Source organism: Callionymus lyra, chromosome 3 (assembly GCF_982586985.1).
Source record: "Callionymus lyra chromosome 3, fCalLyr1.hap1.1, whole genome shotgun sequence".
NCBI lineage: Eukaryota > Metazoa > Chordata > Actinopteri > Syngnathiformes > Callionymidae > Callionymus > Callionymus lyra.
Window position 1 is genome coordinate 22,502,600 of NC_141820.1, and position 68,182 is coordinate 22,570,781.

Below are 68,182 nucleotides of genomic sequence, written 5' to 3' on the forward strand. Positions count from 1 at the left end.
GATATTTTTTAAACTGATGATACAAATGTAACACCCGGAATATATGTAATATGTACAGTAGTGACGGTAAATTAGTTAATGAGTCCTCTTTACTCCTGCACAGCGTGCTGAGGGATGCAGCGACCCTCGATGACCCAGACAGGTCCACTGAACTTTAAAGGTGAATTGGATCGGGCCTCTGCCCAGTCACTTGGAGTAAAACCTCTTGATGAGGACTTAGCGGGGCTAGTGAAAGCGACCTAATGAGGGAGGAGTAATCGGCACCGCTCGGAGACCTCAGAACATCCGTAACGGCTGACACTTAAACTTCGGTTAAAGGTTGGGAGAACAAACTGCAATTAGAATCAGAAAGTTTTAATTCGAGATTCGTAAACACACTTCTTGATATCGATCCAATTTTCACGGAAATGTAAAGAAAATTCAACACGAGCAGAAAAAAAGTATAAAGAAATTCACACAGAATTAATCAGGATAACAAAGGATTTCTTATTTTTAACTACACCGCTAACATCTTTTACTAAGCTATGTAAGTAAGTAAGTAAGTAATTTTTATTTGTATAGCACTTTTCCAGACCAGGGTCACAAAGCGCTTAAATAATCAAAACAATACTCAATAAAGTATATACATTAAAGGTCAAGATAAAACTGAAATCACAACAGGAGTTCCAGAAAATCAAGGAAAAGCCTGAACAAATAAAAACTAAAATAAAAATATGTGTATTTTCAAACAATAAATCAGCACAACACAAGCTTTCCCAGATCAATTTTCCCTGTTTCTGGAGTTCATGAAATTGTTCAACCAGCACTGATGTCTCCAGCAGAGTTCAAAAGTTTAGAGTCAGGCAGGTTCTGTTATCGGGACACTTTAAGCAACTTATGGACTTATGAAGCCATAATCCTCTCTGTGTAACTGATTTAATGAACAAAGTAAAAACAGAAGGTTGATCTCATAATCTGTGTGATAGCTACTTGAAACTCCACGTCTCTCCCCCCTTGATGTTCATCAGGAATGTAAATCCTTGGAATTTTCGCATTTGGGCTTTGGAGTGGAATAAAACAAAAGCAGGGAGGATGTGTCATATATCATAGTTCGAGATCGGGATCTTTAATGTTTGGTGTGTGTGCACACGTTGGAGGGAGGCCTGCCAGAGAGATCCAGTTTCACGAGGAGATCTGCTCGTTAATTTCACCGCTTATCTTGCTGCAGAGATCTGGAGTTTATTTTAGAAAAATGTATGGTCCTCTCAGGTGTGTTTTATCTTCGCCGACATGTTCCGTTCACCTACACGGATCGCACTCACGTAATGTTAAATAATGTCACAGTTATTATCCGTTACATAAGTCCAATATATATGCGACATTTCAATTTAACTCTAAACTTCCGATACAGATTATTGCTTTGACTGTAAAACTGTTAGAGTACATAACATTTCTACACGCCTTACCAAGCATTATGATTTGATTTTTTAAGCAATTTTAGTTTAACATGCAAGTAAAACTATAAAAATGAATTTAGAAAAAGTTATTCTTATTATTGCAATTATTTCAGTTTCAATCATTTTTCCACAACGCTTAAGTTTAGTCCGAGAAAGTGTCATGAAAACTAAGAAACAAAAATGTTATATTAGTACACTTACCATGTGCTGAAGGCCGGATGTGACTCTGAATGTTCTTTGGAGATGGAGTTCCGTTAGAAGCTTGGAGTATCTTGAGCCATGGAGAATAAAACATGACTAGATCAGCCTTGTATTCATCAAACAATGGTTATGCATCAGGTACTACCTCAAGTGTTTATCATGGTACTATGAGACACAAGAGAGAAAACGTGGAATGCAAGAAGCAATGTTTTGTTTTTCAGTACAATGCCACAGATATTAATGTAAGAACTTTTGTTATTTTGGTTATTATCAAGAAGACACCCCCCAAAAAAAATATATTCCATCTTTGTTTTCACAAATTTTACCAAGAAAATGCACCTATAGTTTTTTCAGGCATTGAAAAAACTATGGTTCACTAATCGTTTCTGTATTTCAAAAGTTTAATGTTATGTAAACTGTTATATATGTAGTAGTAATTACATAAGTTGTGCTTAAAAAAGGTATAAAAGCGGAGTTTTAAGCTATGTTATGTAAACTAGCGCCAGTAGAATATTATCAGCTAGCTTATGTACGTTATTACATGACAGATTTTAAAATCGAGCCGCCATTTTAATGACAATGAAATATGGTTATATTTACCTGCATAAAGTCACGGGAAAAAAGTACATATTAGCAAATAAATAATATTTTAAAAAATTGAAAATTAATCATATAGAACTTGCCTTCAAATGTAGCTTTAGCACAGAGTTGCTATTGTCCACACAAATGAACCTGAAATTCCTGCGAGCAACTGAGTTCAATAACAAAGCACACACATAAGACATAAACCACAAGGCTGGACGAACAAAAGCAGATTTATTTAAAGTCTATCTATCTAGAAAGAAAAAAGCAGCATGTCTTTTTAAAGATAATGTGTTAGCCAGTTATGCTAGCTAATAAAGGTGAATCAAACTTAAATTAAATTGCTGTTAAACCAAATGGTGTTAAGTTAGTATTATTATTAAATACATCCACTTTTTTGTTCAAAGATTTTCAAATCAACAAAACAATATATGTACTTACTAGCTTGGTTTGTCAGCCTTATAAATCCAAATGTCCTGTTCCTGTTTAATGCTACAATGGAACTAAAAAATAGATTAACTAATTTAAAAAAAAATAGGCAACAAAGTACAAACCAGAGGTATTTATTTACATTGTGTACAACAGGTTTAAAAAATGAATTATTTATTATTTAAAAGTAAAGTTTGGCCATGGCCTGCAGGAATCTCTTCTTCCTCTTGTGAGCAGCCAGTTGTAAAACTTCCTCTGGATTACTGGTGTTGAGCTCCGACTGTCCAATCGCTTTGATCTGTAGTAAATAAGAACATTTATCTTATTAAAACCTTATGCTCAAGTATGTGGCTTGTAGGTAAATCGCCCAAGTTTATCTCATAAGTGTAAAACTAGACCTAAGAAACACATTTTAAAATACCGATTCTGGGGGTAAACCAGATCCTGTGACTTTTTTTTTAAGCCAAGATCATTTTTAACAGTATTTGTCTCTGGTAAAGCTTTCCATTACATAGTTTGTATTAGGGTTATATTATTTACTTTTACTCTAAATTGCAGCTCTGTGTGCAAAGCGTGATATTACACCCACGTTTAAGTTTTTTAAACGTTGTTAAAGTGGAGCACTCCACCTAGTGACAGGTGAGCGATACTACATCTGCACAGATTTCTGATTTTGTTCAAACCAGATAAATTAAGGTGAATCTTCAGCATGTAGACAAGCTTATCGTCAAATCTTTTTATGTTTATATATTTATACATCCTATATCCAAAATAAATATCAGATGTGTTTTTTTTCTGGCATTTACTCACCGCTATTTGTCTTTTTTCTGTCTCACCACGTTTATGATGGATATCTGAAGAACAGGTCAAGGATGAAAACAAATACATCTTAATTGAAAAACTTTGAAACAGAAAAAATGTATCCGAATCCAAAGCTTCATTTCCACTTTGAAGCAGTTGAAATATTTATTATAACTTGAGATTAGAGAAGGAGGCCAAACAATTGTTAATGTAAAAACACAAAAAAATATCAACCTTACAAAATAAAGTCTATTACATATCAGTAGTTTATGAAAATGACATTTTAGACAAAAATTAAATAAATATGGCTTCCTTGCTCCGTCTAAACCAAGAAGGGACAAATAAATTTCCTCAGGGGCCACATTATATACTGTCACTGTTATACATGGACGTCAAGCCAAAAGAACGAAGGGACTAAAACTTTATCAAATAAATTCCCATTCCTAAATAAAATGTAGTCTTAATCTGATTTGTTTTTCTTATGAATTAATCTAATTAAAATGATTATGAAGAACAAAACATTACATATTTCAAACTATATTTAATCAAATGCAAATAAAGTGTTATTATGCCATAAAATAATGTGTTATATTTCATTTTATATGAATTCCATTTGAAATGTGATATAAAAAAGGTCAAAAAAAAAAAAAAAAAAAAGTATAAAAAGATAAGAAAAAGGTCTTTAAACAAAGATATTTAACAAGTTACATGTAGAGTTGAACTAGTAATTAAATAGACGGTTAAAGTTTTACTCCACACTTTGCCCTAGTGTCATTTGAGTTGGGTCGAGAGCTTCATCAAAAAAGATTTGTGGAAAGTAAAAAAGAACCAGGTTAAACAGATGCTAAATAATTGTTTACAACTCATAAAAAAACTGCATTAACAAGGATACGGGTGAGATATTCCAGGATGGTGACGTCCCAGATGTAATCGTAGAAGGAATCCATGGCATCGTGACTGAAACAGAAAAGCATGTCAAAGATTCTGCCTCCTTGTGGCCACCACGTGCTGCTGCTCTACCTGTTCTGCTCCTGGAGAGCCTTGAACGCCGTCATGTAGTCCACCTCTCGGAGAAACTGGCACAGAACTGCTACCTGTCATGTTACAAAATCAACACGTGATGATGTTTCCTGCAGGTGCTTAAGGGCTTATAATGTGAGTGTAGTGACCTGTGTGTGGCAGTTCATCATGGAGCAGCACTTGATCATCCTCTTCACCACCTGGCAGACACACACACACGTGATGTCACATGTGTAGCAAACGCATACAAAAGCTTTGAAATAATTGAATGTGACGAACCTGGTCAGAGTAGACATCAGGAGGCACGACTTTGGTGAAGAAGTCGGAGCTCACAGCTCCTGCCTGGAGGTAGAAGTTCAGGGCCACAGAGTACTGGTTCGTCACTGCAGACCAAGACAGACAGAAAGGTTAGAAAAGGGCATATTTCATTTATAATGTAGCATTTATAATGCTCCTACCCAGGTGCAAAACAAATAGACTCAGGGACTCATTCATCCCTCGGGCTATTAAATTGTACAATTCTGAGTTCGGGGGCAGGAGTGGAGTGAGAGTATCTGGATGTTCTGTTCTATGTTAGTCTTTGTATGCTTTGTCTTTGTTGTTTTTCTTTGACCTATGTTCTTTATCTTTAGACTTAGATTGTGTCATCTTGTTCTTCCTCTTTATGTTCTTCTTCTTATTTTATTTTTTATGTATTATTTTTTATTGTTTATGAAAAATTGCTGGCTATTGGTAAAAAACAATAAAGTTTTACCTTACCTTATCTTACCTTATTTATTAATTCAATCACTCGTCATCAGATCTCTTGATAAGAACTCACCGAAGTAGATGTCGGCCTGAGTGATGAGCCACGACTGGTTATTAGGGTTCAGGGTCAGAGCGTAGGAGACCAGCTCTTTCACCGTCACAGCCACGACCTCCACGTCCACCGCCTGGATGCTGGACACAACGACACCATGACTTTGTCCCGCAAGCTCAAAAAAGACAAACTTTTTGTGGTGACATAGGACTTCAGACTCTTACTTTGCGAGCGCTGACGGCCAGATGGAGAGATGCTCCGCTGTCACCTCGTTTACAATATCATCCTGAAGAAGAAAGAAATTGATGATTGGCATTTGTTAGGAGGAGACGGAAGAAAGATGCAGTCACTTGAATTCAACTCATTCGTCGTACCAACAATTATCCCCACAAATCAAGAAAGGACAACTCCTTAAAAATTAATAAATTAATGGACAGTTTCAAGTTTTAACAGGAATTTACTGCATATTAACGGCAAAAAACAGTTTTTATGGTCATTCCATTCACAAGGATTATTTTAACTGAGGCCCAAACAGGTAAAGGGGCCAATGTTTGGACCCTCAGGAAAAATTAAAATACAGCAGGTGAGGGTGTGTCTGACTAATTTTTTAGTTACCATTTTAGAATAAAGAAGAAAAATAAGAATGAAACGAACCCGCACGATGCTGTGGAGCCTCACAAACAGTGAGATGAGAGTCGTCATCACGAGTGGCTCCTGTCAGAGAAGCAGCACCACACGTCAAAGCTCAAGAACCACGTTGGTTTTTAAACTTCCAGATAATAAACTCACCCTCAGCTTTTTGATAAAAGACACCAGTTTACTCCTAAATGAACGAACATGAACCATGGATCAGACTCTTGAGTTATTTGCTTTACTAGATAAAAAGAAAGCATTTACCTGGGCATGATTCCTAAAGAAGACTCCCTCTGTTTTATAAGCCCCACCCGACCATCGTTGTTCCTCTTGTGTTGGACGGAGATGCTGCAGATTTGAACCACCACCTCCCAAAGCTCTTTGGCGGTGCGGCGGCTCTCTTTGGGGCCCGGGAGCTCTTTGCAGGTTGAAGCCAGCAGCTGCCCGAGCTGTCAGGGGTTGTTTAAAAACGATAATGATTGGTTTGATATCGACAGTGAAGTAGAAATCAAGGCATTATTTTAACAATGTTCTTCACTATGTGGACGACTGGAGAGTCTGTGAGTGTCATGTGACCTTCAGACTGTTTAACAGTAGTCAGTCAAAGACAGTGTTTTCACATGAAGTACTGAGAGACTTTTTCAAGTTACTATACAGATGAAACTGACCCAATAAGAGTCGTTGTTTGAAAAAACGAATTATATGTGGCAACGGTGGTTCCGCGACATCCTACAGTGTGTGACTTACCCGGACATATGGGTTGTTCATGACCAGAGATGAGGGAACCTGTAAAGTCAGATAGTCGTTCTCCCTCCAGTTCAACAAGAAGGCAACACATTCTTCTCCCACCACCTGGCGCAGAGGAAGATCTAAACAGAAGCAATGAATTAAAAGGGATTATTTTCTTCACTCCCCGATTCATCCAAGAGGTGTTTCTATCTTTAACAAAAACTGGCGTTTGTCGGTACCAACCGTGAATCCTCATCTCCAGGTAGCCTCTGACTCTGCTGACCAGGTCCGGCGGGGGTCGCTCTTTGCCTCCTTCGGCTGCGATGCTCTCGTGGGCACGGACCTCCAGCAGCAGCATCTCGTTGAGCATCACCTGCCGCAGCCTGGGAGAGAACTCCGTCACCAGCTCCAGGCAGGCGGAGAAGAGCAGCCGAGCGTGAACAAAGTCCTGCAACAAACACGACCAGTCTTTCATAATCTATTTTAGTAATACTCAAAATGAAACAATTATTTCAATTAGGTTATATACAAGCTTTTTTTCCCATACAGTTTAATGAGACAATTACATCAAAGTCAGAAATGATGGAATCTTACCTTAATGGCGATACAGTGCAGACCTTTGGCCATTAGGATGTAGACCAGGTCTTTTGTCAAGTTATCTTTAATACTGAGGATCAGGTTGATGTAGTCCGACGGAACTTCCCACTAGATAACGGATGAGAATTATATTCAAATTTGTAGTAATCATACCAGCGATCATTGCTACTGATTCAACTCTTTTCACCTTACTGTTGACCCTCCAGTACGGTCGCTCCGACAAACCATGGAGCTCGATGATTATCTGACGGATCCGTCGCGGCTCCTGGGAAAGAATCAGCTGCTGTTCCAGCTGACCGATGTTCACACTGGCTGAAGCTGTGGAGGCAGAAGGTCTGAACATCACGGACCACTCATAGCAAAGGACAATAAATTCTGGATGAACAAACACACCTGGGATGTCGTAGAAGGACGGTAAAGGTTTAGCGCTGAGGTTGATGATGGTCGACTTTCTCCTCACTTGTTCCAGCAGAACCTTCTTCTCCTCTTCCATCAGCAGCTCCGCGAAGAGTTTATGGGATGTGATGAGAAATACTAGAGAGGAGTCCTCCAGGGTGTCACACAGTGACCTGTACGTCAAGACAACATCGCACTTTAAATTTCAGAATAAGAAATATTTATTGCCAGTATTGTAAAGACGACACTGGGATTTGTTGTGGTGGCATTACAGAATATAAAAATGAAACTAATAAATTAAAAATAGATCAATACAATAAGACACAATACATTTAAATAAAATAAGAGACATTACATATTTATATGTATTATATTAATGACATTTATATTGTTTTTTTTATTTTAACTCTAGATCTACCGTTTCATGCTTCGCAGATCTAATCATTATTAATTTTTTTTTTGGGGGGGGTGGGGGGGGTTGAAATTAATCTTTTATCCCATTGTTAATCATTTTTATTTCTTTTAACATCATCAATAAATTTGTTTTGTCTTGAATATAGTAAGAACAGGAAAATGTTGAAATGTAAAGAAACAAAGATGAGTATTTTCAATATATTATAGAAGATATGTGATAAAATGTTACATGCAGTTTTCATATACATTTTATAATTCTACTTAAAATCATTGGACAACTGACCGTATGAAATTAGCCATGTTCCTTCTGGATGCATCAGCCTGCCGGTCTTTGTCCAGCGACTGCTTGCAAACCTGTGAGGCGGAGAGATGTTCTCAACATTAAAGATTCATGATGAAAAAAGTGAGATAAATGAATGACTATTTATCTAAATTTGAGAAAAGTGTAAACACGGAACAATTATTTAACATCTCTACCCACAAACCTTTAATTAAAAACATAAAAACACATTGCTTCCCTTTTTTTTTTATTAGCTTTTAAGCATTTTATTGTATTATGTATTATTTATGTATTTTTTTTTTAAAATACATTACATTTAATCCTTTGATCCTGAAGTTCATGTAAATTGAAATTTGGAAATTTTCATAATATTTTATCCATACATAACATTTTATAATATATGATTATATACGATTTTAAATTGTACCTTCGAATGATATTATCCTTTATCAATTTATTTTTTCTTGATAAAGAATTAAGCTGTGAATTATTACTCTAAATTCAAATCGTTTTCTTAATCTTAAACGCCTTTATAAGGTAAATATTTTCCCATCGTTGTGGAATTAGATTTTTATATTTAAATATTTTATCATTTCCTTCAAAAAAAATGTCTCTCTTTTTGGGGACATCCACCAGCTTTAAATCAAATTAAGTATGAGATAAAAAGTGAAAGGACTTCGGAACAAGCTTACCTCTAAAATGAAGTCCAACAGTTGCCTGCTTGGTTTAGTGATGAGCTGCTGGAACCGTACGCTCACAACTTCACCTTCCAGAATATCCCGGATCGCATTGCAAACACACAACTTATGACAAACTTCATCCAGACCCGACTCCCTGCACAGATGGTTTAAATAGTTAAGATAATCATCATTTGACAACTTTAAAATCACATGTGCTGGAAATAAACATTCTTGTGAAGTTCATGAGCTGATGACTTTGTTACTTTTGTTGTAAATATCGTTCCTACCCCTGCTGGATGTTATACATGAACTCCCGAAGAACAGACCGTCTGAACTGGTTTGGTAAACTGTGGGTGATGTTGTCCTTGATGAAGACATCGATAACAGCCTGGACAAAGAATAAAACGGTCTAAGATTTTGATCCTGACGTTTACATTAGGTTTGCTTTTGTTCCCACCTGATATTTGCGAGTCCTGATAAGACTGTTGATCTGGTCATAGTGGGAGTTCTGGGAGTCGCAGGAGTCACAGTCTCCAGTCAGAGCTTTGCAGGCATTCCAGTAACCAGCCAGCCGCTTCTCATCCAGGTGTACATGGACCGTCGAGGCCAACTAAGAGAAGACCAGAGCGAGCATGAAGCCTTGAATCACACCAGGACTTGTTTCTAGTTCATATCAACTACAAAAAAATGTATTCACAAGCAAATAACACAACACTCATTGCGAGTGTAAATATCTGAGGATGACCTATATGTTATGTAGCCTTTTAGATTAAACACACACACAGTTCACATTAGAAAAAACCATCTCTAGAGAGAAAACCATTCATGGTCAAGATGCCGACTGTGGAAAACATGTTTCAGCATCAAAATAGTGTCGCACCTTCTTTAGGAGTTCTTTTGTGTGTCTGAAATGATCTCTGGCCTTTTCAAATGCCGGCTGGTCAGTGCAGCCATGCTGAAAGAAAATGGCTCCCAGATCATAGTGAACCTAAACAAACAAACAGTTAATTAACTCTACTCAGATTCATGGAGCACACAAATGAATAAATACTATCCACTCATTTCACTAGGATCACCTGACAGTGGAGCTCATCAGCACTGAAGCAGAGTCCCGCCGTGGACGACTCAGTTTCCCCGTTAGCTGCAGCTTCAGCTGCCAACAGATCCAGAGTTCTCATGGTGTGAACGTAGAAATCTTTCTTCAGCCTCAGAGCTCCTTCCAGCACACTGATGGAGTCTATTGCCTGCTCCTTCAGCTGATCACACACATTATTAACAATTACATGCTTTTGAATCGTTTAAATCAGATTTCCACCACATTTACTTCCTCAATAAAATGAACTCAGGATTCCTATGTATAATACATCAGAAATAAATGCAGTTAGGAGCATGTGATAGACCAGAAAAGTTAACCAAGCCTCTAAGTTTAAGTTGATCAAAAAATAACTTAATATGTAGCCACGATAGATCATATGAATGATTTACTGACTTTTCCAAAGATCTTTTGAAATCTAATCAAATCATTCAACTGAACTCACCACAGTAAGAATGTTTTCAGTCATCTCCTTCTCCTGCTGCACAACATTTAACCTACAAAACACATTACAGTGTAAGATATACTCAACAGAACAAATACTCCACGTAATCATGACACAAGTTGAATAGAAATATATATACATGTTCATCTGATGAGGGCCTGGTTTGGTCTGCTTCTCCGGAAAACTGCTCAGCACAATAGTTCTGATCGCCCTTTAGAAAAGATATAGCCATGCGTAAATGAGAAGTATTTATTATCATCACACTTTATTCAAACAGTTTTTTATTGCTACTGGAAAATATGAATAAGATAATTACTTGGCTACATTCTGTTTATGTTGGTGGGAAATTACATTTCAAAATGGGGCCACATTGTATATAGGGACTGCTGTGAGGAAGAAAAGTGAGCTTTATATGATGGGACTTAAAAAAAAGTGTATACAATAAGATGTAATAAAACCACGCAAAAGTTGCAATTTATTTAAGGTATATTATTTAATTCTATATTAATTTATTCATAATATCGTGCAATATAATTCACATGTTACGTGTTATAATACTGCTTTATTTTGAATAGAAATTGCTTGTTTTATACAGTAAATACTCAAATAAAAGAGGAAAGGAGCCTCAACACAACAACAAACAGAGGTTAACTAGTAATGAATAATAAAAAAAAGTATGAAACTAAGTAGTTTGGCATTTCTCAGTAACATTTAAACATAAGTTTTATAGTTTTATCCGACTTTTCATGTTTGCGACCTAGCAGCTTCCTACTTACACTTTAAAAAACCTTTAAAAAGGCGACTAATATGTTTATTTGTCTCTTCAATTGATCTTGGACCTCTATTGTATGTGTCTCTTTCCACAAAACTCTCTTTTCATTTAAATATTTAGATTGGAAAATGATCTGAAGCCCCGCCCACTGAAAACACTTTGTTTTTCTGGAGATTAAATCTTGTTCACCATAACCAAATACACTCTCTTTTGTGATTGGTCAAACATGAATGTTTGTCACAGCCCGTCATCAATTGTGGAAGTCTCCACCTCCAAGAGACTCGTTGTATAAACAAAGCGGGTTGTGATTACAGCTGGCTGGAGGAGTGAAGCCATTATTACATCATAATGGAATTCACTTTCGTAACCTTTCGTTCGACGAGATTTCAGACGGGTAAAACTTTAAGTAATAAGTTCAAAGCATGGTCATGATGAGGAACTTACTGCATCTCGAAGAGGAAGACTTCAACATTTGAAACATGCGAGTAAGTCAGGAGAGTTAGAGTTTAAAATGAGTTGCGCTCTAAGCAAGTCGTTACACATTTCCAAACATCCTAGTGTGTTTACTGTGGTTCTACTCACCATCGGTTGTAGATGATCACAGCCATGGCAGTGGTTGGAGGCAGAGTAGACAGATCCAGGTCTACATGTTTGACTCCGGCTGGTACTTTGCTCACACACAGCAGCTCGTTCAGTAACATATTCACGACTGGAATTGTTAATCTGAAGAAATGAGGATAAAATGAGCCCAGCTCCACAAAAATAAAAGCTTGAAGGAAACTCACCCTTTCTCAAGAACATCTAGATCCCACTTCAGATAAGCTGCCACTTTGAGCGCTAGCAGCTTCAGCGTGCGGTTCCGCCGGTTGTCCACTGGTGGCTGGACTTGGTTCTGCTCATTGACTGAGGGTTTGGATGCCTGTTCCAGGAACTGGATGATCAACTGCACTCCTGCTGGGTCTGAATAGGAATAACAGTAACTCAAAACACATACTTTAACTTGGAAAACCACATTTAAAATATTTAATCTACCACTTACATGAAATAAAATCACAAAGAAAATATTGGCAAACCTGGGTGTGATTTCGAGAGGTGGGTCTCCAACAGGTTGGCATCGAGGAGGAACTCAAACCAAGAGGTTTGCAATGGTGTGCTGGGTCGACTGCTGGACACAGCAGCCACACGGTCTACTGCTTCAGCACTCATTTTCCAAGGCTGGAAGACAAGTTCAGGATCTTACAACAAAGAAGCTAAAAAAGAAAAAAGTCTACTGATGCAATTGTACAGCGGAATTAACAAGAACTTACTAATAAATGCTAAAAAAAAATAGCTTTTCCTGGTATTAAGGTGCATGAATCCAATTTCGCGATTATTGCCACTTCAATCGATATTATATATTTGATCAAATGTGATTATCTTAAAATTCGAGCTCAGATAACTGGCAACACTAACAGTGCATTTCATTTATTGTGACAATATGATGTTGATGACATGTTTTGAGGATCAATGTGCTTCGTTTTGTACACTGAAGGTCCACAGTGGGCGGATACTTCAATCTAACCACTGTTGAAAGTGGACATCTACAAACGGGACGACATGAATCATAAAACAAACGCATCTTGCCGCTTCTCTAGTGTTTTGTTTTTAGCACTTATTCAAGCTAGCTTGCTAACTCTACACAGCGGCTCTGCTAAAAACAGGGTATGGCATCTTACCTGTATGTGTTTTATATGAACAGTTTGAGAATGTAGGGAACATGGAATAGGAAAATGGGTCAAAACATTGAGGCAGCTAAATGCTCAGTGTTTCTCATGTAGTTCATTCTTAAGCTCCGCCTCTAAAGCAAAGGGTTTCCGGTTCCGCTTCGTCACGCCTGTGACATGCTGAACTATAGAACATTATTTAAGGTTTTATTTAATATACCATTTTTGTAACCTATATCAGACACATTACAAACAGATTCCCAATTCGCTTAATTGTTCTTCTCAGGGAAGAATATATAAATGGAAGCGACTGAGCAGTTAAAAAGATTTCCGGTGTCTACATGAAGACAATTGCATTGCAACACAATTTCAAAATAATATAATTCATAAGATATGTAAAGAATAAATAATTGATACTGAATGCAAGTTAATAGTATCTGTTTTTTTCTTTCATCCCTCATGTGCTCATTGGATGAATAACCCGGGGATATCATAAATGTAGTGGCATTTGTCAATAGCTTAAATCAACAGATAAAGAAACTATTTGAAAGAATGCTTTATTTTTAGAAAGCTTTGTCTCTTCATTCTTCAACAAACTGTTCATAGATGTAGATGGATCATAAGTTATGAGTAAATAAGGCAACAATATAATGCAGGAGAAACATATCAACTGTTTCCGCTCAGCCACACAAACATCTCTGTCGTCAGTACTGAAAGGAAATAACTGAGTTGACTTTGTAGACGTGATACAAGCTGTTCCAGAACACTCGGGTGAAGTAGTTGGTGTAAGGTGAGTAGTTCATCTTGATCTCGTGACAGAAACGTCCCTGTTTGGAGAAGGAGTACATCTCTCCGTGCTCGTACACCACCTGACGGAGAGACAACACGTCTGTTATGTTTAGTGATGAACTGTTTCAGTCTATATGGCCAAATAAATAGCATTTCAGGGTGACACAGATTCATAGCCGTTTTAGTAACACAACTCACATGTCCATTAGATATGTCGAGCAGATCTTTCATTCGACACGTTTTATCGTAACTGAGCTCAGTGCATATCGACTCCTCGATAATCACATAGTTGGTCTTGTGAGAAGTCAAAATCTTGTAGACATCCTCCGCAGTTCTCATTGCATACACCTGGTACGTCTACGAGGAGAAAATATGCATTTTAAATATGTCATATGTCATATAACATAGACAAGATTTCACAAGACTCACATCTTCAGTTCTCTTCAGGAGACTGACATCCGAGTAAAGTGGTAAACTGGTGACCGCTGAGCCTGAACTCATCTTCACGGTTCCCAGCAGCTGAGGGCTTCCAGCAAACACTGCTGAAGCAGAAGTCTTAAGCCTGGAGAGAGAGATTATAAATGTTTTAAAATAAATTAAAGACGAGTTAAAGGAACCTACTTAATCCAGCTGATCAGCTCCACCGTCTCTGGATCATAAAACTCTAACTCGTCATGGACCAGTTCAGTGAGGACATGAGGTCCATACTGCAGAGAACAAGCAAACATTTTTTAGTGTTCACAGAAGTTCTTCAACTTTGACCCATCATCCTCACCTCTCGCCACAAACTGAAGCCAATGATTGTAGGAACCACAGTACTCAGCATCAGAGCCTGTGGCGGTAAAAGAACGAAAATAAGAATCTATTTCTATGTCATAAGTGTGATTAAACATGGAAGGAGAATGAGTGGGCGTTACCATGACAACAGGGTGCGTGGACTTGAGTTTGAGCCACTTGAGCGCCGTCATCCAAAGGCCGGGAGAACACACGCCAAACGCAGTGAACATGCAGACATACGGCGTCCACAAGTACTTCACCCTTGACCAGAGTTGATGTCAAGATTTATCATAAATGTTAACATAACAATGCATATTTGATTATTTAAATGACTACCTATCAAAGAGCATCGTCAATCCTCCTAAGAGAAGTGTGTGGAAAACATGGAAGATGATTTCTGGATGTTCCCCAACTTGGCCTTCTTCAAAGCTGACAGTGGATTTTGCAGGTTGACCACTGATGTGTCACAAAGTCAAACAAAAGACAGACAAATTTAAATTGGAGGTCAGGTCTATGAGTAAGTGGCAGATTAAAATAAACATTTCTTTTAGAAAGAGACATTTTGGGAATGCATTTTAACAATGAAACTTAAAGCATTAAAATAAAAACACTTTACAATGCAAAATAACTGGTTGACTATCACTTTATACATTTATATATTGACAGACAGTAATATATTGATTTGTTGTATTTTATTTGTCAATTGTTTATTTGTCATTTACCTTAGCCTTTTGTAAATAGTCTCCAAAGTCGAGAGAAGGCAGACAAGGAGCACCAGGAAGTAGAATGGAAGAACAGACGTCTGGGTAAGTCGCAGAAATAAGTCTTGGGTTGGAGCCTGAAGACTCTCAGCGCACAGGAGAAAGTTGGGGATAAAGTCCCTGATATGAAGGAAATAAAATATACAATTTCAAAGGTCATTTAATGCAACAATTGTAAACACTGAATGAATGGTTTGAAAGTAAATCTTTAATTAAATGCATTCACATTATCAAAATAATTTATATTGTAAGATAAATTAAATACTTTGTAAACATACATGCATTTATCCATCTAGTTCCATTTCGATTTCAATATTCATAACGGTTTCCATATTTATGATGCAATTTAATAACCATTTGATAAAGGAAGATATAAAGTATGAAGACAGGATGTAGCAACCACACTTTAAACTCTATGAATTTGGTGATAAAGTGTAAAAACCTGGAACTCACGTTGTGGTGTTGAGTCCAAATTTCACTTCTAGAAACTTCAATATGAAGTCACTTTCACTTGCAGGTGTGAGTTTCTGTGAAAATAATACAACGTTTTTGGAATAATCTAATATTCAAGATGATTTAATTAATCGAAAGGCTTTTGTTATACCTTGACCAAGTAACTGAAGGTGATCGACGTGGTGAACACCAGGTAGAAATGCAGGAAAAGCTTCATCACTCTGGCCACTAGAGGGCCCACCTTCATCGTTTGCTGCGGGAACAGTACAGGAGGTGATTGTTTCTGCCAGGCGTCTTAAGATGTGAGATAAAAGTCATGTACCTGGAAGTGCCTGGCTAGCACAGAGCCAATGATGAGGCTAAGCAATGGGGAGCTGAGCAGGGTTGAGTTCTGAAACTGGACCAGGTAGGCTAGAAACAAGGAGCTAATATAGACCTTGTGGACGTCTGCTATCTGTGTATACAAAGACAAGATGACATGGTAAATCATTTTCTTCACAGATATTGCTTGAACAATCATTTTAAAAAGATGCTCTTGGTCTCGCCTTCTGAGGTGGCAGCAGATCGAAAGAGTCGAGGAAGAAGAGACAAAGGGCTTGGATGAAGAGGATGTAGTGACTGTGTTCCCACATGAGCAGGAAGCTAAAGGTGGTGGCACTCATGGTCAGATAGCACAGCATCTGCAAAGGAGCATTAAAAAAAACATTATTATTATTTTACCCTTAAAAATGTTGGCTGAAAGAATGAAAAGAAACTTCACCTCCATAACGGAGCTACTTTTGTTACTAAGAAAGCCAGTTAAAGCTGCCACTTGACAGGAGTAGTAGGGCAGCGCCCAGTGGTCTCTTTGAGGAACTGCCTGGTCCACTTTGGTCGTGTCCAGTCTGAGGAAGATGTGTGTTGTATTTATAATAGAAGTGAAGTGTGGAGTCTGAAGAAAATCCAAATGCATCACATGAATCTTTTCTCACCTATTGATCACATACCAGACCACTGCCAACATGCCTGACACCCAGGTGCCACTCAACATCCAGCTGCACATAAAAAGAGCAGTGACATGAACCGCTTGAAGGCTGAATACTGTCCCGATGTAGAAGTAAATGGGCTCCATGTAATCCTGAAGAAAGAGAATTAGTTAGCTTTGCGTTCATAACAAAGACAGATCCATTCTAATGTTGAATTTATGATATAATTTAAAGTGAAGTTTCTATTAATAAGTAATGTATTCATTCAATTAACTGACATATTTGAGCATTATCATGGGAGGAAACCCATAATGGCAAAAATACAACATTAAAAACTCTAAAAATCAAGTTTGATGTTTACAAGCCAAACAAAATCTTGCTAACGAATTCCACTTATTTTATATAAAATACATCATTGGTGTTACCCCCTCAGAAAGCTTCAACTAAGAATATTTCAATAAATATTGTGATGAATGACATTGACAAGATCACCTGTCCAACATAGACTCTGTAGATGAAGCTGGTCATGAGTTCTGGGTACAGAGAGAGACGCTCCACAGCATTAATGGTTTGGCCTGCGATCGTCCTGTTGTCGAACACCAACTCATAGAATCCTGCAAAGTAAAAGACATCAATCCTGTGTGTCCATTGTTTCAACAATTTACATTTGTAATGCAGTGGGATCATCAAAATCAAATGTAATGCCTTATATTAAAAAGTTTAAGATTAGAAACTATTTTGTTCATTAGACGTTATGCAAGTTATACAGCAAGAATAGCAACATTAATATAAAGTGAAAAAATCAGGTCACTGTGTTTCCACAATCACTCTAGCTGAGGTGCTACAGTTTGATGTGAGGATAAATGTATTAATAATCTATTGATTGCTTGATACTTTTATTCATCTTTTATTCTTCCCACATTGGGGAAATTTGAGTTGTCACATTATATTAAGACAAACAGTAGACACATAAATAAAACATATGATATTGATACATATGAAAAAGAAAACAATTAGTACAATAGTACAAGACAATAAACACTAGCACAAGAAAACCCTGTAGATTTATAAGTCTGGCACCGAAGGCTCTGTTCTAAAGCATACCTCTTTGGAAAGATGCAGAGTTGAGCATGTGTTTGAAGTAATAATAATAAATGCCGCTCCCTTCTTGGAAGGTGATTTCCCGCTCCAGTTCCTGCAACGCCACAGGTTTAATCAGCACAACACAGCCAGGAATGGCGAGGTTACCGGCGAGAAGATGTTTCAATGAAAGATTCTCACTTGTCTGGTGGAAAACCAAAACTTTCTGTCGTGGTAGGTGAAGAGATACGCAGCGTAGAGGACGCCACATCCAACAGCCGCCAGACATCCTAACAATGTCCTTAAAACACTTGCTGAAACATATGAAGTTGTTACACATTAATATTTATGGTGAGCAACTGACCACCAACTATTCCTCACGGTCACTGCTAGATCACTAGTGAACCATCACACACTATTGTTTAACCACAAAACGTTTGATTTTAGACTTCAAACATAAAACTGACCATGTCTCTTTTTAGAGATCATTGATGGTAATGTTGGAGAAGAGAAACAAAGTCAAGGAAAACAAGTTGTTCATCAGCATTTTTATACAACATGTTCACTTTATCTGGGTTTATATTTATTAGCACTAACGACACTTACATTTCAGACTTCTCTCTGGTCTTTTTGGTGGTAACTCTGTGTTCAGCTCATCCTTATCTTGCCCATCCTCTTCCTCCTCCTCTGTGTTCTTAGTTTCATCCTTCTTTCCATCGGAATCATCCTCTGGATCCTTCAGTTCTTCCTCATCTTGGCATGAACACAACATGTTAGCCGCTGTTAGCTACCGGTACATTGTTTCTTTCAGAGAACACTTGCGCACAGCTTGTACTTACATGACGTCTCTGGCTCATTTTTCATTTCACTCTCGTCCGAATCTGCCTCTGAATCTTGTGCTTTAGGACATTTCGATCCAGTCATGACGAGATGAAGTCAAGAATCCAGAGAAAGTGGTGTAAGCTGAAGGGACATGCTAACTGACTAGCCGTCAGCTAACTGTTACTGCAGCTGTGACACGACGAGTCCATGTAAACAAATGAAAAATCCTGCGTCTCCCCTGCTGTCACTTGTCTTTCGTGTCCACTCGAGGGTGTTTGTGTTCGGGTCGCGTTCAGATGGAGGACTCAGCTGGTCCGAGGGTGGAGGAAGTTCTGGATGCAGGAAGCAGCGAAGAAACGAAGACACCCAAAATACAAACAAACGAAACAAAGTAAACACATTCAGAATCAACACGAGTATTAAATAAAATTACAGTGATTAGACATTTTGCAACATTTTAACATGTATTTTAATGTTTCTTTATTGTTTAAATAAATATCGTTTAAATCAACTAAACATAAACAAAAAAGATGTAACTTTTTTCTTTTTTATAATTATTTTGTTTTCAATTTTATGCAAAAACGAGAAGACCCAAATGGCCGTATTAAAAAATGTTTAAATAATTGAAAATATTAAGTTGGAAAAAATTTCACTCGGACAAAACGTCATCATAAAGCGACTGTGCTTGTACGCGATGGGTATTTAAAATGGGCATTTTATTTGTATTTTGTTTTATTTTAATAAATATTCACCCGTTGAAAAGATCATAAGCGGCACTAAAATGTGTTCCCCTATATTTACCTCAAGGAAGAGTAAGGTAGTCGTTTTTAGCTAATAATATTTGATTTATGCATAACTTTTATATTCGTATTTTCCCCATTGAAACTGCAAATACAAGTAATACATCTAAAAAAAAAAAGTTTAAATACCTTGGATCCCTGGAACTGTAAAATGTATCTAAGATATGAAAAGAAATACATCATGTACATTTTTCATCATACTGAGCTTTGCATCTTCACCAAAAATAATAATAAATAAAAAAACCGGCCTTGATCAGATAAAACGGCCAAATATTTGTACCTGAGATCGATCTATTTTATTCTGTACTGCCACCACAAGACAATCCTGTGCAACACTGGCAATAAAAGTTTATTTTTCTGATTTTATTAGAAGCTACTGGCCCACTGAATACGGATTTTGGAAGAGAAATTCCAGAAGAAAAAAAAATCACATTTACTCAAAAGCAACTAGGAGAGTGACTGGAAAGATGCATTTGATAATAAATAGATAAATAAAAAATAAAAAGCAGATCAAGGCAGTAGACAGCTTAATTTATTACACAAAAAAAACGGATAAATAAAATGTGTTCTACGGCAACTAGAACAAGCCCATTTGGTTGAATAGTCCCAGAAAGATGTTTTTGCTGGACATAAAAATACACAACAGAGACATGAAATATACATAGATATGTTAAATCCTGAAGTTGTTCATTATTGTTATTAGAATGATGATATAAATCACATCCCTGAGACAGCGAGGGCTCAATTTGTTGTATTCTAATTCTTACAACTAAAGACACCATCTTGTAAAAATAACATTTGAACTCAAAGTGCTAACACAACATCTTCACTATCATGTCATTTATCTGACCATGTTGAAGGAATCTATATTTAAAGTCTGCAATTTGAAGTGCTTAGGTTGAAGACATGTTTACTGTCAACTATCTTAGAGTCGAGTTAGGAAGCATGTTGCATTCGGTTAGCTCATTTGAGCATTGATTTCCATTCAATCTTTTTGAAACGTGTCATTTCTATTTGGAGTGTCCAACTATAGAAGTTTTGAAATGGCTCAACATGACATTTTGCCTCTGCATGTTACACTATGGATGCTAGAGTTTTGAAGTCAAATAGTTGTATTTGTTTGATTCATACAAAGAGAACTTTCTCCAGAATTCATACTATTTTTTTCTCATCATCTTTAAACCAACTATGAGTTGAGAAGTTGATAACGGATGTCAGAATGTGGGAAGATTTCAGCAACTAAAATCTTGTTGTTCATTAGCATTTTAATTTAACAAAGCTTTTCATTAAACTATAACCCTTCTCAGCTCAAGCATTGTGAGATTTGGGAAAAGTCCAGAACAACTGAATTTAGATTAATTTGACCATTATTAAATCAGAAAACACAAAAAAAAAAGTATGTTTAACAACAGTAAACAAGTTTGTGTGATGACGAAGACAACACTACTAACAGTCATCTTGTGTATAACGCTATTTGCATTAGTGCTCGAGAGCTTTGGATAACTCTTGACAGTGCTGGTGTTTTGTCATGAGACGTCAACAGTTCATACAGCAGCCATTTTGCTGGCTTCTCGGACACCGCTCAAGTAAGCTCCAGTCACCGTCTGCGGGAAGTGCCGATTAGTAGCCTGGGAGAGGACGAGAAGAAATGTTGGTCAAATCTGTCCGATTGAAGGTCTGCAGAATTGCTGGATTATGTCATAATCTACGACCTCAAGACAACGAAAGAATGAGTCGTTACCTCGCCAGCGAAGAAAATCTTTCCCTGCACATCTTCGGCTAGTATGTCGTAAGCTTCGCCGCTTCCTCCCATCTTCACGAAGCTGTAAGACATCTGGGACCACATGTCTCTGCTCCAGTGTGTCACCATGTACTGCAGTGGCTGCGGTACTTCCTATCATTGACAGGACACATGTAAATTGAAATGTACATTTTGATATATGCAAAGATATGGGCTGAGACGCTTTACTCACCAGCTCGGTGAAAAGTTCTCCAAGCACCTTCATGCACTCGTCCACCACCTCTTTGTCCTCCATGTCTCTCACTGCAGCAACAGAGTCTCCGCTGATGACGGACATAAGCACGGCCCGTTTACCCTATAAGGCACGAATATATAACAAAAAACCAAATTGAGGACCTGCGCAGGTGTACTTTGAACATGTGAAAGAACACACCTGAGGGTCCATATCATAGAAGACGCTGAACATTCCTCTCTTGTCAGGACTGGGTGGAATGTGACCAAAGTAGTCTGCACCTTGGACCTTGCCATCCCAGAATCGGTATGGGAAATGAAGGGCGATCTGGAAGAGGTGAAAGTCCGTCATTCAGGGTGAAAATTATTTATTATCCATATGTTCTTGACTGAGGATTATTAGACCATATTCATCTGTAGACTTGGACAAAAATGAAATGAAGTAAACAATAAATGAACTAATGGTTGTTGTGTTGGTTTGTCTTTTGAAAAAGCCCGTTCCATTTTGGAAATGAAAAAATATTCCATCTTTCAAAATACAATTTGAAAACTGACTTTTTCTATATAATTAAGTTACCTTCTCTATGATTCCAGCTCCTAAACTGTGGATGGCTTTCAGCTTCCTCTCAGGAAGTGGAGGGTTAAACTGAATCATGTTCTTCTGCAAGAGTGTCAGTGGGATTGTAACAAGAACCTGAGAAGTAGAGTTAAGATTATTATAACAGTATTTTTTTTTAAATGTATTTATCACTTGGCTTCAAATATGGGTTTTCTACCTTGAGTGCCGTCCACTGGGCACCGCTGGAGGAAGTAACTTTGATGACGTCACCTGAGTAGTCGATGGCTTGAACCTGTAGGGAAAGTTGCAATCTATGAACTAAGCGTCACTTAAGTCTAAAATTCCAGCAAGGTTCAGTATCACTCTATTCTTCATAGAAGCAGCCGTGCTCTCACCGGACACTTTGTTCTGATGTCCAGCCCCTCGGCCAGTTTGTGAAGTATAGCAGCATAGCCACTGGTGAGCAGTGTGTGGTCTCCTGAGAACTGGGCAAAGAATTCGTTGTGGTCCCATGACCTTGCTGAAACCTGCAGAAAAGGTGGGAAATGTGTGCCTTTTATTTTGAAAATTAAGATTATAATACATGTTAAAAAAGTACAATCACCAACCAATTTAATTGTTTTTAATTTACGTCCAAAGTTTCTCATTAAAGATTGACATATTTAAAAATAACAACTTTCAGTGATTCATCCGTTTTTTTCGCTAATACGATACTAATTTTCCTCTTTTTGTCTATAGCGCCTTCCTTAGGATAACCTGTAAAGAAAGGTCAAAAACATCTCCATTGAAAGAGACAAAGTATATTTGTGGATTCCCTCAAAGTGAGATATCAAGGGGGAGGATGAAACATATGAACAGAGAAGAATCAGAGACCTTGAAAATAAATGAATGATGTGTATAACACTGGTCTGTTCCTCACCCGATTAAGTGTGCTGCCACAGGCATATTCAAGGTTGCTGAGATGAAACTGAAGAACTTTGTCCTCCAGATCACTAAACTGCATCCCAGAGTCCTGAAGAAAGTTCTTTTTGATCTCCTGTACTTTTTCTAAGAAAAAGAAAAGCACAAACTAAATAAACTGACTCTTGTGCATGTTACAAATAAATTACACCGTTATCAAGACAGTGAAATTAAGTGAATTGAAATCTCTCAATGTTCTGCTATTAATTTAATCTCTGACAAAGATAAAAATCTATTGTCTACCACTAAAACTGACAAAGAAAATACAATTTCTATTTTTATTAGCATGTATAAGTTGAGTAACATCTTCATTTTGTGAAAATAAGTCTTAACAAATCAATCACACTTGAGCTGTAATACTCGACGATGTATATTGTTGTATAAAGGCTTAACTAGTCAATGATACTTTTTCATTGTGATCAACAAACAATCTAGAGGAGGTCCAATACCTCCAAGGGGCTTGTCTTGGGTCTGCGATTTGTCCTTCCTCCATTCAGACACCACGTCCAAAATGGCGTTGAAGTGGAAGTCCATACGTTTATCGATGGCCGGATCTGTGGCCTGACCTCCCTCCTGGAAGAGGTCGCACCTCTCTCCTAGTTTGTGCATCTTCAAGTCCATCTGTAGAAGAAGGGTCGGACGTGTAAGGGTCGACGATGAAATCAATAAGACTGGAAACATCCCACCTGTTCACACATCAGGGCGATGGGGTTGTTGACGCAACCGTTTACGATCTGGGCTCCGCGGCCGACAGTGACGCCCAGAGAGCCGTCGTCCCAAACACGACCACCAATTCTGTCTCTTGCTTCCAGAACCAGCACCTAGAGAGTGTCAGAGTTTTTTTTTTTAATTAACATGACGACACATATTATAGCTCTACATAAATAACTTAGGGAAAAACAAAGAGACAAAAGAGATAAGGATGCATTTTTTAACCCCCAAACTTAACGGAATAAGTTCTAATTTTGATTCAACCATTGGACATATGATGTGACCAGTTCGAAGAGAAATTATTTTACAAAAGCCAACATCCTTTTGAATTCTGTTACCTACTTTTGTGCCAAAGTTTTTTAACTGTCGAGCCGCAGCAAGCCCTGAAGCTCCTGCACCGATGACGATAACTGTCCTCTGCAATCAAAATGTTTTTTATTAAAATCACATGGAATAATAGTCTTAAAATGTTAATAGATTTCTCACAGTGTGGTGTTTTTCTGGCAGCAGAGGCCTCTGTGCTGCGAGCACACCCGTGTTGATCAGACCTTTCCTGGTCATGAAGTCAAGCACTCGATCCATCTCCTGAACACAGCGCACGCGCACCAACCCTCGCACGATGATGTGCAAGGCACACTTGTCGGACGTCAGCACCTCCTGGAGGGAAAAGAAGGTATCAATATGTATTTCCTTAAGATCTTGTTCAGCAGCTGCTTATCGGGGTTACAAATTCGACCAGAACACATAATCCAGCTGACCTTCACTTTAAGAATTCACTTCCAGTTCTCTATACTGAGGAAAGCTTAGACAAGGGTGTTAGCATGTACTGAGACATTTGGAAGTGTTGCAGCCAAATCAAAACTGATAATGCTTCTATAATAAAATAAAAAGGATATAACGAAAATTATATTATTATTATTATGACAGGACATAACACCAAATGTATTTTACTCTGAAAGGGAAAAAACATTGATAACTGTCAAATTGATAAAATTTGATGCAGGTCTGTTTTAGTCTTGGACATATAATGTTGCTTGTGAAAGGTTTATCTTTTACTTTCCAGAAAGAATTTAGCATTTGATAATAGTGAATAAATTTGAATTAAAAAAAAAGGTAGCTGCTGTTCCAATTGCATCTTTAATTGACAAAATAGATGTTGTGAGTTACGCAGCCCTGTCCTTAACAGAATATCATACAGCCAACATGGAATACGTTGCAAACAAAGCTCATACTTATGTCAAATTGAATTGCTTTTTACTTATAAGTGAGTGACTTATTAGCTTACAGGGTGACAGAGGCTTGAGCATATCCCAAGTGTTTAATCGGTCAACAAACCACGGCAGGGCCAAAACAGACCGACAACCACTTACACCTACAGACAATTTAATCTTTAATTAGATCAAGGTTTGGGAAGAAACCAGAGTGCTGAGAGAACTACAACAACACATTCATGGACTGAAGTTAAATTAGAACAGACATTAGACACAAACACTCCAAATATATCGAGTTCATGATAAGCTATTGGAAATGCTGGGGTCCGGTACCTTGCAGTTCCTGTGCCAGGACGCCAAAATGAGGTTCCGCAAAGCCAGATACATCGTCGGGTCCCGTGAAAACTCTGGGAACTCATAGAGCTCATCCAGCTCCATCATATCTGGTCTTACACACAGAGCTTTGCCGCACTCGTTTGGCTGGTAGAAGGGCTGGAAGTACGGACACAGACCTGGAACTGTGAGGTGATAAATAAACAGGGAAACTTTATTATGAGAAAGAGTAGTTTTTTTATTATTTCCTCATCAGTCTCAGACTCACTCTGTGGCTGGACAGCTCTGCAATGGTCGGCCCTCAGCTCGCTCACCGACACGCCGCCCGGGCAACCCGAGGGGCTCATTCCCACACAGTCTGGATAGTACGCAGCCAGGAAAGGGGTGGCGGGGCTCTCTTTGAACAAGGGTGGCAAAATCAACATCGAGTGCCACCAGTTCTCTGCCACCTCTGCAACTCTCTGGGGAAACAAGTATTGAGACTCATGTCTGCTGTATTGTGTACAAAAAGTAATCATTTTAAATCATATCAAAGCTGAACCCTTGACATTTATTTTACTTGAAACACTCACCAAGTCTTCTGGTTGGCTGCACTGGTCTGGCCCTTCGGTCTGTAACAACAAATGTTGTTTGGTAAAATGTATGAAAATATATTGATGAAGGATGATGATAATCAGCGATGGATGAAAGTAAAAAAAGTAAGCATACATTGAAAGAAAATAGAACCTCCAAGTATTATTACAGTCATGTGAAATTAATTTAAATAATGTTTTAACCTTAATGTTGTTGAACTTCATGCCACAGCGATAAGTTGCTGCTAAAGAAGCAGTGAGATGGATCTCTTTGGTGAGCTGGCGCCATTTCCTGCAGTCTGAATTGGTACACTGAACCTGCAAATCATGTGTGGAATTGAAAATCAGATAAGAGACAAAACAAATGTAGACTCTGCTTCTAAAACACTACTGTCATTTTGTAATCATTTTATGAAGGAGGATCAGACTAAAAATAAAATAGATGTCAGCATGGAAAGAAAAAAAAGCGAAATCAATACCAGATTCCATATTAGACCGGTGTACCTTCCCACCAGAGCACTTATGGTAGCATTTCCTGTGTGATGGTTCCTTTATAAATAATGTTAATTTCATCATTTCCATTCTTACCCAGTAGGGCAGAAGCTGATCGGCCACGAAAGCTTTGAGACTGGGCTCACTTTTTCCATTACTCGTCCACACTTTCTTCCAGAGAGCAAATGTCTCATATCCATCTTTGTGACTAGGATAAACACAATAATCCATGGTTTTCCATTCTTAAACTATATTCATTTATTATTCTATGTGGCAAACTTGTAAAAATAAACCATTACCTTCTGTAGTAGTGGTCAAAACATTCATTGCAGAAATGCTCACCACAAGACAGGTGGTACCAGCGAGATGTGTAGCCGTTTTTAGCGCATCTAAAGAATTAATGAAAAGACCTGAGTTAGGAGATTATTTGAAATGGGTTGACAAGACAACACCTATGCTAGTGATAGACCTCTGATGCAAATGTTTCTAAACAACCGCCATTGTCTGATTTCTTGTTAAATGGAAATATTTACCTATCAGACGAGCTTGCAAAACAAACAGGGTAGGTAGCAGAACATCCTGCTTTCTCACACTTCCTGTATTTCTTCTCAGACTGGTCATCTTCTTCCTCTGTATCAGTAGCCTTACGTTTACTCTGAAAGGAAATGAGACAATCAGCACTCTTATATAAATCAGTTCTACACTAAATGTATCAATTACCTGTCCAGGAGGCGGGTTGTTTGTGCGTTTCACTCTGACATTTATCTGCCTTCCAGAAGAACGTAGAGTTTGGCCATCGCTCGGGGAGTCCCCGGGGTGCCGTTTCTTCCCTCTTCGCACAGCGGAGGCATTCCCAGAGTAATCTAGACATATTTTAGTTGGGCATTAGATCTATAATTTGATTTCAAATAACAAACTAATCCACAAAGAGCTGGATGATGTAGCTGGGAGAGGAAAGTCTGCACCACAGATAGACGAAAGCAGACAATTTTGCAGGTGCAATGGGTCAAACAGATGCAAGAGAGTAGATTAGACCCAAATGAAGAGATACAATCTCCTATCATCTTGTGACAAAGGAAAGATAAATCTAGGGGTAATAGTTCAAGACAACGACTTCATATCACCAATTTACCAGAATCTATTAGCTTAAAGAAGATGAAGATCTATGTTTTAACAATCATGTTATTATTTCCTTCTAAAATGCGTTTCAGTTTATCTTGACCACTCCACGTCTCTTAAAGGGGCCTTTGTTGTGACTGGTGTCTTGTTATGACAGAGAAACATGTGATCCAAAATAAACGACGTACTTTACAAGGTGCGTAAGAAACACAAACAAACACCACGTGTGTTATGTACGAGGAGACCTGAGAGACTATTTGACACAACATAACAACAAACGTCTATATAAAATCGAACCCACATGACATGACATGTCACAGCTAGCATGTAGCATTAGCCTTCAGCACTGACCTGCGTCCGATAACATGGCGGACTTAATTTGACCAGTTGAGTAGAAAAGTACTTAATGTGTCGATCTATGGGTCCTAAAACACGTCCTCCTCTTATTGTCGTGGGAAAATCAATGTACCATTGTTGCCAGAACGGCACTTCCGGTTTTGAAGAGGAAGCGTGGACACACGCACTGACGTACCTAGGATTTTTTTTTACTGATTTAAGTTAAACAATAATTGCTCGTTTTAAGTTCATTAGTTTATACTTGAGAATATATTGTAATATTTACTCATCCCAGATCAGTTATATTAAACTGGATATCATTGTGATCCAAATGTAGTCTACATCAATGGCAAGACAAACTAATGAACATTTTTAATGCAAACGTATAAGCTCTTAATAAGTACATTTACAAAGTAGTTACAAGTGGGGGTTGATGGTTTCAGTGATCCACCTTGGGTTTGTTTCAACGTAAGAATGAATAAATAGCAGAAAAGTGTGGACACTTCTTCCTCTTTCATCCTCCAGGGATTCAGAGAATCTCTATTCTCTAATAAAAAAAAAAGGGTCAGTAAAGAACTGAATGACATATTGAATTTTGGGGTTTATTGAGATGTTCAACTGAGAGGACACAAAGGGACTTGAAGAGACTAAAGACAACAGGCTCCCTTGGTGCTAGGTTCTGTTTTTCTATTGCTTATTTTGCTCGTTATCTTATTTATCTTATTTTATTTTGTACTGCCACAGTGCCAACACAACAAAAATCTATGTTGTATTTACCACACAGCTGATAAAAGGTTCTGATTCTGAAAAGTGTAGGTTGAAAAGAGACCAAGGAGAACTATGAAGATGACAATTTGATTTTTGCTTTATTGTTAATAAAAAGTATTATTGTATGTATGAAGATGACAATTTGATTTTTGCTTTATTGTTAATAAAAAGTATTATTGTATGTATGAAGATGACAATTTGATTTTTGCTTTATTATTAAATAAAAGGTATTATTGTATGTATGAAGATGACAATTTGATTTTTGCTTTATTGTTAAATAGAAGGTATTATTGTATGTATGAAGATGACAATTTGATTTTTGCTTTATTGTTAAATAAAAGGTATTATTGTATGTATGAAGATGACAATTTGATTTTTGCTTTATTGTTAAATAAAAGGTATTATTGTATGTATGAAGATGACAATTTGATTTTTTGCTTTATTGTTAAATAAAAGGTATTATTGTATGACTTTACAAAGACTCATTGTTTTCTTCTGTCATGCAGATAATGCAAAGATGTGATGACATGGTTTTCCTTGTGGAGTATAATAGATCATGATTTTGATTCGAGCAGGCATAGTTGTTTTTAAAAAAAAAAAAACAAGTTTTATCGTATAAACAGGTCTCAAATGGACACACAGATGCAGGTTAGCATGCCATCAACAAGAAAAAAGGCAGACAGAACAGCTTTTTAATGTTAAAATAAAGGTTTTTTTTTCTTCGACTGTATAACCAATGGACAATTATTAGATTGTAATTTAGAATTTCCAAACCTCCCGTAACATGTCATGTATTTGACTGATCTATGCAAACCATTTTAACCTGTTAACTAGAGATTATTATCATCCTTCTGTTTTCAGATTCAATATATATTGAAACGCAGCTGGTAAAATGATACAGAAAATAGCATTAAATAAATCCTCGAGCTGACAGCGACAAGCTAGGAAAGATTATGACAAAGAACAAACGTTATTCTTATTTATTTATCGTTCTTATGGCTCATTAAACTCAATCGAGACATGTCAAATGACTCCCTTACGATAGGTGGCGGTACATGCACACAAGCCTTAAAGTCTCTCCCGAATTAACCTGAAGAGAGAACCGCCTCAGAGAGTAACCATGGCAACCGTAGTACGCTGTCGTCACCGCACGTCTGAGAGAAACACGGAGGAAAAATACTTAGTATGCGCCTGTGATATGAGATTTTGGTCGCAGTTGTCAGTTCAAAAACACCCTGACACTCTTCCTGTTGGCTTCAGCTTGTTTTTTTAATTCACAACTGCTGGATATTTACTCTTTAGCTCGCATCACAGGTTCACGGCAAGAGCTCCGTAAATAGGATGGATTCCAAAAAGCGGAAACAGGAATTCCCTCTTTTAAACCCAGTACCTTCGGACAAGACACAACGCCTGCAGGAGGTAATTATAAACGAATTCAATTTTTTTTTTTTTTTCATTTCACATTTCCTTTCCTCCAATATAATGCACTGATACCATAATAATACAATAATAATGTGCTTCAACATTATTATTATTTCCTGCTAGTTTAAATATAAGAACAAATAGAACACAAAAACAAAAATGATTTTTATTTTTTGTCACAGGAATAAATACATGATTTGACCTCAAATTTGAGTTATTGCCTAAATAAGTACCCCGGTACAAACATATCCTAAGCATTTAATTGGGGTTGCAATACTATATTGTGTTAAGACTGAAGATAAGATTGTATTAAAAGGAAAACGCTGAGATAATAAAACTAAACAAGGAGTAGTTTACTAAATACTGAAATTCAAAATCACTTTATTTTCTTCTCATCAGGGGAGTAGTAAAAATGCTGACCTGAGGAAGCTGATTAGTCTTCTCGGAGACCCTCTCACAGTAAGTATGAAGTATAACTCTCTTACAGATTTGGTGAAAACCTTTATCTTCCTTGTCCCTTTTAGACAAACTTGAAGGAGCGTCACATATTTCTACTGAAGAGGATTGTGAAGACCAGTCAAAATGGATTTGTATCCCTTTTTAGTCTGATGAAGATTTTAAAGTCCATTTCTAATGTATAGAATCTATATCCTGATGTTTGACGTCCATTTATGTGATCCAACATGAATCCCTTATAGGCTTGTGTTTGGGGTTGGGTTAGATTTCAGACACAGCTGCTCTCTGTATTCGTTTTTTCTATGTGTGGGACCAGATGCTTTAGGGTTGTTGTCATTGCTAATTTTAGATATTACGTCTGCATTCTGACAAATTTGCCTCATTACAATCCCCTGGTAATAGGGTGGAAACAGATTTGCTCCCATGCAACTAGACGGAGCCGAACATGTTTCCCAAGAGTCTAATTTAGAGACCATCTCCTGCCTGTCATCAGTTTGCTTGTTCTAAAATAGACTAGCTTTATCGCCTCCAACATCTTGTTCTCTGCAATGTTCCATACGCACAAACTTTTCTTTTCTTAACCGGTTTAAAGCTGCTGAAGGAATTGGCAGATTTTGGAAAGATATTTTTAATCTGCAGCGATAAAGTTGGTGACCATCCTGAATATGCACCATTTTTGTGTGATATTCTCAAAATCGGCAGGTAAAAAGAACTAATACTGTTATAAGTACCTGATCAAGTGATGAGTGTTGTTTTCTAATACTGAACTATCATCTCAGACTTGCCTTCCTGAAGGAGAAGTCGTCGGACGAGCCGAATTATAGCCTGGATGGCATACAATTCTTCTCTAATATGGGTAATCACACACTGAAATACACAAATGTATGAATCCAAATTAGATTTTATAGATAGATGGATTGATCTATATTGATCCCTTGGGGAAAATAGGTAAATGGTGGAATACCTGCCCATGTGATGCCTGGATAAGTGAAATAAATACAAAAATAGGATGATTAAATTACCGTTCAGCAATCATCACGTTCATCACTTAAATGCTCTGCCCCTACAACCCAAGCCCATTCCCTCTCCCCCAGGGGAGTCCTTCACAAATTACCTGAAGTGCATAATCTCTCTAAGCTCACCGAACGCTCCACTCTTGACCAAAACCAAACAGCAGAGATGTAATGAAAGTGTACATCAGGCAAAGGTCAGAGGCTTCTTCATCCTCAACCTTTAGCTTTTGAAACAGGCTAGCGTAACATTTTGTCATTCCCCGGGGAAAGAAACATTTCTTTTGCACCACTTTACTGTAATAGAACATTATTCACACATAACAACATGTGTCTGTACGTCATCTATATGAAACTTCCTTGACAGTGTGTCTGTGTCAACAGGATCTCTCATGAAGGTACCAGACTCCAATGTAAAGCAGCAGTTAGTTGAAACGGTGAAATCGTACTTCAGCTTCGTGCCTCCCAAACAACAACTTCCTGGTATGGACCTTCGCTCCAAGACAAAGCCTTGGACTCCCAACTCTTGCAACTGCTTTTCTAGACTTTCTCGAAGTGAGGCTCTCTCATGGCTCTCTGTGCATGAATGGTCTTCACTTTACTTTTTTAACAAATTAGCCTTTTAAAATCGTATCTACTTGTCATGCCTTTTCACAGGAATCAGTAATTATAGCCAATGATATCAACATGTCTGACCCTAAATATAGAGAGAATTCTGCTGTAAACCGTCGACAGGGGTGTCTTCTAAGCGTTGTGAGCGATCTGCAGTTTAAGTGCAAAACCCCTGTATTCAGAACAGTGGGTCAGTGAGTTGATTTTGATTCATATATCACCATCAAATGGTGTCAAACAGTCTATGACTGAAAAGTCTTATATGACTGTATATTCCACAGATTTGTTTTTGTTGAAAAGCGATCAAATAAATGTCAGCAATCTTACTTTTAATTTGTGGGGTCCAGGATCACTAAGAGAGGCACACAAGAGACAACATTAGGAGATGTAAGCTCCTCACGTTTCATTCATTTTACTCGAACAGGGGTTTGAAAAAGAACGCAATTCAACTTAAGAATAGTTCTATTCCTTCATTGTTTCTGACTATCTTTACCCTCTTCGTCTTATCTCTATTTTATCCTGGTCTATATTTCTCAATACACATGTTTGCACACCCCTTCAGGGCTCGTACCAACATCTCCAGGATACATACTGCAGCTTATAGAGCACAGCGACCTTGCCAAGACACTTCTTCTGTCTCTTCACACCCTGGACAACGAGCCCGCCGTCAAGATGACTCTACTGCATCTTCTGGATCTTCTCTCCATCTCCTCTGGTCAGTATTGTTGGGTAGGGGGGGGCAGGCGGGTAAGGGGGTCTCTCAATCAGTCAATCAAATGACCCTCTCCATTAGCTAAACTCATATTATTGCTGAGCCAAATCAATGCAAGGGTTTTAAGGGCTCTTCAGTTGATGTCATTCTGTCAAAGGCCTGTTTTAACTATCACTAATGTCTCTTTAATCATAGATCGAAATTGTGCTTCCATGCTGAGTGCACATGGGGCCGAGACCATCTGCCTGTACATGAATGAGAGTGACCCGACCGGCCAGATCCTGTTTCGTTCTTCGGAAATCCTCTGGAACCTGGTGGAAAAGGGAAGCAAAGACGAAGTCACTGACCAGCTCAGCAGCATCGAGTGCCTCACGTATGTTTGCGATGTACACATTATAGCTCAAAATAGAAAACAATAAGCAATGTTGGTCGGGGGTTGGTCGGTAGACCACATGTGTCAAGGTCCAGGGGCCAAATCCGGCAAAGTCATTTATTATGGCCTTCTGAATGTTTGGCCCAATATTATACCAGATTCATTTGGATATTGTGGCAGAGAATGAAACGACAACATTGAAATCATGTTTCTTCCTGTTACAGCCAGTTTGCCAAATATAGATTTTGTGGTTTTAATGTACTTTTCAGATCCCTTAAAGAGGCGTTTTTCCACCAGTTGCTCAGCTCCCGCCAATATGACCTCAGGCTAAGAAATGACCTGCTCGTCATCACGACAATCATCGCTGGAAAAAACAACTCTCTCCTTGTTGTAAGAGAAACAAACAAAATCTTACTGAAGGTTAAATAATCCTGTAATGACAGAAGACTTTATTTTTAGGAGAGCATGTTTGCGAAACACCTCATTGCTGTTGCTACATTTCCAGAGTGTAAGGACACACTTTTTACTAACTGATCCTTTCTTCAAACTCACGTGTCTTCTTGTTGTCTTTTTTCAAAGTGAAAAGTCAAAACCCTTTTGTCCAGAACCTCACGCTGACAAGCAGCAAAGAAGACTTCAGTATGAAGAAGATGCTTCTTAACCTGTTGGTTCTAATGTCAAACGACTCAGCGGCTCGTAAGGTCAGCTCTGGGTTTTGTTTGACTCAATAAAACGTGTCGCATTTCTAATAGTGTCTTTCTAATCAAAGCTTTATAAAGAGGAACAAGTGGTTCAAGCACTGCTGACCCTCCTGTACCGCCCGCTTGAACAAGTTGATGGTCTGCGTCAATGGAACCCCAAACAACAAGATGAACTTCAGCTCCAGGCCCTGGTCACTCTGGAGTCCATTGCTCCTCTGATGATCGATGAATACGTGGCCTGTCAGGCCAACTCACGCCTGCTGAAGCTGCTGGATTGGTGTATCTGTCAAGGTGACAATTAAAGCATCAAAATGTAACATTTTTTTAATTTGTAATAATTGGTTTATTTTTAACAATCATGAAGTAGATCTCTCTACTCAGCTGTTTTTGATTTTATTGAGGCTATTCACCGAGTAACCTTCTAGACCACATCTGTTAAACTCATGTGACTGGGGACAAATCTAACCTTCCAATTCATGTTATGTACCCCCCCCCCCCCACCACCACATGGTTTGCTGCAATGATAAAAAAAATATATTCACGTTGATATGATTACCTATGAATAGTCTTACTGAAAGAAGAGACTTTCAGTAAGAGTTAAACTGATAGTGAAGATTAAGAATCCAAGATGGAAAATATTGCATTTAAACTTCCTGTCAAGTTCAACTCTACTATTTCAACTTTGCTTTTTCATGAACTCACCATTTGCTTCTTGACCACCACTAACTTCTTTACACCAGTGGATGGTGGACGGCCTTTTTATTCGTGCTTATCATGGCTGAAGTAACGAGAGAGTACTTTTTGAATTTCCCAGTAGGAGAAGGCCCCCCAAAAAATAGCTTTTTATTGTTTTGTAAACAAAAGAACATCCAGAGGCAGCAGGGCCTGAGATTGTTTATGGGGGAGCCTGAAACAAATATGCTCGAGCTTCCATAAGACCCTCTTCCTTACCAAATAAGGCTAATTAAATCCATTTCCATCCCATCCAGTTTTAAGATCATCATTAACCACGATCGACACTGTTGGTGCTAGTTCCAGGGACCTTTTTAAAAAAACAGATTCTATGTTTGGTCCAGATGATGCTGTACAAGGAGAAAATAGCAGCACCAAGGCTTTGATCCATCACTGTGCCCGAGTGTTGAGGTCAGTCACGGCCGTGGGAGAGATTTCCGTCAACCAGGATCTGTGTGACCAAGGGATCATCAATCAGTTGACAGGTAATTGAACACACGTCTGCGGTGCAAAGACATCATTGGATTAGATTGTTGATCTATGATTGTCTTTAGGTATATTGATGCAGATGGAGGTGGGTATTACAGAAGAGGATGCTGTTACCACAAAGATAAAGTCTGACATCCAGCTGATACTGTCCTCGCTGTGTGAGGCCGACATGCACAAAAAGGTTTGGGAGATTTTAAGTGGTAATGGTTTCCCCAACAGGTCTGTAGATGTGTCTGTGAGAAGAGAATAAAACACTATTGGTTTGTTAATTCACTAAATATTCCTTCAGGAGCTTTGGAAGAACAGACTTGGACACCAGGCACCAGGAGTCCTACCTATCTATCTTATCTATTTATAAAAATGGGTCAGAATCTCACCTGATCTCCCTTCATCCGAACAAAACTGTTCATCATGTGGTCCTTATAGATTACAATGTCTTTCCTACAAGGCAACACTGTAAAACTTGAACTAATATAATATAAATATATTTATTTTAAAGATCGTAAATAGATCTTCTATCATCTCTGTTTTTAAGTTTCCAGGCTTCGTATCAGTTCTTTCTTTCATTCTTTCATCACAGGAGCTGTTCGGGTCCGCGGGTGTCCAGATGGTCATTCACTATCTGAAAAAAGGTTCTGATAAATTCTACAGCGGCCTGGGTCACAACAAGCTTCTCCTCGCCACCCTCGACTGTTTATGGTGAGTGTAGGGAAACTACTTTACAGTCTTGAATGTTATCCTGAGTCTATTAAACGAATGATAGTACTGTTTCACTACGAACATGAAGTACATATAGTATATAGCAGGTAGAATGTTCATATCTCTGCAGGTCGTGCGTTGTCAGCTGCTACAGCACAGAAGACTACTTTTTGGCCAAGGATGGCATCTTCCATCTGCTCACCTTACTTATGGTAGGTAGCTTCCTGTCAAAGCATCTTCTTATTATACATCCACGCGGTGCAGATGATTAATTATAGGATAGTTGGATGAAATAATGGACAGATAGATGCATGGACTGACTGAATACATTTCTGATCAAATGTTTTCAATCCTCTCAGACATGTCCCAAATGTGTGCGTGGCATTGTACTCGCAATCCTGCTGGAACTATGTGACAACCCCAACACCATTTCCTACATTCTGGACTGGACATACGATGGTCAGACGGCTCCCAGACTTCTGCTGCAACTATGGAAAGAGGAGGAGGCTGGACTGGGGATCAGACGCACCCGACATGGAGGAATAAAAGGTGCATCTGTACAACAAAAAAACTATCATATCATTTAAGAATCCTTTTATCTCAACTTTTGTATAAATAGTTTTCAATTCTAACTGTGTCGGTAGTAAGTGTCACTTCATTTTGCTGAATATCTTCTCTTCGTTTTCTAACCCTGGACATTAAGACGTAAAAAAGCCTCTGCTCACCGGCCACCACAAGGGGGAATCTAATGTGTTGGTTCCTTCCCGTGTTCCAAGTGTTGCAGTGTTGGAGATCTCTGAGAACCTCCGCTGCAAAATCTACTTTATCTTCTGCAAACTGGGTAGGACAATTAATAAATGCAATCACCACTGATTTATAATCGTGCTCAATCTGTTTAACAAACTTTAAAACGTTATAATCTTTGTTATTTTGACAGGTTTTGACGATCTCCCAGGATTGTCAACAAAAGACCACATTACACTGGCTATTATAAAACGATATCTGGATTTCAAGGTGATACAATCAGAAACTTAAAGACGAAGGGCTTGTTATCGTTTACAAAAAGTAATGTTTACTCTGGCAATTGGAAAGTATATAAAAAAAAAAACAGACATAATAAATAACATTTTAGCAGGTGTGGGCAAGACATAAACTCATGGGATTAGGACTACTTTTAATAGGAATATTTAACAATTTAAGTATCACAAGTAAAGGTCAATGATACATCTGACAGATGTAACATTGAAACAGTATGTCGCTTTACACTCCAGGTCGGCGAGATTTGGAAAGAGATTCAAGAGGAATTAAAGGTGGAGGGAATGCGACCCGTCTCACCGGACGAACAGGCGCTCAAAAACTTGTGCTCCATCAGCGAGGACACGGCTAGGAAGGTCGCAGCCGAACAACGTTCCATACTTGAGCTGCTGAACGAAGAAGACATCAAGGAGGAAGAGCTGATCTGCCAGGAGGTGCTCACTTGTAGTGTACAATGTTGAAACATCTCTCAGTGAATTTCTCACCAGGATCAGTGGGTCAGAATGTTTGTCATGATTGTTTCAGTAGTGCCTTTCAGGTTTGTTGAGACTTGACAGTCTGTTAAGCTCCAGTAAACAAACTTGGAACAATCATGAGGAGCTGAGCATTACCACTTCGATACCCATGAAAATACAATCAGCTACTTTACTTCAGAATCTACAGTATACTTACTTTGGCTATTTTATAACTGTTCTATTATTCATTATACAAGCATAAGAACATTACCCTAGCGTACATTAATCATTGACATATTCCTGCATTCAAGAAACATTACATGTTTACCATGTAAACTTTTTTTAAACTATTATTTCAAGAAGTATTTTTTTCTCCAAACCCAGCACTGTTAAAGTAACATTACTGTATTATTGTATCTATGTATTCCAAACATTTTCAGAGCAAAAAGTTATATTTGTGGGGATTTTAAAAGTGGGATTTTGATCTCATCCGATGTCCACCATAGCAGACGCATCTTTAAAAAATTCAATAGTAACTAAAACCAAAAACGTTTTAAGAACCAATGTAACTGTTACTAATGTAAAGAAGGTTTAATGTTTTTCTGTCCAACAGATCAAGACGTACTGGATGCAATACGAGCTGATGGCCGAGTCCTGGGATCACTATGTTGCTAAAGCTTCTAACTATGAGCTCCTGAAGGTTCAGAATACGAAAACAGTTTTATTAATCCCCTTTTTCATTCTTGAAATAACTTCATTTTCTTCTATATAGGAAATAAAAGCACAGAGAGAAACAACAAGATCCGCCATCAAACATAAACATGAGGATCTTGTCAAGCGTCCCCCCAAGGTCTATTTTAAAACACTCTTATTTCTCAGAAGATACTTTTGTAAGCAGAGCTTTATGATCTATTAGAAAGCAAGTGTCAAATTCCTAATCTAACAACTGCAGTGGCCAATGCCTGACTTTTGTGTGACCCACACTATCACCGCAGAGACACAAATTATATTTTGAAATTCTAAATGTATCCACAAGAAAAGCAGCAGGAATTTAAAGATGTTTCCGTCGAGTTTGAGATGTAAACTCAGTTTGCTAGACGGAAGACACAGAGTATCTGCATAGTGTTAGCATAAGACCAGACTGTGTCTCTAATAGACTCTGTCTTCTTGCAGTTGCTCAGATGTCAGGCACGTGTGGCTATTTTCATAAAGTTATGCTGAAGTGGAATTACTGGGAGTGAGTCACGACTCAGTCTTCTTCACAAAGAACTGCAGTCGAACATAAGCATTGCTATAAGTGATATAATACTATATGTTTAATTCACTTTTTCGTTTTTTAACCCTTGTGTTGACTGTGAGATAAAACAAGGGTTAATAATGTATAAAAATAAAGTTTAGCTACCTTTTGCTCAGTTGTCATTAATAGATAGAATGTAGACCAAAAGTGAGTAAGTAAGTAAATTATATTTGTAGAGTTTATTCCAGACCAGGGTCACAAAGCGCTTAAACAATCAAAACAAAACTCAATAAAATATATACTTAAAAGGTCAAGATAAAAGTCTAACTATGTGGCTCTCAACTGGTGGTTGGGGATTCCGAAATAGGGTCACAATGCTGCTTTTAGTGGCCAAGTGACTGTAATATAACTCCACCCCAATAAGTGAATAGACAGAAATAAAATAAATATCTTAAAAGAAGTAGAAGACTAGACCCGACACAATGGCAAATAGAATGTTTTGTTTTCTTCTGACCATTTTGTGAACACAATAACTTCTCTCTTTCCTCGATTTGTTTCAGCATTTTGTGGGTCAGTTGTTGACAGTGGAGCACACGGATTTCCCAGGTACCTCTGGTCTCAAAGTGACTCTAAGCAGAACTCCAATCAAGGCTGCTGGGCAAGAAGAACTGACAATTTGACCATCAGAACATGGACCAGAAACAGAATCCGTCGCGGACTGAAGCGTGAATACAATCCTAGACGATCCTAGATTTGTGACGTGTCGAGTCCAAAAGGCCTGTGCTTATAGATAATTCATGATAATACATTTTAAAAAACCTGAATAGTTGATGTGTTCTCGGCTCTACTGTCTACTGTTTGTTTGGCAGCAGATCTAAAAATGAAGTCACAGTCAGAACATTGTTGAGCTCTCACACGTTCACACGTCCTCTGCGTGGTACAATGACAGCATTTACATTGTCTATTAAGGAGCTTTAATTGACTCAGTCTATCAATGATGGAATTGTAAAATTGTGTAAGATTTCTTTGCTGTAAATTGTACTTGCAGCCACCGTGTTTGCTACTTTGCTTTTATATAACTGAGGCCTTATGTAACACACAATATCTAAGATACAAGGAAGATAAGTGAATTATAACCAGATAAAGTAGAGAAATAAAATTACTGTTCATCAAAAAATTGTGTTTGAGTCTCTGTATGCATGTTGTTGTTGTGCAGGTTTTTATTTCGCGTTTGGTTTTGGACTTACATAAGAGACTGCGCCACATTAACACACTTGTTCCTTCAAGCGTGCTCTGCGCTGCGGAGCGATATGGGCCCGGCTCTCAGTGGATGACCAGATCGTCTCTGACAGGTCGCAGCCATTGTGAGGACGAGGACACTCGGGCTCAGACGGAACAAAGGCCCGGACAACGCAAAGTCTCTTCTCGATGTTGGAGTCTCTGTGCTGCTGATGGGAGAGCTCGCGATCTTGGTGGATGCTGGGTTGGACGTCCTTTGACTTGTGAGGAATTCAATATTTATGCATTTTTGTTGTGAATGTTTTGCCTTGACCTAATACTCAAAATTGAATCGCCATAAGAATATCCTTGATGTTTCAAGTCAATTGTCTAGGCTTTGGAGCTGTCTGTCTTTTTTTAAAACTATTCATGTTTGGCTTTAATGTGTCTTGACTGTCTGTATCCTGCCATGCTTGAGAACATTCTGTTCCACACCCTCTCTACACAGAATACTGTCAGTCAAGGTTGGTTTAGGCATGCTACCTGGTCACCATCTTCTGAAGGTTTAACAGGAATGTCGACCCTTGACCACAGGACAGGCAAACAGACATTTTCACTCTTGTGCAGGAACTCCACCATCTTGTTTTGTTGTTGTTGTTGATCAATTTGGAGTAAGAAAACCTTAATGGACAGCCTATAGAAATCATAGTGTTAAGTGATTGTCTTTTCTGAATCATATCTTCATGAAATAAGACATTCTATATGTCTATATGTATAATTAATCACATTTACTTATTTGAACTCACAACTCCAAACCAATTGGAATATATTATATTTAAAGACAATAATAAACATTGTGGAAGTGTTTTGATCTTTGTGAGAACTTATTGTATACAAAAAGAAATCAGCTCTTCTGAGGTCAACAAGTAAGTGGTTGAAAAAGAAGGAGGAGTTCAATTGTGTTGTGGAAGAAGGGAAGTGGTTGAACTGTTAAATGTGTTTTATTCACACGTGAATTGCATAAAAACATTTCCGTCTTTCTTGAGTTTGATAGCTTTATGCAAAATAAAAAGTTGTTAAAATAGATGTTAATTCATTCTATTTATTTGTGATTAATCAAAAATGAGTACACAGTTATATAGTGATTAATAGGATTTTTTAAATGTCTGCTTTTCTATAAATATAATTCAAATCGCTTTGATGTCTTTGGGGCAGGTACACCTTCGAAGTTTAGAAATTCACAAGAAGCCAAAATGATCTTCAGACTTGGACGACTGACTCCTGGTTACTTCCGTCTCCTCCAGGTGGGTTCAATTTTTTCCGGAAAAAAATTGTAAGCATAGATAGAGTTCCCTTTTACTGCTTCTCCATTGCTGGGCTGCAATAGTGACGATCCAGAACCAGCTTTGAAAGAAGTTAAACCTCTTTAATTCCATTAAAAAAACGAATTAACTTCTCCCCTCAGCTTATATAATAATAAACAATTTACAACAAAATGTTGACATACAGTGGAGATTTCCTCTTTGTTACATTAATGTGTACCTCTGATGTCTCTGTGCAGGGTCAGGTGTCGGGTGAGGTCCGGCTGCAGCCACAGAGCAGTCTCATCAATCCCATTGCCATGACGATGGCAGCAGTGGGGATGTGTGTCAGTGTTTACAGCGCCAGGCGGCTGAAGCAAACACACCCCTAACAACAGGGGTTGAACTGGACAGTATGTTTGAGATAGAAAGTTTGTGAAAGTGGAGACGATGGTGTCCGAGGAAGTCGAGAGAGTGTTGGTGAAAGGTTCAGAATGAAGATGGAAAAGACAAAACTCAGGACTCGGGGAGAAGATTCTAACATGATTTTTCCAGTAGCTGCATCTCACTGTTAGAATCTCCTACATGTGTATTTCACCGTATGTTGATCGTATTTATCCGCACAGCTTTAACTGTATTGATAACATTTGCACATGGTATTTTAGCTATTTTTAATTTGTATACAGTTATTTTCTAATATTGTGTACATTTATATTCTAATATTGTGTACTCCTTTCTTAAGGCACTTTTTCCACAATGAATTTCCGAAGTTTGAAATAAAAACATGCATGTTTCTAATCATGAACCATTTTCTTCAAGTATTTTTATTTCAGATACCACATAAAGAATGGCAAAGCAATATTATTAAATCTGTTTAAAAAATGTTTTTTATGTCCAACTAGGAGGAGGCCATGGTGCACACCAATGAACTGATCAAATCCAAATACATTTAGTTGAAATCACCTGAAGCTTACCTGTTAGTCTGCTAGTTAAAAACATACTTACTTAAAACTCTTCACCTGCTTCCAGTTTCTTTCAGAATCAACTTTAAAATTCGTGTTCTTACTTTCAGATCTATTCATGGTCAGGCTCCTCCTTACATCACTGATCTGATCCAGCCTTACACCCCAGCTCAGGCTCTGAGGTCTGTGGATCAGAATCTACTTTGCGCTTGATGGAGTCTACTGACTCCTTCAAAAAACATCTTAAGACGTTTTTATTTGTTCAGGCTTTTCCTTGATTTTCTGGAACTCCTGTTGTGTTATCAGTTTTATCTTGACCTTTAAAGTATATACTTTATTGAATATTGTTTTGATTGTTTAAGTGCTTTGTGACCCTGGTCTGGAAAAGCGTTATACAAACAAAAATGACTTACTTACTTACTTACTAACTTCATAGTGACGAATCTTCAACCCTCCAATCTGACTATGAATAAATGATGAAAATCCAAAAATATTTTAGTTAATATAAAAAAGAAAGTCTTACTCTGCACAAGTCCACATGTAGATCTGCATTTAATTGTTATATTTAAAAATAATTTTCAATGATTCAATTGAATTGTTTACATGTTTTTATTATCCACCATTATTTTTAATATTTGTTTTAATATTTATGAAATAATCATTTGATAGAGAATTATGGCCTTCTAAAAATGTTGGTTATTTTCTATTATTGCCGATTCTTTTTTTAGATGATCCTCCTTCCAAAGTGCACCTATTTTAAACCAAATAAGAAACTGCAATAACGACTTCATGCCGGTGATGTCATTCAATAATCCCGCCCCCCTTCAGTGACAGACACTTGTGGGTCCTCCACCACCACGAAGCACTTACATGAACACAAGCATGTGTAACGTCATGGGGATGAGAGGTGGTCTCCCTCCTGCTGGTCTGCAGCGGCGGTAAGAAGACCGAGTGGAGCCGAGGGCGAGCCGAGTGGAACCCGAAGTGGAGTCGCCGCAGTCTGGCCGTTCAAGCCCACTTTTGACATGGCTCCGGCTCGGTTGTTGTCCGACCTCCGCGCACGTCTCGTCGTGCTCGTGACGCTGCTAGTGCTGGTCTCCTCCGCCAGCCACGATGATGCCCGGGAGAACCACAACCACACGGTCCCGGAGGAGGAGGGTCCTCACGGGACCAACGTCTCCGGTCACGGCAGGAAGGCTTTCCCGGTGTTGTCGTTCAACTACCATCACGTGGGGGAACCGTTCGAGATCTCACTGTGGGTTCTGCTGGCACTGCTCATGAAGATCGGTGAGTCTGAGACTCTCTAGCGGGTCCAGTGTGGAGGAGGTGGGCTGATCTACAGATGTTTTGCAGTGAAGACTCACATCTGCACCAAGAGTCTTCAACACAAGTTGTGTTTTCATCTTAAGAGTGTGCATGGAAAATGGGTTTCTATAAGAATTGAATTAAAATTGATCCTAGAGAGGCATTTCAATAACAATATTAAAGCCACTTAGTTATTCAATTCAAGGCATTCGCCTTATGTAAGACACATATTTGATTAAAATATATATCCCATCTCAGGCATGAATCTGTATCATTAATCAATATATTTTTATAATTGTGAATCAAGAGTCATTTTTCATAGATCAGGTGAATTCATTTTGACCACCATGTTCCGTACATAATGCCTTTTTGTCCCATAACACTCAGTGTTTTTCTGCCAAAAAATGGTCTTCATGTTTGTTATTTGAGTGCAGATATAAAGAGTCCATCAGTAAATATATACATTAAGATATATATTTTTGACACATCTCAACACAAAGCAGATAGTAGCAAGTATATCATTGAGTTAAAAATGTCATCCCTTTTAATCTATTGAGCTGAGAATAAAAACACTAAATTTAAACAATCTGCTCATCTTATACAAAGTTGAAAGTATGAGTTAGATGCTGTCTTACCTACAAAACATATATATAAATTATACCAAACTGTTTGGTATTAGCTTGCTTCCATGTTAAGAATGTAAAACATTATTTTTTAAATTAAACTTTTGAGTACCTCTGGTGGTAAGTACTTTCTGAAAGGGGAGAAATTGTCTATGTTCTTGGTAAAAATAACAAAAAGTTGAGATTTGTGTAATCTGCATCACTTCACAATAGAGTTAATAACAGTTCATCCATCACGTTTATTTCAATGTATTCATGTCTCTCGGACAGAGATCACTCACAAACATAGCGATACTTTTGTGGTCCTGAATGAGCAACATTGTCGTACCCACATACGTGAGAAGAGCCGCCGTGGAGCCCCCATGACTACCCTGGTAGACTCTCTCGCACGGCACTTAGCAGCTTTTTGTTATCAGGCGCTGCATTAGTACAGGAAGTCGGACCATCCCCACGAGAGAACAGCTGCGCAGACAGATAACCCGGAAAGTCAGAGTGAAGACGCTAAACAAACACACAGATTAGTATGTATTAGCTCCCATTCAAGTTCATCGGCCTAGTATTCCTTATCCACCATTCTTTCAGTCTCTGTGCTGACACTGCTGTACCAGAGTGTAGCTTAGACGGACATGTGCTCCATTTAAGCAAAACAGCTCAGATTTACATTGGTTGATGCATTTCTACTCCGTCTCATGGTCATCACCCAAAGGTCTGACTTGTGTCTCTGTCAAGGTCAAGGGGTAGAGCTCAAGCAGTAGAAAATGAGCCAAAACGTAGCTCAAAAAGCATTAGGATGAACATATTCATTTTCAAAAGGAGAATGCAACCATGTGATGTGGAGTTGTTGCCAAATTAAGCTGTTTTTCATACATTTATAACTCAGTTAAACCCAAATTAAAAATTCACAGAAAGACACTCATGCAGTCATTTTGGAGAAAAATGTTTAGTTTATAAACAATATATGATTTCTTCTAAAGCGTTATACAACATAATTATCAACAAAATAAATCTCTTAAAAAATATCATGGTCTGTAATAGTTCTGAAAAAAACAATCACATTTTTTACCAAATACATTGTAGAAAATGTCCACCTAGTCTAACATGTATCATTTATTGTACGTTTCTCTTCAGTCTTCTTTTTAAGGTCAATTGGCACAGATGTATTTTGCTCTAAAGGTTCTGTGTGGAACTCTGCGCCTCGGAGTGTGTTTCCAAATGAGCCATTACACTTGTATGGTAAATATTGTAGGGATCGACAGTCGTAATTGGTTGACTGGGTGGTAAATTATCATGGAAGCTGTTCTGCCTGACTTCAGGTCACCATTACTGAGTGTGTCGTCGAGAGGAATGGCACCTTGCATTGGAGTCAGAGTAAGAATCTTAAATAAATGACCGACTTTGTCAACTTGGCTGGTCTGTAATCAGAAACAGCTTTAAATTTGAACTTGACACTTTAATCTAGCTGTCTTCATGGTCTCTAAAACTCACCCCAATTCTATTGTCTGTGATGCAAAGATAAAGTACATGCTATACAAACTCAGTAACCTGGAAATTTGAAGGATTTTATAAGCTCCCCTCGACAGCAACTTGAAAAAAAAGGACACATCTGGGTGAAAGAGATCGTATGGTCACCCTTTAACGCATCTAAAAGCCTTCAGACTGAATATGGATGAATGCTCTGTGGATACATTCATCATCATAGTGTTGTTGCTGAAGTCTCTCTGTGGCTGCTGTGTGTGTTTGTTTGTTGAGCCAACAACGCATAGAAGAATTGTACAGTTCTTTGGTTTTGTCAATGCTTTTTTTAAGTAAGTTATTGCATTAGTCCTATGTTGGTTCATGACCTACCACCACTAGCTGACGATTTATTTTTCAGTGGCAGTAATTGATACACTTAGAAGCAGCATGAGTGCAGCATCTGATGCTTTTCATTCTGTGTTCCATTCCATGAGTAGAAGGTCGACACAAGATGGTGTCCCTCTTTGACTTCTCGATACTAATACGAGATTGTTTTGTCGACAGGGTTCCACTTCATCCCCAAAGTATCGGGCATAGTTCCTGAAAGCTGCCTGCTGATTGTGGTCGGCCTTCTGGTGGGAGGCATCATGCGAACGGACGAAGTCCCGGTCCTGGACGAAAAACTCTTCTTCCTCTACCTGCTGCCTCCCATAATCCTGGACGCCGGCTACTTCCTTCCCATCCGGCCCTTCACGGAGAACCTGGGCACCATCCTGGTGTTCGCTGTGGTGGGAACTTTATGGAACGCCTTTTTCATCGGAGGGATGATGTACGTCGTGTGCCAGCTGGAGGGCGCTCAGCTGGCCAGCGTGGACCTGCTGTCCTGCCTGTTGTTCGGCTCCATCATCTCCGCGGTGGACCCTGTAGCGGTGCTGGCCGTGTTCGAGGAGATCCACATCAATGAGCTTCTGCACATCCTGGTGTTCGGGGAGTCACTGTTGAACGACGCGGTGACTGTGGTGAGTCCAGTTTGTGACCATAGTCCTCACTCAAGTCTGACGTTTGCTTCATGTGTGTTTCAGGTGCTGTACCACCTGTTCGAGGAGTTCTCTGAAGCCGGGACAGTCACCGTGACGGACGCTCTCCTGGGCGTGGTCTGCTTCTTCGTGGTGTCCCTCGGTGGCATCATATTGGGGGTCTTTTACGGGGTCCTCGGGGCCGTAACGTCCCGCTTCACGTCGCACACGCGTGTCATCGAGCCGCTGTTCGTGTTCCTGTACAGCTACATGGCGTACCTGTCGGCGGAGGTCTTCCATCTGTCCGGGATCATGTCGTACGTCCTTGTTTAGCGACGTCACATTTTGAGAGGCAGCCCTTATAAACTCTCTCTTGTGATCCCGGGCAGCTTGATCGCGTGCGGCGTGGTGATGCGGCCGTACGTGGAGGCGAACATCTCGCACAAGTCCTACACCACCGTCACGTACTTCCTGAAGATGTGGAGCAGCGTGAGCGAGACTCTCATCTTCATCTTCCTGGGCGTGTCCACGGTCGCCGGTTATCACGAGTGGAACTGGACGTTTGTCGTCAGCACCCTGGTGCTCTGCCTGGTGTCCCGAGTGATCGGTCAGTGCAAACTAACGTGTTATAATTGTGTTTATGTAGGCATTAAGCAACGTAAGTAAGTAAGTAAGTAATTTTTATTTATATAGCGCATTTCCAGACCAGGGTCAGAAAGTGCTTAAACAATCAAAACAATACTCAATAAAGTATATACTTTAAAGATCAAGATAAAACTGAGAACATAATAGGAGTTCCAGAAAATCAAGGAAAAGCCTGAACAAATAAAAACGTCTTAAGATGTTTCTTAAAGGAGTCAGTAGATCCATCAAACACAGAGAGAGGAAGATCGTTCCAAAGCTTAGGAGCAACAGCCTGGAAGGATTTCTCTCCTCTGGTCCTGAACTGTGTTCAGGAACCATCAGTAGATTCTGATCCACAGACCTCAGAGCCCGAGCTGGGGTGTAAGGCTGGATCAGATCACTGATGTAAGGAGGAGCCTGACCATGAATAGATCTGAAAGTAAGAATGTGTGAAGCTTACTTAATTATTATTATTATTAATTATGAGATATACTAGTTGAAGGAGTTATATTGATTATTTTCAACTATTTTAATTTCATATCAATGAGGTAGATCAGGGGTCCCGACCTTTTTTGCACCACGGACACGTATAATGTCAGACAAGATTTTGCGGACCGGTGCAAGTAGTACTTCAGTAGGGGCACTTCCTACATGGTGACAAACGCTAACGTCTCTTAAAAAGCTTTTTTATGAGTAAAAAAACACATAAAACATTCAATATAAATATGAAATATGTTGTAGAAGTCTACTGACTCCTTCAAGAAACATCTTAAGACGGTTTTATTTGTTCAGGCTTTTCCATGATTTTCTGGAACTCCTGTTGTGTTGTCAGTTTTATCTTGACCTTTAAAGTATATATTTTATTGTTTAGGCGCTTTGTGACCCTGGTCTGGAAAAGCGCTATATAAATACAAATTACTTACTTACTTACTAACTTAGAAAGTGTCCTTCAATCACACAATTGAAGTTATTTTCACTAGTCAGAACGTTTTATTTAAAGACGTGTCCGGACCAAAAACGTTGGCTGGAAAATGTAGCGGGGCGATGCAGTGTGTGGCAGATAAATATAAAAATGATATGACCAGCATAAAACTGTTTATTGTATGTTCAATAATAATAACAATACACCTGAACAACTGTGAACTCTTTTACAAGTTTATTTACAGTGTACTCATAACATCACGCCAAAAACATAACACAGAAAGCAACATCCACTCTGCCCCTCTGTTGTCTTTATCTTGCTCTTCCGCATGCTCTCTGGTCGCTATGGTAACGTGTAAACATACCTTCAAAATAAAATGATACAGGTAAAATACCAATGCAACATGAAACGAGTATAAATGCAATATAAACTGCAATACATTGTGATACCATAGAAACAGCGATATATTTGTAGTGTTGTCCAATACTTTCCCTGGTGTTTCAGAATTTACAAACTACTCTTAACAAATTTGAAACTGCGTTTATTTGATTTTAAAACCAAACTATGTCCCAAACACCAGCTTTAAGAGCTGCTGGAGTTGACTAGATCTCTCGTCCTCAAGTGCTTTGTGAGCCTGGCTGGCAAAAAGGCAATTTATGAATAGATGTTACTTACTTGCTTGATTGTAAATTTGAAAAATCAAATATTTTCTACAAGCTGTATTGGAATTTAAACCATTAAACAAGTATAATAGAAAAAATAGGATTTGAAAGCCAAGAAGAAAAAGTATTTTCTTACACAACTAGTATATGATCTTTAAAACAGTGTGAGCGAGCGGCATTTTTAATTTAAAACTCCAACTTCCTCGGTTCAGAATGTTCCGCTGTAGCTGAGTAACCGTTCTCAATAATGGAATCTGAGTTCGATTGACATGTCACCCTCCAATTATTTATAAAGAGCCTCTTTACACGATTGGTTTGCTCCAGAGTTAACTAAAAAATTGTAGTGTTTATTCCAATAATTGTTTGATGGGAATTTGAAGAAATGATATAGAAACATATCCAGGAAAAAACAAGTCTACAAATATTACTTACTTACTTATACTACCTTTAAATATTACCAAAAGTGTCAGATATGACATCTATCTACAATTTCTGTTTGTGTTTTTATACTTCAGGTGTGGTGGGACTCACCTTCATCATCAATAAGTTCCGTGCGGTTAACTTGACCAAAAAAGATCAGTTCATCATAGCCTACGGAGGCCTGAGGGGAGCCATCGCCTTCTCCCTGGCCTTCCTGCTGACCGACACGAAGATGAAGAACCTGTTCCTCACGGCCATCATCACCGTCATCTTCTTCACCGTCTTCGTTCAGGTGAGCGTTCACGTTGACCCGCGCCGTTCCAGCTCTGAACTCCTGACCGACTGAGTGCAGGGAATGACCATCAGGCCTCTGGTGGAGCTTCTGGCGGTGAAGAGGAGGAAGGAGAGCGACCAATCTATTAACGAAGAGATCCACACACAGGTGAGAGAAGAAGTCATGAATAACACAAGTGCTTACCAAAGGTTTTCGTGGTATAAGTCTACAACAGGGGTCTCAAACCGGAAGCCTTGTTCATTCATGTCTCGTTAGATCTGCACTAATATGCATCCCTTATTTTTAATTCATTTAAATAAGACAAAACATAAAACAACAAAATAAATAAATAAATAGTTTATGGTTTATACAGTATATTCATTAAAAGTTGTCATCAAAGATAAGGTTTTTATATATATGATTTATTTTGTGTGTTTGCTTCTAAGGTCCTGGATACTCTGGTCACAGGAATCACAAACATCTGTGGTCATTATGGTCATCACCACTGGAGAGACAAGTAAATGTTTTTCCTCCCATAAATCATTTTCATATAGTTCATCATGTCAATTTACTTCAGTTTTTATTGAGTCACAAGGAAGAGTAGAACCAAGAAAACAATAAGCAGCAAAGTCATCAAATGTATTATAATAGTTGAAACTATAAGACAATAAATATGATATTAATGTTGAAATGTTAAATTGTCTTATATTCTATTTTTATATTTAACTGTTACATATTGTAATGTATAGTGATAGGTGAAAATAATCTAATATTAACATTGATTTACGCTCAGGGACATGGATAATGAAACTATAACTATCAACAAAATTGTATTAGGTAGTTTCTGAAGAAGATGTTTGCTACAAAGTCAAATTTCATTTATTGAAAAAATGTCACTTACATCAATCTTATCTCCATATTCTTGTGTAAAAGTGTGTTTTGTAACATTTATACAAATGTGTGCTTCATTGTGCAAGCACTGTAATTGGAAACACAACAATTCAGTAGAAATGACAACTTAAATGGTTCTGTGTCCAGATTCGATCGCTTCAACAAGACATACCTGAAGAGGTGGCTGATCGCAGGAGATCGTTCCATGGAGCCGGAGCTTCTTTCCTTCTACAACAGGATGGAGATGAAGCAAGTGATGATGATGGTGGAGAGCGGTAGTGCAGTCTCCATGCAGTGAGTCTACCAAACAAGCAATGTAACACTTAAGAAAATCACGCTTATTGTTCTCAAGAATCCCAACATACCTTATATTTTTTGTTTACAAAAGACAACAGAGATTCTTGAAGTAACTCTACAGTATCTTATGTTATAAAAGCAGAACGATAAGGAGTCAAATATTTGAAAATAGAAATTAGAGTCACGATCGATCAACTTTTTGGAGTTTTCTGAAAGTCACTGGCGATAATTGAGTTTTAAATTTTCCATATTGTTCTAGTTCATGGGCTTTTTCTGTCTCTTTGAAGAAAGAGCTGAGCTAAAAGACGACGCTATTGATGAACTGGCCATTGTATGTTTGTAGTCGCATCTATGGTCATCAACAATTGTTTACTTAGTAAACAATTGACACGAAAGTCATGATATTGGAATAAAAGTTTCATCATCATTTATTGTTATTTTTGTCGTGTGGCCCTCATAGGAACCTCCAGCAGAGAGATCCCATCATCCCGAAGGTGAAGCCTGCGATCTCCAAGAGACGCGAGGCGGAAATTCGGAAGGCTCTTCGATCCAACATGCAGAAGACCAGGCAGAGGGTACGTTTCTATCCACTCGCGACTTGACCCGAGCATCATAACTTTGAGACATGAAGAACGTTTGTGCTCTCAGCTGCGCTCCTACAGTCGACACGACCTTATGGTCGACCCCTTCGAGGAGGACGTCAGCGAAGTCCGCTTCAGGAAGCAAAGAGTAGCGATGGAGCGCAGGGTGAGTCAAACACGCGTCTGTCTGACTGGGCTTAAATTGTTGCAGTCCATGATGGGACCAGTTTAGGAGATTTGTAATCGTGGGGCATAGGGTTGTGAGAAAACTATTTTTTCACGATCCTGTATCGATATTCAACAGATTTTCTTCTACACTCTTTTTTTAAAATTTGAAATCATATTTTATTTCATAAAAGTATGTATAAAATATAACAAATCAATTTTGAAATTTACAATTAAATTGCATTTTTTGTTCATTTGTGTGTTTTAATTAAACCTTCGCCCACTAGTTGGCAGCAGTTATTAGTCCTCCGCCGCTAGCGGAACAATTGAATCCTGTAAGGTCCCTGCATGACTGAGGACAGGAGGATACCGTCGACTTCAGCAGCTTTTTAAAGCTGATGTCACGCAGTCTGTAAATTCTATAACGCCAGAATCAAATACTTGGACTATACTTTAAATATATATTGTTGTTCCTACAGTATCGCAATATATTTAAATGCCGCTGTATCGTAATGTGTATTGTGTTACTAGATTCTTGCAAACATACACCTAAAGTGGGTTAAGATATTGTGTTATGTTGCTCTGGGCTGAAAGAGACTTTTTGTGATTTGCGTCATGATCCATTTTTTTGCCCTGTGATTCACAGATGAGTCACTATATGACTGTTCCGGCAAAACCACCAGAGAGACCCTCTGTGAAAAAAGTCAATTTCGATGCAGGTCAGTGAACTTGTGGAACATGAAGTTTGTCGATTAAACAGTAAAAACACACCATCGCTCCGTAGATTTGCAGGTTTACAGGTACGATCCGAGTAAAGAAGCTGAAAGTCTCCAGCCTCGAATCAACCGTAGCCCCTCGGATTCTATCGTCTTGCTGTCAGAAACGGTGCAGGAGGAAGAATAAGAAGAAGCGCATCTCCTGGTCTGTCACGATCCAGGGGAGACATCGCGAATCAGCACATTAGTGAATCCAATACTTCATGTGTTTTATATAAAACGTTGCTGCATGACGACTTCTCAGGGAACATCTGATGTTGCTGCTCCAGATCTTTGTCAGTATTGTGTGTTTTTGTATATTTGTTGCAGCAATGACCAAATATTGAAGCTAAAATTGTTTTAATCCAAGTGTTACATTTGTGATCTCTTCAGCTTAAGTGTTACTCCTTAGAGCTCAATGTCAAACGTATGATGCTTGATGTGCCTTGTATGTACTTGTCAGTGATGAAAGTTTTCAAATCACATTTCTGATCAAGTTTAACATTTGCACAAGTGATAAATGACATATCTACATATTTATTTTTGGAAATTTGGAACGATGTCCAAATATATATAAGCAGAGTAAAGATGTGTTGATCTCCTGGTGAGGTCGGTCAACCACAGTAGAAACCTTCTGCTTAAGCCTCCGCTCACCTCTTGTAGCCTAAAGCAAAACCTGCATGCTGCTGTATCTGTTTATATACACGAGTATGGATCCTCCATTTGTATCAAAGCACAAAGAAATGTATTTCGGCAAGAATACATTTTCACTTTTTAGGACGTAACATGAAGCGGATTCTATGTTTCTGGTGTTTAAGCTGATTCAGAGAAAGCATCACGACCTGTATGAGGTCAATAAACACTGTGTATCACTGCCTCAGCTACTGCCTGCACTATTGAGCTATGTCACAGTTTTTCTTTTAATATTTGTGCTATTTTTAGTCTATGAATAAGTTGCTGTGATGAAGGAAGCTTAAACTGTTTGCTATTAAAGTCGGTCATGTTGATAGTAATGTGTCATTGGTTTATTAAATGTGGGAAATGTCACTAAATTCGAAGCTAGGCAGAAGAAATAATCTCTGTTTGACTCTGGAAACTCCAGTTGGAATAACAGGGAGGGTGAATCCCCTCACTTGCCAACCAGCATAGTGTAATGGGAATTAACTTCTAGAACAACAAACATCTTTGGACAACACAGCAGCGCAGACATGGATTTCAGCGGCTCTTGGAAGATTTATTCTGAAGAAAACCTGGAGGAGTTCCTGAAAGAAGTTGGTATGACATCGACAAAGAGTGTTTTGCGAAGTATTTTCAGGATCGATGCAGGAAATCGTGTCTTTTCAGGTACTCCTCAGATGGTTGTGAAGATGCGTAAGGAAGTGAAGCCCGTGATCACCATCGAGCAGAATGGCAACGATTTCACCTACACCATGAAGACCCCCATGTTCACCAAAGTGCAGCAGTTCAGTCTGGGAAAAGAGACGGAGATGACTACAGTCGACGGGAGGAAATTCAAAGTGAGTCCTTCAATGAGATCATGATGTTCAGTTGACAATTAGTTGATGCCCAAAGTAAGAACACTTTTGGTGTAAAAAGTAACACAAAAAGGAGAAGGACGACGACACTGTTTGAAATGCAGAAAGACAAAGAAACGTCTAGTAGTGAAAGAGTGCTGATGTCACTCTGTCACTCGTCTTTGTTTTAACAATATACTGAGAAGCGAAGAGAATTCCCAGATGTAGTTTTGGTCTTGGGAGTTCTCTGTAGGAGCCGAGGCGCTCTGGAGCTCTCTGGTCAGTACTTGAGTTTGATGATGGAATATTTTTGAAATTATATTTATCTTTTACATTCGTTTTGTGTGTTTTTAATATGGAACTTTTCTACTGACATTTCTTTCAATGACCAATAGGATATGAATAAAACATATTATGTATGTTTCTAACAGTGTATCGTGCGAGAAGAGAACGGAAAGCTGATCGCTGAAGCAGAAAAGTTTAGATCTGTTCGAGAGCTGCAAGGAGAGGAAATGGTGGAGGTTCTGTCAATTTATTTAATTATTTGTAATGTTTGGGTGTGTGTTAGTTGTAACTCCTTTAGTCCAAATGAATTGTTTTATTTTCTTTATCCAACTTTAATACAATCATCTTCCCTTAGTCCAATTTTATACATCGGATTTTATAAAATGTATTAATAAAGGTGCAAAATATGAAATGGTTTGAAGATTTGACTGTCTGTGAAAAACTCAATTTTAACTTTGAAGAAATGCTTTTTAAAACCTCTTCTTTTCTTTTCTCTTCAGACAATCACTTCAGGACCTGTGACTTACATCTGCCGAAGCAAGCGAGTCCAGGTCTCTCCCAGCTGTGAATAAACCTTGCCTTTGGGAAAAAAATTAATTTTATTGAATAAACTCCAAAATAATTTGGCTGATTTGTGAGTTTTTATTTCATTTCATTGCTATTTGAAAGTAAGTCTGTATTTTCAGTGGTTCGTTTTAGTCAATAGGTTTTCATACTTAGATACTAACTTGACAGTGTAGCACTGCTTGAAATGGTCATTTCCACCTTTTGTGAATTATATGCTTGAAAAGGAATAACAACAACAATTTGTAAACTGTCCTTTGTATCAGAGATAATTGTGCATGTCAATGAAATAAAGGCAATCTCACTAGAATAGAGTCAAACACTGAGAACTTTTCAGTGAAAAGCATTTCCTCACTCAGAACTGTGTCATAAGACTCGTAAAGGAAAGAGACAGAAAGGTAACTATCTTTTCTAGACTGGAAACTCAAGGTAAAATGTATTTGATTTGCTTCAAATTAAAATGTCACAATGAATAATTTAGCAGGGTGTACAGAGTGAAATATAGATTGTGTTTAATCAAGTTTAGATGAATACGCATCTGAAATTAATATTATATTTTGCGAATCCTTTAAAGTCCTAAATTAAATTATTTGAGTGAAACTACACATTTAAACCAGTAGGTGTCAGTAACGCGCCAGAGTGCTGTTGTAGCGGCACAAGCAAACGTAGATGTGCGCATGCGCTGCCATATTTCTCTGACTGCAGTTTGCCTTCTTTCTTATCAGCGAACCATCTTAAATATCTGGAGGGTTGATCTTTAAAAGCTCACCCATGCGGCCCCCAAGTGCTTCTCTGTTCGTGAGAAACGTCTCGGACGAGTCCCGGTGAGTCCAAACCTTCAGAGAAGCTCCATGAATGTTATGCTACGTTAGCATCGACTAGCAGCTATTCAAGCTACATCCTCCACAACACGAGAAGTATTTAATATATTTAGGTTAACCACGTTATTAAAGACTCTCTTTTAAACACATCTGCGTGTGTATTAACGATACATTTGTTTATTATGTTTATGTTTTTACCTCCATCGGTTATCTCTGTAGATTAACACGAATACCATGTTTTTATTTAGTGGAGCAATAATGTCTCTTTAGTGTTGGTTGTTCCTAACTTTACTTTAAAGGAATCGAAGGTTTAGAGTTGAATAAACTTGTGGATTGGCACCAGCATGTGTTCCCTGGCTGAAGGTTCATCACACTTTCTTAGTGTGTGGGCTATTTTTAGACGATTCACCCACCGTTTTTTTAAATACCTCTAAACAACAGACGGATGGATATGTATATATGATTCATATCCACCTTCTCAAGAGGCAAAAGCCAGCATTTATTATTACACATGATATTCTTTTTTAATATATACGCTTTGTGATCAACTTAAAATACGAAGGTAAAAGTAAACTGAATCGTGTATAGAGCTCAGAAATAATCCGAAATGGGGATGAGGATGATGTGTAAACTGTGTCAAATGACCTTTAATCTCAGACATTACTCAATATTCCAAGGTCATTGACAGATAAGTCATTTGAATAGGTTAATTTTAAGATCAGAAGATAAGATTTTAAACATTTCCAATGCAGTGTTCACATGCCTTTTAAAATGATGAACTAAGATCTTTGTTATGTTTTTACACTTGATGGTATACAGCCGCAAATAAGAAAAATCTAGGGTGACCATCATTCATATGCATATTATATATTTTCGAAATGGTTGAACAAGTATTAGTAGGTAGATAAAGCGTTAAAGGAAGACAAACATGGGTGTTCTTTCGTTCAACAAAAAACATGAATTCACAAGTGTGTTCTATAAAGTGTCCTCGTCATAAGGTAAGGTAAGGTAAAACTGTATTGATCCCTCAGGAGGTCTCCTTCGGGAAATTGTTTTTTCCAGCAGCCAGCAATTTTCCATAAACAATACAAAATAATAAATAAAAATAAAATAAGAAGAAGAACATAAAGAGAAAAAGAACAAGATGACACAATCTAAGTCTAAAGATAAAGACAAAGAACATAGGTCAAAGAAAAACAACAAAGACAAAGGATACAAAGACTAACATAGAACAGAACATCCAGATACTTTCACTCCACTCCTGCCCCCGAACTCAGAATTGTACAATTTAATAGCCCGAGAGATGAATGAGTCCCTGAGTCTATTTGTTTTGCACCTGGGTAGGAGCATTCTGCATTCATTCTGCTTCTCTGCTCACTGATGACAGTGTTGAGAGGATGACTGTCATCATCCATGATGGACAGTAGTTTGTTCAATGATCTCCTCTCAGCAACTGTCACCAGTGAGTCCAGCTTCATTCCAACCACAGAGCCAGCCCTCCTGATGAACCTGTCCAACCTGTTGACACTCCTCTTGGACACATTTCCACCCCAACACACCACAGCATAGAACATGACACTGGCCACCACAGACTGGTAGAATATGCAGAGGAGCTTCTTGCAGATGTTAAATGATCGAAGCCTCCTCAGAAAGTACAGTCTACTCTGAACTTTCTTATACACAAGGTCTGTGTTGCAGGACCAGTCCAGTTTACTGTCCATCCACACACCGAGGTACCTATAGTTGTCAACTATCTCCACCTCGTCGCCTCTGATGGACACTGTACGTGGCTTTGTCCTGGACCTCCCGAAGTCCAAGACCAGCTCCTTGGTCTTTGAGGTGTTCAGCTGCAAGTGGTTCCTCTCACTCCAGTCCACAAAGTCACGTATCAGACTCCTGTACTCGTCTTCGCCGTTGTCCCTGATGCATCCAACAATGGCAGTGTCGTCAGCATACTTCTGGACGAGACTCGGCTCTGAATTGTAGCAGAAGTCTGAAGTGTAGATGGTGAAGAGGAGAGGGGCCAGTACTGTCCCCTGAGGTGCTCCTGTACTGCACACCACAGTGTCAGACTTGATATCCTTCAGCCTGACATACTGTGGTCGATCAGTAAAATAATCCGTAATCCAGGAGACCAGACCAGGGTCCACATGCATCTTAGTCAGTTTGTCCTGGAGCAGAGTGGGTTGGATAGTGTTGAAGGCACTAGAAAAGTCCAGGAACAGGATTCTCAGGATTCTCTGCATGCAGTTGCAATTCACTTTTTTTTTTTATTCCGAAACCCATAAAATCTGAATTTATATATAATTTATACAGGTTACTCATTTAACAATAGCATACAACTGAATATTATTTAAGGCAAAAAAATTGATTTGTTGTTCTATTTTGCTTCGTACAGTGATTATCTGTTGGTTACACCAAAAGAAACATGGTTGCCCCTAATGATAAGGAAACAATCCTATTTAAAATGTACAGCAACATTTTAACAAATATCTCAAATCAGAAGAACATGAACATTTTTTTTAAAAGTTGAAGCGTAACACACATTAAATGTTAAACAAACAAATATAAAACCTCGTAGCCACGTTTCACAGGGACACAACTTCTAGTCCACTCATTTCTGAACTTAGAAGTGTGATGTTGTTCAGGCTCTGAGATCACAGCTTTCACAACAAAGTGCTTTAAGGCGTGCAGTGTTCACTGACTTGCATGTTGTTGTTCTACAAATGTATGTATTTGTGTTTGAATATAAGGTTTTGTGATTAAAAAAAAAAAAAAAGTTCAGTAGCCATCCTCATAATAATAATAATAATAATAATAATGTCCTCCTCAGTCACCAGTTTTTGATATTTTGATGTGGATGTATGGCCTCATGAATCCTATTCTATTTATGGTACTCAGGCCTGATGATTTGCGGCGAGAATTTGGCCGCTATGGTCCTGTAGCTGATGTCTACATCCCACTTGACTTCCGTACACGTCAACCAAGAGGATTTGCTTACATTCAATATCCTTTCCTCCGTCGATCTGCTGCTGTCTTCTCTTGATGAAAGGTGTGTTCTTGAAGTGTCTAATGTGTTCATTTCTCTGTTATTGCTTCAGAAATAAAGTCAAAGAGTCGCGGTGTAGCATAGCCAAACTGACCTGCACGATCAAAGCCAGGGAAAGGTTGAACAAAGAAAGTAAAGCATGAAGAAGAGACAAAGCCTGGATGTGGCAAAGACAAAGACTGGGCAAAAGAAAATGAAATCAGAGACAAAGTGGAAAACAAAGTGTATCGTGTAATCCCTCTAAGAGGTTAAAGTTCAAGATGTTGAGGTTGAAAATCCAGATCATCCAGGCCAAGTCTGAGACATATTCTGTATCCTCCAACTCTCTGCCTCAAGGCTTTGATAACATCAGTTTCTCTCTGAAATCAACTGCTTTTAAACCTTAACTTGAAAATTGAATTTGCTGATTCTTAATGTGAGGATTCAACACATAGAGATCATAAAACTTGGTTATCTTTGGTTTCTTTGGTAGCACAACCACGTTTTTTTGTCACCATGTTTAATTTGCACTGTTGTCCTCACCGTGATGAGACAAAAGACCACTTAACGTCAAGATTTACACAAACTATCTTGAAATGAAGAATCCTGTTTGAAGGACATAAAAGACAACATATGTACCAACCAAGGATTTATACACACTTTAAAACCACTACTAATATATTTACTGTAAACCATGTCTTCTTGCCTAATATATTTTCTTGATCCCTACATTTGTTTCTACAATTAATCATTTAATTCACACAATTTAAAGTGACTTCGGTTAAAAAAAACATTATTTTGTAAATGACCAAACATCGGCAGGTTTGCTAATACGACCCTTCAAAGATATATTAACCATAATAGAGTTGTTGGAATACGTCGTATTGTTCACCATTTTTGAAACGAGTCAAAGCCTTAACCAGTCGCCATGTTTGAGGATGTGCGCGACGCAGAGGACGCTCTTCACAGCCTCGACAGGAAGTGGGTGTGCGGCCGACAGATTGAAATCCAGTTTGCCCAGGGAGACCGAAAGAGTAAGTGTCTGAAGAAAGGTTTTTTTTTTACTTAATTCCTCGACTTGACTTGATTCCTTTCTTTTTTTTCTCCGACAGCGCCGCACCAGATGAAGGTGAAGGAGCGGCGGTCGCCCGGCAGATACTCCAGAAACAGCGACTACGACAGAGACAGCCGGTGGAGACGCTCTCGCAGCCGCAGCTGTGAAAGATATCGTTCTCGGAGCCCCTCGTACGAGCGGCGCCGGAGACGCTCCGGGAGTCCTCGAGAGTGAGAGTCACCGTATTTACTTGATCACAGAACATTAGACGTACCACAGAGATTTCATCTAATGTATTGAATGTTTCGTGTCTACTGTTGTCTCCGTGCTTCCCATCATTCCTCCGCTCTAACAGGTTTCTCTCTTCCAGGTCACGCGGGCGTGCATACGGTCGTGGACGCAGCAGGAGCCATGAAGACGAAAGGTATGTGTTTATTATTCTATTTAGCGAAAAGTAGCCAAATTTTACTGTTTTGTGACAAAAAAAATGAATATGATGTAATTTAAAAAATATATTCATACAGGTTGAGCGAAGTCAACAACAAGCAAATTGTAATTTTGTCCTTTTTAACACATTGTTCAGATCAATGTTTTGATGAAGGTGTGAACTAGAACATGTCAAGAGACGCACTTTAATGACATCTGCTGGGTATGTCCCGCCACTGCAGAAAATATATTTTTAGAGATTTGATTTTATAGTAAGTAAGTAATGGTTATTTATAGGGAATGTAGAATTACTGTAGTCATTGTTAAGTGTATATAACGACTGCCATTTCGTCGTAACAACAGGTCGCCTGTTTGGCATAATAAATACAGACCAAAGCTTCCTTTAAAAAAAAAAAAAAAAAAATCGAAATGAACTAAAAAATAATTTAAAAAGCAAAAATATTTTTCTTCTTCTTGGTGGGAAATGGACTTCGAACTATTTTGGTCCATTACTCCCACAGCATGGATGTGTTTTTCACGAACCACTGCAGTATATTTTAGGGGTGAATACAGCTCTAGAGTAAACATTGATGTTCTCTGGATCCCACTTCTCTCGAGGGAGGATCTCACAAACTTCTCTTCAGCTGTTCCAAATAGATGGCAGCTGGAGTTCCCACACGGGGAAGTAGATTGGGACACGTGGGTGGTGGGGAGCACATGTGTCCGAGTCCTGCAAAACAGCCAATGTCAATCATGTCCTACCACCAGGTACCACCAGAGGGCCCGCAGAGAATCCAGAGGACGCTCCCAGTCTCCTTCAGGATCTCCGCGGAGGGATCAGGACCCAACCTCGTCTTCCCACTTCGCTGGGGAGGGTCTGAGGCACTCCCGCTCGCGCTCCATATCGAGGTCGCGCTCTCGCTCTCATCCTCGGTCCTGGGCCGGGCGAAAGTCCGGGGGCTGTTAATGAGAAGAATCTTTAGGTCCTTTTTTTATTTCTTTTTTTTTAATTATTATTTGAGACACGGCAGCAGATTCATGAGGAGTTTGACCTGGAATGTAACTTTTGATCCAGATCAGGGGACTTGTTTATAAACAAAAGACATCAACGATTATTTGATTGGCTGCGTTGGACAAACTCTCAAATGAGTGAAACTGTGTGATTGGCTCTCTCAGACTTCATCAAGCAGGTCATAGGTCAGCGCTCGTGTGGGATGGTTTCGAATGACATAAGTCAGGAGATTCCTCGTATTTATACATTTCAGTTAAAAAAAGGTGTGAGGCTGCATATATGTTACTTTTACATGATTAACACTTGAAATCACCACAACTGCCTCTGCTCCGTTCTCCGCCTATTCTTTCCAAATTTCCCTCCAGCTTTTTTAAGTGTCATGTATCGTCTGTGAGCATCTTTTGTGAGTGTGCGACGGTTATAAACGGGTCCCCTGGTCTCTGTGATGAGCCGTGTTAAGTGGTCGTGGAGTCGTTGCTGGCCTGGAAAAAACCTCTTGTTTTCATCTAGTTTCCCCAAAATCCTATGCACCGTGCATTCTTTTATAAAACCTCCAGTCTTTTTAAAAACGTGGAAATGATCGCGAGTTGTGTTAACATGATGCTCCATCTCTTCTATCTTTGAGATATAACCTGTTATTTTGAGTAATAAAAATACTGTTAAAAAGGATTTCGTTGTTGAATTACATAAACTTGCAGCCTCAGACCAAAGATGAACTTTACTGGCAAATCATAGACTCGAAGAGAGAAGAAAAAGTTTATTGCCAGTAATGTGAAGACAAAACAGTTTTTTTTCTTTGTGGTGTTGTGGTAAACGATATATAAAATAAAGAAGAGGTTTTACCCCTTACTAAAGTGTGCTATAAACTAATCTAATTGCCATCTTGTGGCCTTTTATAATAAACACACTGCCTCATCAGCCCATCACTGCAAGCTATATCTGTCAAACTCATAGTCCAGGGACCAAATCTGGCCCTTCAGGTTATTTTATGTGGCCCATAGAACAGTTGGTGCCAAAAGAAGTAGATTAATATATTATCATATTAATATCTTGGTCGATAAAGATGACGGTGTTTAAGACGAGACAAAGGTCAGAGATTATTAAAGTTATCATTTATACAGAGACTTGCAAGTGAAACTGGTGTTAAGGAAAAGGAATTTTGCGCCAGTCTTTGGTGATAATGAAGATATATTTTCAAACATGACAATCAGACTCGCACACAGTTTTGTAAATAAACTTTAATTTATTTTTGGCCAACAACTTAAATTGTTCAATTATTTTGACTCCTTAATTGAGTTTGACTCCATGGCGTGAAACCATCTTGCCTGGAAATACGATAAGATGTTTTTGAGTGTTGCTTAAAGGGTGTTATAGAGTTATATAGATGGAAGACTAATCTCCAATCAGAGTAATCGCGGGTAATCGGGATACAGGATCATGTGTATCTGGGGGGGCAACCACAGGTCAGACCCTGGACTGCACCGTTGGCTCAAGCCTGCCTATACATAGCCACGACCAGGGAGAGGGGTTAAGCGGCGAGTCGACATCCATGAACAACTAGCTGTTGCCTTGTTGTTTATCAGTATCAGTAGTAGAGTCTGGATGGAAAAGCCAGCAGCACAGACGCTCCACCCAGTCACACATTGATTTCCTTTTAATGGAACAGCAAGTATTTCAATTAGATGACCAGTGAGGTCAACCATGGTTGAAATCGGACGTGTCCCATTGATCACTGCGCTGAGGACTGTATTGATCCAACCGGCGCAACATTAGCATCACTGGTTTATGTCAGTCCGAAGAGCTTCTTGCTTTAGGGTTAACCTGACAAGACTGTTGAACCAGTGACCATCACTAGATGAACTGCTTTTGAGTTCGAAGCATCGTTGACCTTCCTCGCTCAAAGTGAGGGTAACTTGTGAACCAGCTCTACCATAAGAAACCTCAGACAGACCCGAGTCCATCACGACATTGTGATCTTCCCCTGCCGAGGAGGTCATGTTCCAGCCACGCTTGGGTCCATGTGGATCGGGAACCCTTCAAGCCCAGAGTTGAAGGTTCAAACAAGGAGAGGAGGGCGTCCCGGGTCCGTTGGCGTCTGGATCAGTCCGTGATTAGCTGCGAGGGAAATGGCAACAGAACTTTGCAAACTATTGATCTGTCACAGGCTATAACTGTCCGGCCTCACTTCCATCTGTGGTCTTTGGCGAGTGGAGAGCAGCGTCAACATGTGCGTGACTGAAGGTGGGAAACTCTCACCATGAGAGGTACGTGACTCTAGATTATCTATGAATTTACATGTTAAAATTCTACCAATCGATGCTGGAGATGTTTTTAGTTTTTTCTGTCAGCATTAGTGTTTCTGCCAGGGCGTGATGAGTCCAGACTCCTCAGTAATAAGTAGTTGATTAAGATATTTAGGACTAGATCTAGACTTCTGTGAGACCAGCAGCCATTATAGTTGTGTAGGTTCATCTCTACGCACAGAGAATCTCGCTCAGTTTTCTCTGATAGTCAGCACTCACGTGTTATATAAACAGAGATAATCCATAAATAGAAGAACCGTCCAAACGATCACAGACAAATTTTCCAGGAGATCGTGCCAAAAAAATCTCAATTACCAAAACCTTTTAGGCCTGATGTAACTCGATGTGGTTGATACACTAGACACGTGTGAGAGTGGAAGATGCAGAGGTTCACGAGGAAGAATAAGATGAGAACTAGAGAAGAACATGTTGGTGGCAGTTTTAGATCTATAAATGTGGTGAATGAGGTTGTGAAGAGGATGTCGGTGATGCAAGAGTGAGATCAATATACAGTATATTTTAGGCGGAAGAATTGCTGTGGAAAAATATCTCTTAGAAAAGGGAACGGCAGCATCACTGCTTTTCATCTTGTCGTTCTTGTCTCTTTCTTAAGGAAGACTACTAGATGTTAACCAGGGCAGATATCCGCATGTTTTCATCTGGGAAGGTTCACCTCTGTTCCGAGTTTCATCCACTTGTGAATCCTGGTCCTCGTTGTGCTTCCATGGAGCTCCAGAGCTTCAGAAAACGACATCCATTACTTTTGGTTCCTGAATTCTATGGTCGAGGATTGATGTCAGCTTTAGTCTTTCACATAAACACAGATTGATTGTAAAGTTGGTTTTAAGGCTTGATGTGAGGTGTTCACCAAACCTTTCCAGAGAGACCCTGGTTCAGTGTGGTGAAAGTGTGCAGAGGCCAAATGTACCGATGCGCTTAGATATGTCAATGAAATGCAAATGCACTTTGTAATGAAAATAAATACTACAAATTAAACGGGTATCATGTTTACAAAGGTAAAAAACTGAGAACCTTTTCTGTCTTTCTCTTGTACATCTGAAGGTCAAATGACATGAAGCAAATGTTTGAAGTCCCTTCTGACACATTTAAAGATTAATATTTAAGTTAAAAAAAAACATGAACATTAAAAACTATTAATTGTTTAATGCACTTTAAGAAGCATCTCTTGACACACAGAGAACATTTTTCAGTGTTTAATTATTGTCACACATATTTTGTGTTACTTAAATTCCTTCCCTGTAGGTGGGGGTGTATCCGTCCCAGGTGCAGCGACATGCTGCATAGGGCTTGCAGAGAGTGGGATCAAGGACGGCAGCATCCCATTCGATGTAGAGTGACATCCTGGGTAGTACATTCAGCCGACAGGTACCAAACACAAAGGCACTTAAGACGAGGAAGGGCTTTAGCGCGAGAAGAGTTAACTCCTGCTTCTTGGGCTTCAGTTGAGCGAGAACATAGCATCGCCGCGTCCAGACCACAGGATTGTCAGGTTTCTCATGTCGTTCCAGATGGAGCCAGCATTTCCTAAACGCTTCTAGACGAAGGGTCCAGGTTCAGGTGACTAGTAGTTACTTAGTGCATAATCCAATTTCTTCAGGTCCCTACCACCCTAAGGCCCGAAGTTGTTCTTCTCAGAGTAACCGCCCCGTTGACAGAGGCTACTCTGATGAAGGGCTGTGGGCTTGAGTCGGTAGCCATACTTCTATGATAACTTGGTCTCGGACTGGTTTCAGCTGTTCTACTCCTTGAACTCCCCCTCTTTACAAAAAGACAGTGTTGCAATCCAAAATGGCTTCAACAACGTCCTTCCTGTCGTATTTCTTCTTAACAGTCGTATTGGACGGGCAGTCACAAGCTTTAATCCACCTGCTCTGACCAAAATTAAATGGAGAGGCACTAGGCTGTTCAGATCCTCATCTGCAGAGAGACGCCGAGACTTTTGCGTCCCAAAAGGGTGGATTAGCAACTCATTCGAGGGGGAATGGCGGTCAGTTCTGATTCTGTCGTTCAAAGCTCAGCTGAGGTCCAAAAGGGAAGTGCAAGTGCTCCAATCTTCAGAATTGCCATTTTCCCAAATCCAGCAATCCACGAGTCAATTTTGGCATTGCGAAAATGGGTTCCATTATCAGTCCTCAGTTCTCTGGGGATACCCAGATTGGCACATGTTCCGCACAACATTTTCAGCACACTGTTAGCGTTAGCACTCCTCGCAGCTCTGACAGACACAAATCCTGATATAGAATCCACAAGCAACAGCAGGTACTTCTCTCCTTGGCGCTCTTTAAGGCCTAGAGGACCAGCCACGTCCATGCAGACGGAACGCCAGGGTACAGTGCTCTTAATTTTCAGGCCCTCTTCTCTATGTCCTCTTCTTCCAACGTTGTAACGCAGACAAGTGTCACAACTCTGCAGGACATTACGGACCTTCCAGCAGAGAGTTCCAGCTTGTCCAGTTTTGTCCGGGTAGGGATGACGCCAGCATGGCCAGGGTCCACATTCACGGCCTACACCACGGCATCATCCGGGACCACCTTACCAACAGGACTCATGTCCCATTTCTCAGCTCCAATTATAGACAATATTTGCGGCCGACTTCAGCATTACCTAGCCAGGAGGGCCGCATCCCGATCAGCAGGGTTGACTATTTTCTTGTCTTTGGAGGCACGAGGCACGAGTGTACGACCCTCGAGTGGCCCTCTTAACGTTATTCACTCGTTCTTTTCGTGCCCAGGCAGCGATCGAGGGTCTAGGAGTCGTGACCGGTTTTAAGATTTAAATGTTGAAGTGATATATTGTTTAATTTTCAGATTTAACATTATAACTTGTTCTTTTTTCACAAGACAAAGCATCAACACCTGCTTTTAAAGAAGATTTTACTCCGAGGAAACGTTTAACTATCAACTTTAAATCCCTTTCCAACCCTTATGAGTGCCGGCCACATGAGATTTGAAGAAGGGCTGCAAATGGCCCACAAACCTGTCTTCGAACATGTATGCTTTAGTACTTGATTATTCTCATCAAGCTATCATGAAACTAACATTATCCCATTTTCTTGTAGCTCCTCTAAAGTGACAACATGGGAGACTGGAACTTCCTTGGAGGGATATTGGAGGAGGTACATATCCACTCCACCATGGTCGGCAAGATTTGGCTGACCATACTGTTCATATTCCGGATGTTGGTGTTGGGGGTGGCAGCCGAGGACGTTTGGAATGACGAACAGTCGGACTTTATCTGCAACACGGACCAGCCGGGATGCCGAAACGTGTGCTACGACCAGGCCTTCCCGATATCCTTGATCCGCTACTGGGTCCTGCAGGTGATCTTTGTGTCTTCGCCCTCCCTGGTCTACATGGGTCACGCCATCTACCAGCTGCGTGCCCTGGAGAAGGAGCGTCACTGCAAGAAGGTGGCCCTCCGCCGTGAGCTGGAGGCGGTGGACGTGGAGCTGATGGAGGTTCGCAGGAGGATTGAGAAGGAGATGCGGCAGTTGGAGCAGGGCAAACTGAACAAGGCGCCGCTGCGAGGGTCACTGCTCTGCACCTACGTGGCTCACATCGTCACACGCTCGGTGGTGGAGGTCAGCTTCATGATGGGGCAGTTCCTCCTGTACGGCCACCACCTGAACCCTATATACAAATGTGAGCGGGAGCCATGCCCAAATGTTGTGGATTGCTTTGTCTCCAGGCCCACAGAGAAGACTGTTTTCATGATGTTCATGCAGGTGATCGCCTGCATCTCCCTGTTCCTGAGCCTGCTTGAGATGATGCATCTGGGCTACAAGAAGATCAAGAAGGGAATTCTGGACTACTACCCACACCTGAAAGATGAACTTGATGATTACTATGTCAACAAGTCAAAGAAGAACTCTGTAGTGCAACAGGTTTGCATCGGCCCTGCTGTCGGCCGCAAGAATACGATACCGACCGCTCCGAGTGGCTACACTCTGCTGCTGGAGAAGCAGGGGAACGGTCCCAACTACCCGCTTCTGAACGCCTCCTCTGCCTTTGTACCGATCCAAGGTGACGTTTGCGTCAAACCTGACGGCCAAAAAGACAAGGTCGGACTGCCGAGTCCTACAGATCCGAACAGCTCCAACAACACCAGCAGTGACACAAGATCTCCTGCAGCAGACAAGGAAGAGGAATCTTTGTCAGGTCATCACGAAGACGTGGAGTGTGGCAGGTTAGACTATCCAACTCTGCCTGTGGCAGACGGCTCATCCTGTCCAACACATTCCGGCGTCATGAGAAAGCCCCGGAGGTTCAGTCCACCCTGGAACTGCTCGACGGTAGTGGAGGGAAACATCTCGGAAAGCGGGGATTCTTTCCACGGCTGCAGCAGCACGAAGCTCCGCGGGAACTTCTCCAGCCCCAGAGCCAGAATGCTATGCAAATCCGACCTGAAGAGACCGAGCAGATCCCAGAGCCCGGACTCTGCCGAGGAGCTCAGCTCCACATCCCGACACAGTCACGAGAGCAACAGTCCAATCGCCTCGTCTCCAAACCGCAGAGTGTCGGCAACAAGCAGCACCAGCAGCAGACGAGCAGCGACAGACTTGCAGATTTGAACAATGTTTTTACGGTCACAGTTACATGGGTAGATTCTTTCATCTCTTCACTTGCTACACAGACACATGGGGTTAAGCTGTCAATGAGCACTCCGGAGTACCCCGACAGGTATTAGATATCTAGTGCATCTCCAAACAGAATAAACATTTCTGGTCCTGTTTCCGAGCATTTGTTCCCCTTTCTTCATAATAATTCTATGGTTCTATTGTAAATGTGACCTTTCACTGATGAGTCCAAACTCCAGTTTTGTTCACATGACGACGGACTCAGAATCACTGACCACAGCTAGGACTCTCGTCAAGGTAAGTGGAGACTTCCGAGATTGATGAATGACCAATCACAGCACAGTTGGTTTTGGTTATGGTAAAACAAGTAGTAAGTCAGTAGGCTTTATTTGTAAAGCGTATTTCACAGACCAGGGCCACGAGGCGCTTAAACAACAAAACAATACACAGTCTAAATACATGCTTTCAGAGGTCAAGACACCACAGAGAAAAACACAACAGCCCCAAGATAATCAAGAAGCCTGCACAAATAAAAATGTCTTAAGATGTTTCTTAAAGGAGTCAGTAGATCATCAAACACAGAGAGAGGAAGATCGTTCCAAAGCTTAGGAGCAACAGCCTGGAAGGATTTCTGTCCTTTGAACCACAGACCTCACAGCCCCAGGTGGGGTGTAGCCAGATCCA

General features: G+C 39.4%; 8 protein-coding genes across 13 annotated transcripts; 5 read left to right on the plus strand and 3 right to left on the minus strand.

Moving 5' to 3' along the window:
- Positions 1–2,785: 2,785 nt before the first annotated feature.
- ints8 (integrator complex subunit 8) lies at positions 2,786–13,133 on the minus strand. The gene is made up of 28 exons (XM_087787069.1): positions 13,023–13,133; positions 12,381–12,522; positions 12,093–12,267; positions 11,890–12,030; positions 10,675–10,746; positions 10,536–10,587; positions 10,074–10,253; positions 9,878–9,985; positions 9,455–9,607; positions 9,285–9,385; positions 9,010–9,151; positions 8,321–8,391; positions 7,621–7,796; positions 7,415–7,545; positions 7,225–7,335; positions 6,874–7,078; positions 6,649–6,770; positions 6,166–6,350; positions 6,058–6,091; positions 5,923–5,982; positions 5,493–5,554; positions 5,290–5,408; positions 4,749–4,852; positions 4,619–4,669; positions 4,470–4,543; positions 4,342–4,406; positions 3,459–3,502; positions 2,786–2,946 (listed from the first exon to the last, which is right to left on the minus strand). Exons 2-28 carry the CDS (start codon positions 12,511–12,513, stop codon positions 2,830–2,832), a joined length of 2,988 nt encoding a protein of 995 aa, XP_087643195.1. The 5' UTR covers positions 12,514–12,522; positions 13,023–13,133; the 3' UTR covers positions 2,786–2,829.
- A 418-nt stretch (positions 13,134–13,551) lies between these two features.
- On the minus strand, positions 13,552–18,986 carry LOC148083869 (putative C-mannosyltransferase DPY19L4). Its single transcript, XM_087787070.1, has 19 exons — positions 18,675–18,986; positions 18,442–18,588; positions 18,037–18,149; positions 17,860–17,950; positions 17,248–17,369; positions 16,762–16,907; positions 16,551–16,674; positions 16,336–16,470; positions 16,113–16,244; positions 15,942–16,043; positions 15,791–15,864; positions 15,299–15,457; positions 14,913–15,032; positions 14,717–14,837; positions 14,575–14,631; positions 14,421–14,506; positions 14,229–14,361; positions 13,998–14,156; positions 13,552–13,879 (listed from the first exon to the last, which is right to left on the minus strand). The coding sequence occupies exons 1-19, from the start codon at positions 18,757–18,759 to the stop codon at positions 13,715–13,717; spliced, it is 2,271 nt and encodes a 756-aa protein (XP_087643196.1). The 5' UTR covers positions 18,760–18,986; the 3' UTR covers positions 13,552–13,714.
- Positions 18,987–19,967: 981 nt separating this feature from the next.
- kdm1b (lysine demethylase 1B) lies at positions 19,968–27,886 on the minus strand. The gene is made up of 21 exons (XM_087787071.1): positions 27,738–27,886; positions 26,988–27,130; positions 26,801–26,922; positions 26,567–26,656; positions 26,364–26,475; positions 25,980–26,093; positions 25,776–25,814; positions 25,472–25,664; positions 25,204–25,388; positions 24,146–24,316; positions 24,002–24,076; positions 23,635–23,769; positions 23,398–23,569; positions 22,908–23,035; positions 22,384–22,515; positions 22,206–22,280; positions 22,007–22,123; positions 21,632–21,757; positions 21,431–21,553; positions 21,199–21,351; positions 19,968–21,085 (listed from the first exon to the last, which is right to left on the minus strand). The coding sequence occupies exons 1-21, from the start codon at positions 27,751–27,753 to the stop codon at positions 21,002–21,004; spliced, it is 2,505 nt and encodes an 834-aa protein (XP_087643197.1). The 5' UTR covers positions 27,754–27,886; the 3' UTR covers positions 19,968–21,001.
- Positions 27,887–29,055: 1,169 nt separating this feature from the next.
- On the plus strand, positions 29,056–39,567 carry cfap69 (cilia and flagella associated protein 69). Of its 3 annotated transcripts, none has more exons than XM_087785830.1 (24): positions 29,056–29,138; positions 29,805–29,909; positions 30,312–30,371; positions 30,437–30,502; positions 30,961–31,070; positions 31,148–31,224; positions 31,763–31,933; positions 32,553–32,705; positions 32,898–33,075; positions 33,345–33,465; positions 33,535–33,583; positions 33,655–33,776; positions 33,845–34,067; positions 34,853–34,993; positions 35,063–35,178; positions 35,578–35,696; positions 35,827–35,908; positions 36,056–36,245; positions 36,400–36,537; positions 36,634–36,710; positions 36,968–37,165; positions 37,800–37,886; positions 37,959–38,036; positions 38,984–39,567. In XM_087785830.1, the coding sequence occupies exons 1-24, from the start codon at positions 29,121–29,123 to the stop codon at positions 39,101–39,103; spliced, it is 2,799 nt and encodes a 932-aa protein (XP_087641956.1). In that variant the 5' UTR covers positions 29,056–29,120; the 3' UTR covers positions 39,104–39,567. The 3 variants fall into 3 exon arrangements, with proteins under 3 accessions (XP_087641956.1, XP_087641957.1, XP_087641958.1); XM_087785831.1 differs by having other exon boundaries at positions 31,763–31,861; XM_087785832.1 differs by lacking the exons at positions 29,056–29,138; positions 29,805–29,909; positions 30,437–30,502; positions 30,961–31,070 and having other exon boundaries at positions 30,341–30,371.
- A 3,214-nt stretch (positions 39,568–42,781) lies between these two features.
- slc9a1b (solute carrier family 9 member A1b) lies at positions 42,782–52,903 on the plus strand. The gene is made up of 12 exons (XM_087787072.1): positions 42,782–43,191; positions 45,852–46,306; positions 46,370–46,620; positions 46,693–46,910; positions 49,027–49,223; positions 49,284–49,373; positions 49,652–49,722; positions 50,244–50,390; positions 50,854–50,968; positions 51,042–51,140; positions 51,786–51,858; positions 51,924–52,903. Exons 1-12 carry the CDS (start codon positions 42,930–42,932, stop codon positions 52,040–52,042), a joined length of 2,097 nt encoding a protein of 698 aa, XP_087643198.1. The 5' UTR covers positions 42,782–42,929; the 3' UTR covers positions 52,043–52,903.
- Positions 52,904–53,045: 142 nt separating this feature from the next.
- fabp10b (fatty acid binding protein 10b, liver basic) lies at positions 53,046–54,308 on the plus strand. Its single transcript, XM_087785834.1, has 4 exons — positions 53,046–53,169; positions 53,239–53,411; positions 53,840–53,929; positions 54,194–54,308. The coding sequence occupies exons 1-4, from the start codon at positions 53,103–53,105 to the stop codon at positions 54,263–54,265; spliced, it is 402 nt and encodes a 133-aa protein (XP_087641960.1). The 5' UTR covers positions 53,046–53,102; the 3' UTR covers positions 54,266–54,308.
- Positions 54,309–54,639: 331 nt separating this feature from the next.
- On the plus strand, positions 54,640–61,613 carry srsf10b (serine and arginine rich splicing factor 10b). 4 transcript variants are annotated; one of them, XM_087787074.1, is made up of 7 exons: positions 54,640–54,655; positions 54,983–55,081; positions 57,980–58,084; positions 59,037–59,140; positions 59,219–59,390; positions 59,531–59,584; positions 60,355–61,612. In XM_087787074.1, exons 2-7 carry the CDS (start codon positions 55,029–55,031, stop codon positions 60,551–60,553), a joined length of 687 nt encoding a protein of 228 aa, XP_087643200.1. In that variant the 5' UTR covers positions 54,640–54,655; positions 54,983–55,028; the 3' UTR covers positions 60,554–61,612. The 4 variants fall into 4 exon arrangements, with proteins under 4 accessions (XP_087643200.1, XP_087643199.1, XP_087643202.1 ...); XM_087787073.1 differs by lacking the exon at positions 54,640–54,655 and having other exon boundaries at positions 54,936–55,081; XM_087787076.1 differs by lacking the exon at positions 54,640–54,655 and having other exon boundaries at positions 54,936–55,081; positions 57,980–58,074; positions 59,027–59,140.
- A 4,367-nt stretch (positions 61,614–65,980) lies between these two features.
- gja9b (gap junction protein alpha 9b) lies at positions 65,981–67,492 on the plus strand. The gene has a single exon (XM_087787078.1). It carries the CDS (start codon positions 65,999–66,001, stop codon positions 67,490–67,492), a length of 1,494 nt encoding a protein of 497 aa, XP_087643204.1. The 5' UTR covers positions 65,981–65,998.
- The last annotated feature ends 690 nt before the right edge of the window (positions 67,493–68,182 follow it).

Bases quoted from the DNA above. Each gene is read 5' to 3' on its own strand.
- srsf10b (XM_087787074.1), top strand. From the start codon at position 55,029: ATGCGGCCCCCAAGTGCTTCTCTGTTCGTGAGAAACGTCTCGGACGAG. The intron at 55,082-57,979 runs GTGAGTCCAAAC...TATGGTACTCAG, and splicing joins AACGTCTCGGACGAGTCCCG to GCCTGATGATTTGCGGCGAG. The intron at 58,085-59,036 runs ATATCCTTTCCT...ACCAGTCGCCAT, and splicing joins AGAGGATTTGCTTACATTCA to GTTTGAGGATGTGCGCGACG.
- LOC148083869 (XM_087787070.1), bottom strand. From the start codon at position 18,759: ATGACTGGATCGAAATGTCCTAAAGCACAAGATTCAGAGGCAGATTCG. The intron at 16,675-16,761 runs GTGAGAAAAGAT...CATCTTCCTCAG, and splicing joins GTCTGGTATGTGATCAATAG to ACTGGACACGACCAAAGTGG. The intron at 16,245-16,335 runs GCGAGACCAAGA...TTGTATACACAG, and splicing joins ATCTGCTGCCACCTCAGAAG to ATAGCAGACGTCCACAAGGT.
- ints8 (XM_087787069.1), bottom strand. From the start codon at position 12,513: ATGAGTGCTGAAGCAGTAGACCGTGTGGCTGCTGTGTCCAGCAGTCGA. The intron at 12,031-12,092 runs GTGAGTTTCCTT...TCATTTCTTCAG, and splicing joins CTAGATGTTCTTGAGAAAGG to ATTAACAATTCCAGTCGTGA. The intron at 9,152-9,284 runs GTAGGAACGATA...CCATCTGTGCAG, and splicing joins ATGTATAACATCCAGCAGGG to GGAGTCGGGTCTGGATGAAG.
- fabp10b (XM_087785834.1), top strand. From the start codon at position 53,103: ATGGATTTCAGCGGCTCTTGGAAGATTTATTCTGAAGAAAACCTGGAG. The intron at 53,170-53,238 runs GTATGACATCGA...GTGTCTTTTCAG, and splicing joins GGAGTTCCTGAAAGAAGTTG to GTACTCCTCAGATGGTTGTG. The intron at 53,412-53,839 runs GTGAGTCCTTCA...TGTTTCTAACAG, and splicing joins TCGACGGGAGGAAATTCAAA to TGTATCGTGCGAGAAGAGAA.
- kdm1b (XM_087787071.1), bottom strand. The intron at 26,923-26,987 runs GTAATTGATACA...ATTTCCTTTCAG, and splicing joins ACAACCCGCCTCCTGGACAG to AGTAAACGTAAGGCTACTGA. The intron at 21,086-21,198 runs GTAACGACTCAT...GTCCTCTCCCAG, and splicing joins AGATTTTCTTCGCTGGCGAG to GCTACTAATCGGCACTTCCC.
- cfap69 (XM_087785830.1), top strand. The intron at 29,910-30,311 runs GTAATTATAAAC...TCTTCTCATCAG, and splicing joins AGACACAACGCCTGCAGGAG to GGGAGTAGTAAAAATGCTGA. The intron at 35,697-35,826 runs GTGAGTGTAGGG...ATATCTCTGCAG, and splicing joins GCCACCCTCGACTGTTTATG to GTCGTGCGTTGTCAGCTGCT.
- gja9b (XM_087787078.1), top strand. From the start codon at position 65,999: ATGGGAGACTGGAACTTCCTTGGAGGGATATTGGAGGAGGTACATATC.
- slc9a1b (XM_087787072.1), top strand. From the start codon at position 42,930: ATGGCTCCGGCTCGGTTGTTGTCCGACCTCCGCGCACGTCTCGTCGTG. The intron at 43,192-45,851 runs GTGAGTCTGAGA...TTTTGTCGACAG, and splicing joins GGCACTGCTCATGAAGATCG to GGTTCCACTTCATCCCCAAA. The intron at 50,969-51,041 runs GTACGTTTCTAT...TTGTGCTCTCAG, and splicing joins TGCAGAAGACCAGGCAGAGG to CTGCGCTCCTACAGTCGACA.